The following is a 66,121-nucleotide window of genomic DNA, read 5'->3' on the forward strand; positions in this document are numbered from 1 at the left end:
CGCTGCCGCGTCCACAATGGACAAAGGTTTTCACCCGGAATCCGAACACGGAGAGGAGCACCACGACGACGTCTTCAAGAGGAAAGCGGCACCCACAAACATCGTCGCCGTCCGTGACAAAGCGCACAACTTTCGCTCATTAACTCACCCGTTCCACCTTGAGGTCTTCATGACTAACGCGCCGAGGAGGACAAAACTCCAGATCCGGGTCGGGTCACCGTCGTTGCCAAAGATGGAGAACGAGCATAGGCCACGAGTCGATCCCGCTCGCCACCCACACGACCGAGGGGGTCATCATCACCGCAGCCATGGCGCCCGCCGGAGAGCCAACCATGCAGACTGCCTTCCAGGGCCACTGCCCCAGCATCCAAGGCCCGAAACCTTGCCAACCGTCCACTTCGCAAGACACTAGCAACGGTAGGAGGAGCAAAAGTACATCATCCACTCCTAGCGCGGCATCAGGCACCAGATTTGGCTTAACACCTCCACGGTAGGAAGTGACCACACATGCACCCCCAACCAGTCCCGATGGATCGGGGGACACAATCTAGTGCCTCCCAACAGCCACCGCGAAGCAAGCCCCGGCCATAGCCCCATGACACTGGCCCAGGCAAGCACTCACGATGCCACGCTCGTGGCCATCGTCGCCTATCCGCCCGATGGAGTAGCAACGTAACGACCACCTCCACCTCACATCCTTCCCACGAGGAGGCAGACCACGCTGCCTATGGACACCACCTAGACCGAGCCCACCGTCGTTGTCCGGAGTAAGAACCCCCAACCCCACCTCGGGCCCCGAACTGGTCCACCCGAGCGTGGGTCATCGATCCAAGACTGTCGGCCCAATGGGAACTAAGGTACTAATACGTCTTCATCATATCTATATTTTTTTATTGTTTCATGCCAATACTCTATAACTTTCATATACTTTTGGCAACATATTATATTAGTTTTAGGACTAACTTACTTATCTAGTGTCTAGTGTTAGTTCCCTTTTTTGTGTTTATTGTTTCACGGAAATTTCATACCAAACGAAGTCCAAATGCGATAAAAAAGTTATGGAGATTTATTTTGGAATATATGTGAATTTTCGAAAGAAGAATCAATCCAACACTGTGCCCGAGGGAGGCACATGCTAACAGGGGGCAACCAGGGGGTGGTCGAGGCCTGATATTTGTGCCCTCCCCTTAAGTCGGTTGGGGCCCTACTGATGGGGAACGTTGCATGGGAAACAAAAAAATTCCTACACACACACAAAGACCTATCATGGTGATGTCCATCTACGAGAGGAGATTAGATCTACGTACCCTTGTAGATCGCTAAGCGGGAAGCGTTAAGAAATGCGGTTGATGTAGTGGTACATCTTCGTGATTCAAATCACCGTCGTCCCACGACCCGTCCCACGATCCGTTCCGATCTAGCGCCGAACGAACGGCACCTCCGCGTTCAGCACACGTACAACTCGATGACGATCTCGGCCTTCTTGATCCAGCAAGAGAGAGAAGAAGTAGATGAGTTCTCCGACAGCGTGACGACGCTCCGGTGGTGGTGATGATCTACTCCTGCGGGGCTTCGCCCGAGCTCCGTAGAAATCCGATCTAGAGGTAAAACTACGTGGTATAGGTTTGAGTTGCACGTGGCAAAGTTGTCTCAAAAGCCCTAAAACCACCAGTATATATAGGAGGAGGGGAGGGGCTAGCCATGGGGCTCAAGGAGCCCCTTGTTGTGCCGGTCGAAGGGAGGAGGTGGACTCCCCCCCCAATTCGGTTTGGGGGAAGGAGTGAAGGAGTTCACTCCTTCCTTCCCACCTCCATCTTTCCTTTTTTCTTTCCTTTGGTGTTTTTCCACTTGTGGCGCCATGGCCCTATTGGGCTGGCCTCACCAACCCACTAAGGGCTGGTGCGCCACCCTAGGGTCACTAGGCTCACACCCGGGTGGGTGGGCCCCTCCTGGTGAATACCCGGAACGCATTCGTCACTCCTGGTACACTCCCGGTAATGCCCGAAACTTTCCGGTGACCAAATGAAACCATCCTATATATCAATCTTTGTTTCCGTACCATTACGGAAACCCTCTGACGTCCGTGATCTCATCCGGGACTCCGAACAACATTCGGTAACCACACATGTAACTCAACTATACCAAAACATCATCGAATCTTAAGTGTGCAGACCCTGCGGGTTCGAGAACTATGTAGACATGACCCGAGACACTCCTCGGTCAATATCCAATAGCGGGACCTGGATGCCCATATTGGATCCTACATATTCTTCGAAGATCTTATCGGTTGAACCTCAGTGCCAAGGATTCATATAATCCAGTATGACATTCCCTTTGTCCTTCGGTATGTTACTTGTCCGAGATTCGATCGTCGGTATCCGTATACCTATTTCATTCTCGTTACTGGCAAGTCGCTTTACTCGTTCCGTAATACAAGATCACGTGACTTACACTTAGTCACATTGCTTGCAAGGCTTGTTTGTGATGTTGTATTATCGAGTGGGCCCCGAGATACCTCTCCGTCACACAGAGTGACAAATCCCAGTCTTGATCCATACTAACTCAACGCACACCTTCGGAGATACCTGTAGAGCACCTTTATAGTCACCCAGTTACGTTGTGACGTTTGATACACACAAGGTATTCCTCCGGTGTCAGTGAGTTATATGATCTCATGGTCATAGGAATAAATGCTTGACACGCAAAAAACAATAGCAACAAAATGGCACGATCACATGCTACGTTTATAGTTTGGGTCTAGTCCATCACATGATTCTCCCAATGATATGATCCAGTTATCAAGTGACAACACTTTACATATGATCAGAAAACCTTAACCATCCTTGATCAACTGGCTATCCAACTAGAGGCTTGCTAGGGACATTGTTTTGTCTATGTATCCACACATGTATCTATGTTTTCATTCAATAAAATTATAGCATGGATAATAAAAGATTATCTTGAAACAGGAAATATAATAATAACTATTTTATCATTGCCTCTAGGGCATATTTCCAACACCTACTTACGCCGCAAGAAATATAATTTTCTGATAAAAATCCCCTTAAAATTTCAGCCGGGTCGGAGTTAAGGATCTCCGGATATTTAAGAAATGGCCAAGGGCCAGAAAACATAAACAAAAACAGGAGAGAAATAGAAATAGAGATCCAATCTCGGAGAGGCTCTTGCCCTCCGGGAGCCATGGAGGCCATGGACCAGAGGGGAAACTCTCCTCCCATCTAGGAGCGAAACCAAGGAAGAAGAAGGAGGAGGATGGCTCTCTCCCTCTCTCTCCCGGTGGCGACGGAGCGCCGGCGGGGCAACCATCATACAGTGATCTACACCAACAACTTCGCCACCGCCACCACCAACTCTCTCCTCCTCTATGAAGCGGTGCAAAACCTCTCTTCCCCGCTGTAATATCTACTTAAACATGGTGCTTAATGCTACATATTATTATTCAATGATGTGTGGCTATCCTATGATGTTTGAGTAGATCTCTTTTGTCCTATGAATTAATTATGATATGGTGTGATTGATATGAGTTGTATGTTAATATGGTGTGTTGTTGTTAGAGCATATATCTCCATATGTGGTTTTGGTAAGTGATGACAATTCCTATGGACTAATGGTTGCCTTAAGTTACATTTATAGGATTTGTCCATACGCACTTCTTGAAGTCCATCTGTTGGGTTCAAGGAGTTTATATGATGACCAAGATGGTATTCAAGGTATTATCCAAAGAATGGTCATAGAGACACATGGTTGATCAAGATCTCATACAAAGAGTAAATCAAGATGATCAACACACAAAGCGTACAAGATGTACCGAGAGGGATCAAGTGATCCCATGGTATGGTAAGCATTGTCCATTACGTATTTGTGTACTAACCCATGGTCTTCGTGAGAGTTCTATGTGGGGGTTAGGTGTGTTTCCATGGGCTTGCGTCAAAGGGAAGATCTCATACAACCCATGAGCAAATCAAGATGATCAACACACAAAGCGTACAAGATGTACCGAGAGGGATCAAGTGATCCCATGGTATGGTAAGCATTGTCCATTACGTATTTGTGTACTAACCCATGGTCTTCGTGAGAGTTCTATGTGGGGGTTAGATGTGTTTCCATGGGCTTGCGTCTAGAGGAAGATCTCATACAACCCATGAAGGATGCCGTCAAGTGGTGATCGTCATCAAGACACAAGGTTGATCAAGATCTCAGACAAAGCGTAAATCAAAATGATCAACACACAAAGCGTACAAGATGTACCGAGAGGGATCAAGTGATCCCATGGTATGGTAAGCATTGTCCATTACGTGTTTGTGTACTAACCCATGGTCTTTGTGAGAGTTCTATGTGGGGGTTAGGTGTGTTTCCATGGGCTTGCGTCTAGAGGAAGATCTCATACAACCCATGAAAGATGACGTCAAGTGGTGATCGTCATCAAGATGGCGGTGTGCAAGTTCAAGTGGATCAACACGAAGATATCTTGCTTGAAGCCTGCTGTTCATTGTGGTGGCAATGGACTTGTGAAGATATGCTGAAGAGTGGCTCACCCATAGTGAGTATGGGGGAGCAATCAACTAGTCTTCGTCAAGCCAACGCAATCAAGAAAGGTGGTCCATCTTGAGGAAGCCAAGATCATCATCATCTAGCTCAAGAGGACGAGGTGCAAGGTATAGGTTTGCCCTTGATAGGTTTTCTGTTTAGGATAGATTGATGTACTATCAAGGGGGGCTCTCAAGTGAGTAGCTTGATCGTATCGTTCGTTGAGAGCTCAAACCATTTGCATCCTTGCATCATACTTCTTGGTTCTTATTTGGTGTTTCTCTTTGTGAGTTTTAGAGCTTATGGTCATCTTCATGACAAGCTCGAGTTCATCGAAAACGGAGTCCATATGCAACTACTATGATGTTTTCGATGTTGGAGTTTTTGCCGGTTCTTCATTCTTAGAGGACTCACATCTTTATATCATTGGAATTTTCATAACCGCATGGTCTTAAGATTTCCAAGTCGCTGTTTGGATAGCCCTTGTCGTCCTGAATCCAACAAGCTTGGGTTTGCTCGATTCGGAGCTCGTATGCGAAAGTTATGGCTGTTTCAGTGGCGAGCGGTAGTACCGCTGGACCTAGCGGTAGTACCGCTAGAGTTGGCGGTAGTACCGCTGGCCCAAGCGGTAGTACCACTGGCTGGTGGTAGTACCGCCCCGCCCCTGGTCAGCGGTAGTACCGCTCCAGGAGCTTAGTACCGCCTGCCTAGCGGTTGTTCGTGGACGGACCTTTTTGCGAAGACTTTCTTGGCGGTGGTAGTGCCGTTGCACTACCAGGGGCCCAGCGGTAGTACCACTGGGGCCAGCGGTAGTACCGCTGTAGTGCCAGCGGTAGTACCGCTAGCTGGCGGTAGTACTGCTGGAGTGCCAGCGGTAGTACCGCTGCAGCCAACGGTAGTACCGCTAGCTGGCGGTAGTACCGCTGGAGTGCCAGCGGTAGTACCGCTGGAGCTCGGGCAGAAAGTGGGGGTAACGGTCTGATTCCTTCCCCCACTATATAAAGGGGGTCTTCTTCCCCCTTGGTCTTATCCATCCGTTGAACTCTTGTTCTACCTCCATTGTTGACATTCTTAGAGCTTGATTACTCTCAATCCCTCCAATGATTCTTGCTTGTTCTTGAGGGAAAAGAGAGAGGAGATCTAGATCCACATCTCCACCAATCACTTTCTCCTCTATGTGAGGGGAACCCCTTGGATCTTGATCTTGGAGTTCTTTGTGAGCTCCTTGTTCTTCCTCTCATATTTCTCCATAGCTTTTGTTGTTGTGGAGGGATTTGAGTGTGAGGGACTTGACCACTTCGTGTGTTCTTGCCATTGCATTAGTTGCATCGGTTTGAGTTCTCCACGGTGATACGTGGAAGTGAGAAGTTGAGAAGCTTACTACCTTTGGTACTTAGTACCCTTGATATTGTTCTTCGTGGATGCTTTGGCGTCCTAGAAGCTTGGTGGTGTCTCGGAGCTCAATCATTGTGGTGTGAAGCTCCGGGAAGCGTCGGGGTCTCCAATTAGGTTGTGGAGATTGCCCCGAGCAATTTGTACGGGTACCGGTAACCGCCCCCAAGGGTTGCCACGTGTACGGGTTCGGTGACCGCCCCCAAGGGTTGCCATTTGTACGGGTTCGGTGACCGCCCTCAAGGGTCCCTTAGTGGAATCACGGCATCTTGCATTGTGCGAGGGCGTGAGGAGATTACGGTGGCCTTAGTGGCATCTTGGGGAGCATTGTGCCTCCACACCGCTCTAACGGAGATTAGCATCCGCAAGGGTGTGAACTTCGGGATACATCATCGTCTCCCCGTGCCTCGGTTATCTCTTACCCGAACCCTTTACTTATGCACTTTACTTTGTGATAGACATATTGTTTATTGTAATATATCTTGCTATCACTTAGTTGTTTATCTTGCTTAGCATAAGTTGTTGGTGCACATAGGTGAGCCTAGTTGTTTGTAGGTTTTGTGCTTGACATATTAAACGTTAGTTTTATTCCGCATTTGTTCAAGCCTAAACCTTAACTATTTTAAAGCGCCTATTCACCCCCCCCTCTAGGCGACATCCACGTCCTTTTCAGTTGTCCTAAGGTGCCTTCTGTGCCGCACACACGTGAGGGATTCTCATCGGCGGGTGTCGCAATATGCTTATGATTCGCCTGTAGTGGGTGGCTAGAGTGAAAGAAGCTTACACCCGAGTAAGGGGGGTATTTACGTACGTGAGTAAAGAGGGCTTGATGTTTAAAGTTGTGGTTGGGTTTTACCTTAATGATCTTTAGTGGTTGTGGATGCTTGCTAGAGTTCCAATCATAAGTGCATATGATCCAAGTACGAAAAGTATGTTAGTGTATGTCTCTCCCTCATTGCATATGATAAGTATCTATCGTGTTATATTCAATTGACTATGAACAATCTTTCTCTTGCATTATGAAAAAGCTTTCTACTAAACAACTAACTTAATTTATCTTTCTCTAAACATCCCCTAACTTTTATTTTCGTGTTCTTTGTTACCTTGCAAAACTATCTATTCCACCAACTAAGTACTTCTAATTTCCTTCTTGATCGCAAAGTAGTTTCATACTTGTTCTAAGTAAAGTAAGCGTTAGCGTGCATAGAGTTGTATCAGTGGTCGTTAGAACTTCAGAGAATATTAATTCTATCTTTAGCTCCTCGTTGGGTTCGACACTCTTACTTGTCGAAGAAGGCTACAAACGATTCCCTACACTTGTGATTTATCAAGGCCTTTTTCTGACACCGTTGTTGGGGATCAATAGCGTAGTGGTTGATATTCTTGTGTGTGCTTGTTTGCTTTATCACTAAGTAATTTTATTTTCTGTTCTAAGTTGTTTTCTATCTTTAGTTATGGGTAGGAAATGCAAAATACCCAAAAAATTAGTTGTACTTTCTAACCTAGTGATTGAGGAACCACCCAAAATGTACTATACTGCTCATAGAGCTAAGAAGGCTCAAGGAGATGAGCCTCGCAGATGAGCCGGCTCATAAAGATAAGAATGCTCACGGAGATGAGCCTCACAAATAAGCCGACTTATGGAGATAAGCACGCTCCAGAGATAATGCAGCTCACGAAGATTATCCGGCTCTGGAGTCAAGACCCAACTTGAGGATGAGTACCAACCTAGAGAGATAAGTCCCAGTTTCAAGGAGTCCAAATACAAGACGGAGAACCCCAACTTGGAAGACATGGAGGAACTAGAGGACTTAGAGTAGGACTCCGACTACGGGTATAATCCTGAATATCTTGTAACCCTGGGGGCTCACCTATTATATAAAAGGGAGTCCTTGGATAATTAGAAGGACAAGTTTTAGACAGACAAGTCTCCAGACAGATGTTTTGAGAACTCTCAAGACACTTGTTTTGGTAGGTCTCGAGATGGATGTTTTGATAGCTCTCGAGACAAAGGTAATGAAATAGCACCCTTGTAATCGAGGCCATCACAATAATGACAATCAAGCAAGACGTAGGCTTTTACCTTCATCGGAGGGGCCGAACTTGGGTAAACTCGCGTCTTCTCGTTTTCGATCAACCCCATCCGCCTAGCAGCAATAGCCTCATAACTTAGTCTTCTCACGAAGACATCTGTCGTGATAAAACCATGACAGTCGGCCTAGTGGGAACTAGGTTACCACGGCCCGTATGTCGCTGGCCCAGAGGACGACATGCGGGTCGTCCCTGCCCCAGTCGCTCCAGAGGAAGCTTATGCCTCTTCAGGACCCTTGCCATCGGTCCAAGCCTTGCCAAAGCGACTAGGCGCTAGGCTGCCTCGCGAGGCCTCTCCCACATGTCTACCTCACGAGTCTTGGCGCGTTGCACCATCCGTGGTGCCTTGTGCCCATCACGTGGATGACGTGCCCGCTCGAAGGAAGATGACAGAGGCTATGCTAGCAGGCGCGGCCAGAGACAAAAGCAGATTTCAAAAGTTTGCCACTTCAGTGAAAGAGGATCATGATGAAGCAGCGTGCCAGGGCAGAGGTCATCGTCGAGCCCACGACTACGTCACAAAGACTGCATGCTTTACTAGGCGAAGACCACCTTTAGTGATGATAGGACTGGCTCCTGCCCCCCTTCTAATTGTCGTCCTATGGGCACCCTTTCCCGTCGATATTTTTGGGGAAGAGGACCAAGGCACTACAAAAGGGTAAGGTCCACATCCATGTAAGGGGATCGAGCCATTCTCTCCCCCAACACCCCATGTACTGGAGCCTGAGCTCCTCCTTTTCCAAGGCAACCAAATCACAACGAGGAGTAGAGTTTTACACTGCACGATGACCCTAACCTAGGTAGCTCGTGTGTCCCTGTCATTTCCGATGAGAAGGAGTGAGATCGCTGTCAACCTTGCTGTGTTTATCGTTGTGTTGCATGTCGCAAGCCAATCCCCCCAGTGTTCGTCCTCGTTCTTGGACGCAGATCCGAGACTCCGACAAAGACGTCCATGGTCTGGATCAAGGAGAAGGAGCGGCGCCACCACCGCCTTTGTGCTGCCTACTTGAACCATGCCGCCGGATCTACGACATTGAGGTTCCTAAAGGACCGCACCACCATCACGACGCCCACCACAACAACTCGCAAGGGACACCACCGCTGCCCCGCGTCGCCCGTTGTGTAGCAGCCGCCAAAGGAGGTGGCTTGCACACGGCCAACACGCCACCACCAGGAGCCAGACGCACATCCCGGCACGCCCCCCCCCCCCCCCGCCCGCCCGCTAGATTCGCGCCACCGGAGCAGAGCACCCCCGCCGCCCCCACGTTCCATAGCCCCTGCCGGGACTCCAGCCATCTCCCGCGCTGCGAGTACGCCACCTGGGGCCAGATTCGTCTGGACCTGGCCAGGGAACCACCCGCACGTCACCGTCGAAGCGAGACTTATCGCAGCCGCCGTGCCAAAGACCGGCAGCTGCCTGCTACCGCGTCGATGACCTGCTCGCCCGTCAGAGTGCTGAAAGGGCCCGCGCCAGCCTCAAGCCCCTACTTGAGCAGTCGTCCCGCGCCAAGCAGAGAGGCACCAGGCCCCGACTGCCACCTAAGCCGGCATGGCTTTACCCGTTGGTGCATTGCGGGGTCAACAGGGGAGGAGGGTCGGGGAGGTAAGGGACACGGCCGGGCGCTAGGGTTTGCCCCCGGTCACCTGCGGGGAAGAGGCGGGGGAGGGAGGGAAGGAAAAAACCTTTTGGTTTGTCTTACACTTGATTCTTTTTTGAACATCGATATAGGTAGTTAAGAGCAACTCCAACGGGTCGACCCAAACGGATGGCGATTTTTTCCGCTTTTTGTCCGTTTGGGTCGGCCGCCCGCCCTGTTTTAGATTTGGGTCGGCACTGCGCCCAACACGTCGACCCATATGTGCCGGCGTGGCCGTGTGGCCACCCTATTTCAACAAATAGCTCATTTTTTCATTGCTTTTGCATTCAAACATATAGTCAAATAACATAGCTTCAACCGAATAAAATAACATAGTTTTACAAGCCGAATAAAAGTAAAAATGTCTCACATAGTTTTGCAAGCTGAATAAAGAAGATACGTCTATTGGTTGTCAACATGAGCCCACGTATGCTCAACTAAATCATTTTGCAGTTGCACGTAAGTTTCCCAATTACGCATGTCATGCTAAAATTTGGTGAACTGTTCAAACGTTGCCGCTCCTCCATGCTCAGACACAACATGCTCACCCTGAAACTGAAACCCTTGATCGTACAAACGTTCCGGGCGCCCATCTTCTACGATCATATTGTGCATGATTACACAAGCAGTCATCACCTCCCATAGTTTCTGCATGCTCCAGGTGTTAGCAGGATACCGAACGATGCCCCATCGAGATTGCAAAACACCAAAGGCACGCTCGACATCTTTCCTAGCACTCTCTTGCTCTTGGGTAAATCTTTTCCTTTTCTCTCCGACAGGGTTGGTGATTGTCTTGACAATAATGCCCCACTCAGGATAGATACCGTCGCCCAGGTAGTATCCTTTGTCGTAGTTGTGGACATTGATAGTAAAGTTCACTGGTGGACTGTTGCCTTAAGCAAGCCTAGCAAACACCGACGAGCGGCGAGCACTGAAGCACGTTGATATCATTGTGTGATCCGGCCATGCCAAAGAAAGAGTGCCACATCCAGAGATCTTGAGACGCCACGGCCTCTAGTATGACAGTGCAAGCCCTGACATGGCCCTTATACTGCCCTTGCAAAGCAGAAGGGTAGTTCTTCCACTCCCAGTGCATGCAGTCTATGCTGCCAAGCATCCCTGGGAAGCCCCTGCTGGCATTCATTGCCAACAAACGGGTTGTATCTTCAGGAGTCGGCTCTCTCAAGTACTCAGGGCCAAACACAGCAGTAATAGCCTTGGAAAACTTATACAGGGACTCTAGGCATGTAGACTCACTCATACGGACGTACTCGTCAATGATATCACCGGGTCCGTATGCAAGCATTCGGATGGCGGCAGTGCATTTCTGATAAGAGGAGAAACCAATCTTTCCAACGACATCCTCTTTGCACTCGAAATAGTCATTGTAGCTGACCACCCCCTCTCTAATACAGTTGAAAAGATGCCTACTCATATGAAAACGGCGGCGGAATTTCTGATGTTTGAACAACGGATTTGTTGTATCAAAGTAGTCCTAGAAGGAGATGCTCGCTCTCTCGGTTGCGACTCAACGTCGGAAGTTGACCCGGAATGGGGCCATGGAACAACGGCTGCTGGCTATTGAGGTGGTGATGGACCAACACGATAGCCAATATCTCCTCCTCGTCGTCGGACGACGAATCGTCGGAGTCACAAAGGAAATTGTGAAAAAAGAACTCGTCGGCGGAGTCCATTTTGTACCTTGGCAAACTATCGAACAATTTGCACGCATCGACGAAGGAGACGGACGGCGAAGGGAGTCGCGGCGCGCCCGGACCACCTAGCTGCCCTGTCGGCGTCCGACCAGAGTGCCGGTGAGGATCTGGGCGGGGCGGCGAGGCGGCTTCTTGGTCGCGGTCGCGGCTGTGTCGGTGGGGGGGGGGGAATCAGTCGGTTCACCGGCGGCAAGACGACGGTGGCGGGCGACGTGGGAGGTGGCGGCGTTGCTGAGCGGATCTTGCGGTGCCGGCAGCTGGTAGAGTCACGGGAAAAAGTGGGCGGCGGCGTCGGCGATGAAGGGGGCGAGGGTTGTTGTTGGATGGGGGGACAATGTGCCACCGACCAGCGGGCCCGAGGGGAGGAGAAGGCGAGCGCACCGCGTCCGTCTCGTGTCCGCGCCGATGTAAATCCGGCTAAAAAATGGGCCGGGAAATGGATCGTCCGCGAACGAAAAGCGGACGCGCGTCCGTTTGGGTCTGCGTGTTGGACCGATTTTTATGTCCGCATCGATCCAAACGAACGTCAACGAACGAAATGAATCGTCGCGTTGGAGTTGCTATAATATATGACCTTCTTTTAATTGAAAAAAAAAAGAAAAAAAAAGGAACTGTACATACAGATTTGTGGAGCGTGTCGCGCTCGTGATCCGGATGGGGAGTGTGGCAGAAGTGAAGTAGTGGTAGATGGCTAGACGCCGGGCGGTTGGGACGGATGGATCCAGCTGAGCAGAAACGAACGGACATGCCGCACGTTATCGTCGGTGCCCGCACCTTCTCCTTCCTTTCCTACTACTACTACTTCTTCTTTTTCCTGGAATTAATATAAATGCCCTTTTATTTATTCTTTACGAAATACTAGTAAAATACAACAGCAAGTGGTCAGTGATGCCCACCTTTTCCTCACAAAACAAAATAATAGAAAAATACTCGTGAATGTATTAATTATAAAGTGGTCGCCACGATACTCCCGTTCCAAGTAGGCGTATTCTATAGTACTACTGTACTATTATTGCGCCTGAGTATTATTTTTATTTTCCCATTGCAGCTCCGTCGGTGGCTCCCAATTAATCAGTTAATTAATCGGCTGATTAACCACGGGTGGTTTAAGGACACCGACGGTATCGCATCGGTACGACTTCGCCGGGGACGGCTAGGTCGATCGATCTAAATGGCCGCGTCCGGTTCTTCATGAGGATGCCGGTCAAGATGCAAATGCCGCTCTACTCCTTCCATCTAGCTGCACCGCGATCTAAACACGTACTCCTACTATACTACATGGATGCTCGCACGAGAGCTAGCAAAATGGATGCATCTACTATTGTTGTTAGAACATTCATCATCCCTACTATACAAACCCGTCTTAAATATTTGGACGGACAGTTCGGTCACTGATCGCTCGTGAAAAACAGACCTAGACAAAAGTCCTAAACGGGCCTCAAACGTCCGAACTAACCGTCACCCTTTATATCCAGTCGAAACTAGGACGATAAGAAATAGAGAAAGTATATAATATGAAAACATGTCTTATGATGTATTCCCTCCGTAAATAATATAAAATTATTTAGATCTAATAAATCTAAAGTATTAGTGATCTAAACGCTTTTTTTTCCAGGAAGGTAAGTATCAATACGTACCTCGCGAAAAATATATTAAAAATCAATATGTATTTGATATTTTAAATGTATATGTTTTTTCTATAGAATTGAACAAATCTATACAATTTTTTTTTGCAAGTACATACGCACTACATTATGAAGCGAAGCCGAGTTAGAAGTATTCATTCACTCATTTAGATTCTCCTAACACGTGGGGCTGTCATATTGTACGTACAATTTTGGAGAATCATTGGGCGTGCAGGATGACGGACTGGGTTCGGTAGTACGTAAACGTACGTAGAATTATTATTACATGGGTTCATTCATCTCCTCCACGTGACGGTGCTTGGTGGGAGAACGTGATGATGTTTTTTTCTATTTACGTTACACACACACCACGGCATGCAGGCAGATGCTACGTACCGTCCGATCCGATGCTGATGGTAAGTTTTTTCTTTTTCTTTTTCTTCTTTGAACAAAAAATGCTGATGGTAAGTCAAAGCCGTCCGTGTGTGTGTGCGAGTGTGGCTTTCAAGGCACGGCCAGGTTATTTTAGCTGGCGTTTCAATTCCGTCACGCACCGCCCGCCACCTAATCTCGGCAAGGGAAGCGGGAGAGAGAAAGAGCGCCCGTCACACGAGACCTACCCCAAACCTACTTCACCAACTTCGTCAAACATACACTCATCACTATAAACGTATACATATACATTCTATTTTTATGAATATCTTTGAGAAATTAGACTGAAATATCATCTCGAGATTTATGAAGTCCTCGTCGTCGATGAAAACCTCTCATCTCATTGTGCATCGTCCGGAATCATGAAATAAAATTCAGAAATAATACGAGCATCAAGACTTGAACCCTAATGGGCTGATAGTACCACTGTTACACTGACCACCCAATCACAATTTGATTCGCACAGTATGTGTCAACTAAGGCAAAATATTCCACCACAATCATTACTATCACACATGTGTAGCTTTTTTTTAGCATATATACAAATTCAAAACCTTTAGAGTACCCTTAAACCCTCCCCGGTGCAACCAAATTATGCCCGTGGCATTTGCTAATGATGAGCTCGACCAAACAGTAAAATCGATTTTTTCTGAAAGCAAATCAAAAAGTTTTTTTTCTTGTGTGAAACATTGAGAAGAGTTTTGATAGGCTGCAAAATTTAATCACCATGTGACATTCATGGAAATTGTGAAAAACAAAAAACAGAAACGATGCTTCATGATGTCATTTTCAAACGCGTTTTGAAGCATCGCCTTTTTGTCCACATTTTCCTCGAATGTCATCTGGTGATGAAATTTTGTAAGCTATCACAACTTTTCTCGATGCTTCACACAATAAAGTTCATCTTGTTTGATTTTTTTTCATTTCTTCCTGATTTTACCATTCACCCGAGCTCACATGAGCTTAGAACAATGCTTTCGTTTTTCTTCTTCTTTTCTTGAAAAATGATGTATGTTAATTAAGGCATAACATTCCACCACAAAAAGGAACAATGAAGGTAAAATATGTTCATTATTATCACACATGAACATACCCCCCCCCCCCCCGGCCCGTCCCAAAATAAGTGTCTTAAGCTTAATACTCCCTCCGTTTCTAAATATAAGTCTTTGTAGAGATTCCACTAGTAGACTAGATACGGATGTATATAGACATATTTTAGAGTGTATATTCACTCATTTTGCTCCGTATGTAGACACCTAGTGAAATCGCTTAAAAGACTTATATTTAGGAACGAAGGGAGTAGAATTTTGTACTAGAGCTAGTACAAAGTTGAGACAATTATTTTAGGACAGAGGGAGTACTAAATAAACCAACTTTTCATAAATTCCGACCCAAATTTAAAATTTAGTTCGTCTAAGTGAACTAAGGAGGGGTAGAGAACACATCCAATGTTTAAATTTTCATCCCTATGCTTCGTCATGCAGGACCGTACTGCATCGAATTAGGTCATGGCTTAACACATCGGAGTTGCATAATCTAGCATCACGATGAACCTTTCGAGCTCTTTCTAGAGTTTGAAAGTTGTTGAAGCAATAACCGTGTAACATTGAACGGTGACCTAGTCGTATAAAATATATGATAAGTGAAAATTTACAAATGCCAACCGGTTTTAGGGCAAAGACGGACGATATGACAATGCACGGGTGCATGATAGGTTTGTCAAGATCCATAGATCCAGGGCCTTCACATTTGTCGTATGAAGCGTGTGTGATTGGAGGGTGCGTTTTTGCATGCTCACTATATGATTTTCCTTGTGATTGAGATCACTATGCAGCCTATATTATGTATAACCCGAGAAAGTAGTTGAACTACGAACTGCTAGGTTATCGATCGAAGAAAGTGGCAAGCCCCTATGAAGGTAGAGGCGGGGCTTTGATATCACCTCTAGAGAAGCAGGTATCCGTGCGGCTATTCACGACCTTCAGTGCGAAGTCCCAATTATTATGAGGTTTGAGGTATTTCTTTTAAAAGTTTCGATATTTCTTATGATTAATATAATATAAAGAGCATAACGGAGTGTCTCATGAGTCCGCAACATTTGCCTAAAGCATAATAGAGTGCACAATGAACCAGCGCCACTATCTTGGTTTTGCTAGCATAATCACACCGAAGGTAAATTTTTGTTTTTGTTTTTTTCCTTTAGGCTTCGTTTAGTATGGGTGTAATATTTTACACCTGTATTTATTATACATGTGTATTCTACAGATCATAACATGACTTTTACCTGTTTAAAAACAACGAACAGAGGTCTGTATATATTTTACAAGTGTATATGGTTGTGAAACGGCGATCCAATCAGGGCCTTAGCCGCCTCCCTCAACCCTAACTTTTTGGAGTTCGACCACCCCCTAAACGAAGATCATCATACTATGTTCTGAATAGAGCTTTCTCCTTGGTAAAAACATTCTTTTCACTAGTCTTCTCATATTATTATTACTATCATTTTATCCTAAAGTTTTATTATCCTCCTATAGTTTTTAAAATCCAGAGCACGAGTGGATGAGCGGTGGCAAAAAGCAGAGATGCGGATCGGACGGCGCAGAAGAGTCCAACGAGCAGCAGCACCGCCAGCCGCAGCCCATGGCATGTGGCCCAGATGAAACGGAGAGAGGCATCTCTCTCCCGATTAAAACCAACAACAACAACGGCAAGTCGGCAGCAAAGCAGACAAGAGAAGGAAATCTACCTCCCTCCTCCCCTCCCCTCCCCTCCGGCATCCACCCGCTCTCCGGCGCGCCGCCAGATCGGGCCAGAAGAGGAGGGCGGGCACCTACCTTACCCCTCTCCTCCCCGGCGGCAGCCTGCGCTCGGTCGCCGCGGCGTGTGCGTTTGGCGGTTCGGGAGTCGGGCGGTCCGGCGCCGCGCGCGGGAGGGCAGGGGTCCGTCCGGTCTCCGGAACCGTCTTGGAGGGCAGATCGGCCCGTCCGGCAACCGGTAATGCAGCGGAGCAAGGTGGGTTTGTCTGGGTTCCGAGCCGCCCCTCCTCCTCCTCCTGCGTCTGTCCGGTAGGCACGATCTGCGCCTGTTCTTGCGTGCGGTGCCGATGCCTTGCCTGCTGCTCACCTCGGTGCGCCAGCACGATGCCGGCGTCTTTTTGAATCGTCGCCGCCGTGTTTTCAAATTCAAATCAAACCCCTTTGACGGATTCTTTGCTGCTGCTTTTTTGACCGGATTTCGGCGCTGCCGATCCCTCCTTCCTGCGGCCGATCTGCTGTTTCTGTCCCCAGTGAAAATTAGTCAAATGCCGTCGGTTCCTTCCGGTACGGCGACACCGCGTGATGAGTTGCAGGCAGCTCATGCCTCACATGGGAAAGTTGACCGTCTCCTTGCCGCTTCCTGAATCCAGATGCCCTCTGCGCCAACCAAACATTAAACAAAATCCGCAAGATGCCGCCTTTCCCCCGTCGGTGGTGCGCAAAATTGTTTGTTGGAGTCCTTGCAGATGCCCACCAGCAACCTGCCTTCAGTGGCAGAAAAGTTTTAGAACTGTTTGATTGCTGCTGGTGCTTTGGCTTTTCTTTTAATGGTTGGTTCTGTTGCAATGTGGCCATTGGAAATCTCTGTCGGTCTGCACTGATTATCTAACCCCCACCACACCAATCATTATGACATTTGAGTACCCCAGATCAACCGTTTAAAGTCATCTGTAGCCGGTGGCTGTCTTATCTGTTCTAACAGTTGGGTTTTGAGGGTTTGCTGATTCAGTATGTGAAATTCATGTTTTCCAGAGTTCGGCGGAGGTGGACTTCTTCACGGAGTATGGCGACGCCAACCGGTACAAGATCCAGGAGGTCATTGGCAAGGGGAGCTATGGGGTCGTCTGCTCTGCCCTTGATCTGCAGACCAGGCAGAAAGTGGCGATCAAGAAGATACACAATATTTTCGAGCATACCTCCGACGCCGCACGGATTCTCCGTGAGATCAAGCTTCTGAGGCTCTTACGGCATCCCGACGTCGTGGAGATCAAGCACATTATGTTGCCTCCCTCGAGGAAGGACTTCAAAGACATCTATGTTGTTTTTGAGCTCATGGAGTCTGATCTCCACCAAGTTATCAAGGCCAATGATGACTTGACAAAAGAGCATTACCAGTTCTTTCTCTACCAACTACTCCGAGCCCTCAAATACATTCATACTGGTAAGAAGCCGTTACCTTCAAGGCTACTGTTGTTGCTTGGAAAACAATGTTTCACCCTCAAGGTGGTGTGTGTTGTAGTTTACACTCATGTGTAGTAGGTCAGATCATCTTTTCATCTCCTTTTCACTTGCCTCTCAAACACTCCCCCCTAGAGGCTTGCTCTTCAATATTAAGTCCAGTGATGGGTCAGTTATGGTTTGTTCAGTGTGGAGAGCTAGATGATATACACTGCGGTTTAGTCAACAGTCCTCAGTAACAGTGGATACTTTAAGTATCAAAATGTGACTTGCTACGAGCGCAGTCAACCAAGTTAAACAACCTACAGTTGCATCTTTTTCAACCTACAGTTGCATCTTTCATATTTAAAAGCCAGTGATGGTTCAGTTATGGTTTATCATTTCATATTAAATCCTGTGTATCATCATCTCTCAACCTACAGTTGCATCTTTCTTCGTTTGCTTTGTGCTATGCATTACTTGTTCACTATTGTCACAATATGTATCATCCCTTATCAGCAATTTTTAAAATATGCCATTACATCCATTCATATATTAGGCTGCATTCTCTGAATTTCTTTGATTGTTTTTTTTCTAACTTTGGGGCCATAGATCATCCTGTAGCCATGATGGATGCGAATTATGCTTATATTCTATCAGTCAATATAATTAGCACACTATTATTTGATGCAACCTTTGTTCAACTCTTGAAACGAAATATTTTGGTGTTTTTTTCAATCCTTATATATGGTAGGCACTCTAGTCAAGATTCTGCAATTTGGTTGCTCATTGGAAATCTCTCCCACTTACTTGCCATCACATAGCTTGCCATGGTATTGAATTTACACTGCCAGAAATTGTATCCCAATGTTTTTCTTGAATGACACACTGTAGAAAATGTTATTTGATTGCGTGTTCTATTTTTATCACACATTTGTTTTTGCTGATAAGGACCTCGCATAACTGCAGCTAGTGTTTACCATCGTGACCTGAAGCCCAAGAATATTTTAGCAAATTCTAACTGCAAACTGAAGATATGTGATTTTGGACTAGCACGAGTTGCATTCAATGATACCCCAACAACTGTCTTCTGGACGGTATGTTAGTACAAAACTCAATTTATGTTTTTTATTGCAGCATTTTATTTTAGTGTCATCATTTACAGATATCATGTGCAATCTCTGCAGGATTACGTCGCGACAAGATGGTATAGAGCTCCAGAACTCTGTGGTTCCTTTTTCACAAAGGTAAGGTTTAAAGTTCATGGCTTTGTGCTTATTAAAAATGAAGAAAAGAACTAGGTTCTTAATCCTTTGACAGGCTTATACTGTAACAAAGAACACACTTACAATTTTTCTAGCATGAATTTATTGAATCGTGAGGCAAATGGCTTATGGTTGATGGTTCCGTATCATGGGTTATCTAACCTTTTGTTGTATAAACATTGTTTTTTGCTTTCATCTTCTCTGATGATAAGTTTTCTGGTGAAAATTTAAATGCACTGTGTCTGCTCTTTTTATCGTGGTTCCTTTTTTTTGCCAAAGTGTAAATTGTCTATGCTTTATTGTTATGGTTTCCCCATCTGTGGTATAGATTAGATCTAATCACAGTCATTTCTATCATTTTGTATTTGGTGACCTAATTTCATTCATGAATTGATCTTAGCATTTGTTCATCCTATGTTCTACATGAATACTCGATCACTTTCCTCTTAAATAACTTTCAAGAACAGTAAACATCTCTTACTCTCAAGAACAGTAAAAGCATCTTTATTAATTCCCAAGATTTTGATCCGATGTATGTTCTTAATCTATTTTGTATTTTTGTAAAATGCAGTATACACCTGCCATTGATATTTGGAGCATTGGGTGCATTTTTGCTGAGGTGCTGACAGGAAAGCCTTTGTTTCCTGGTAAAAATGTTGTCCATCAGTTAGACTTGATGACTGATCTTCTAGGCACACCTTCTATGGATACAATTTCTCGGGTATGGTACTAAATTCACTCGAAGAGTATATATTTAGTTTGTCGTGGAAATGTATTCAGTAAGCCCGAAATTTGACTTGTTGTTTTTGTTCCTTCCCAGGTCCGAAATGAGAAAGCAAGAAGGTACTTGACCAGTATGAGAAAGAAAGACCCGGTCCCATTTTCTCAGAAGTTTCCTAACGCAGATCCATTGGGAGTAAAACTCTTGGAGAAGCTATTAGCCTTTGATCCAAAGGACCGTCCAACTGCGGAAGAGGTAGTCTTATGGTGCTATTTTGTCTTTCTGACGCCTTGGTTTCTTCTCTCTGTTTGCAGCATTAGTTTGTTATATTTGTATGGAGTAAGTTGTAATGTTTCCTTCATTGTTTGTATTTTGTCAGGCATTGACTGATCCATACTTTAGAGGCCTTTCCAAGCCAGAGAGAGAACCATCCTGTCAGCCAATTAGAAAAATGGAGTTTGACTTTGAGCACAGCAGGGTGTCAAAGGATGATATAAGGGAGCTGATATTCCAGGAGATATTGGAATATCATCCGCAATTGCTGAAGAGCTACATAGATGGCACAGAGAGGACCACCTTCCTCTACCCAAGGTTTAAGTGTTTCTATGTTTATATTCCCTCATTTCTGTTTGTTGTGTCAACTCTTACTGACAGCAATATTTCTTGGTTATGTTTGTCAGTGCTGTTGATCATTTTAAGAAGCAGTTCTCTCATCTCGAAGAAAGTGATGGCAGCGGCCCTGTAGTCCCAGCAGATAGAAAACATGCATCTCTTCCTAGGTAATGTTGCATCGTGCTCTTGTCTTGTGTTCATTTTCTTTTCCTTCCACATCATTGGCACGTAATCAAACCACTTACTAATGGTGCACTTTGAAGTGCACTGCTCCTTTGCTTCATATTAAGATGGTTCGGATTTCAAATAATGGGATAATTATCATGTTATGAATTTGGTAAGAGTTGATTATCTGGATGGTGAACCGGCTATATAAACTTGAGTGTGAAGTGAGTGATCACAGGAGTTCAAAGATCTACTACTGTAATCTATTTTAAACTTGAGTGAAGTGACTGGGAACTTAATAACCGGTTTTCTCAACGGAGTTGGGGTTACAATTGATATATATAGGTTATCAGATCAGATGTTAGGTCCCGTGCGATACTTTATCATCACTTTGTTAGTCGAGGTTCTGTTCCGTAATCTAAGTGAGGGCTTAATCAGTATGCGTTCAGAATGTTGATACTTGAGACCCACTTCATAATTTGGTTGCTTTTTTGCCACTCAGTTAGCACACCTGTATGCCTTTCTCATTATATGTTTTAATATTAGTAAGGCAAGCCTGCGTTATTGCTGATAAGCATCTTCGCTTTTGCAGGTCAACTATTGTTCACTCGACTCCAATTCCTGCGAAGGACACTCGGCCACTCTTTGGCAAGCCTTGCAGCAAAACTTCCTCAGAGACAGGGAGGTATGCTGGGAACGGTCACGGTGCTTCTCAGGCTTCACACGCGGCACAAGCAGGTGCCTCTGCGTTCATTCTGCTATACATACATATTTTGTCAGCATTTACTTGAAACTTAATGTCAGAGTTGCGTATTTCGCAGTGGTTTCACGGAGAGCTGCTGGTTCAGCGTTACCTTACGAAGGTGGAAGCGGTAAACACCCTTACGACGTGGCAAGCAGGCCGGCGATGAGCACAGGATGCCCTCCTCAGCAGCAGATCCCACAAATGTATGGGCAATATCAGCATCAAGCGCCTGCTGGCGCTGGTGCTGGTGCTGGTGCTGGGATACCACAGGCCATGGGGGGCTATGCTTGTGGGGGTTACGCCAAAGGCACGGCGCCTGCTCCGGCCATGAGAGCACCCACCTACCGACATGTTCCGGCGGGGCAGAAGAACGGTCGTCTGGACAGACTGGCGGTGGAGACCACCGACATATACACACGGTCGCTCAACGGCATCGTCGCCGCTGCCGCGGCATCGGCAGGCACCGCCAGCGCCCACAGGAAGGTCGGCACCGTCCCGTTTGGCATGCCGACGACTTACTAGCGGCTATGAAGACGGCAGCGCCGCGTCTCCAGACTCGTTGATCGGAACGGTAGCAACCGGAGGCATTGGCCTGAAATAAGTTGGCGGATGAGGATCGTCTGGACGACGACGAAGGCATACATAGATGAATATGAAAACCTCTCTAGGCTACACAAAAAAGACGGAGGGTTTGGCCAGATGAGCTGTTTATTTAGGTGGGAATGAAAATTAATTAGCTGGTTAGCGGCTGGAGGCAGGTCAACTCAACACAGAAATGAAGTCTGTAATGTGCTACTGTACTATCCAACAGGCTAATTAATCAATTAATTAAAGGGATGATGGTCCATTGATCATCATCATATGATTCATTCACTCGTAGATCTACCATGCATTCATGCTGGATGGAAATGTTAGCCTAGTATTTTGATTGTAGTTTTGTAGTACTACTGTCATATGAAGCACATTGTAGTCTTGACCAATCATATCACTGGATATCACTGACCATGGCTTCACACACTTTGCATCGCATGACGTGGACTTGTGAAATCATGTGTGGTTTTATTTTTGTGCCAACATTAAAAATCAGAGTTTGCTAGCGATGGCCCGAACAGACACTGTAAGCACACGACATAACTATGAGCCACTTCTTTTTCGCCTGGAATTCTGCCATCCAGTCCTTTTCTGAGATTGTAGTTTGAAATTGTGGTATGAGTTGTGGCTGAAATGTCTCTAATGCATTTAGACTGAAACTGTTTGCTGAAATGCTAACACTTGTTGTTTTGAACAATTTCTTGTTGAATATGAGCACAAAAGTGATTTATGAAGCACAAAAGTGATTTATGAATATTATAAAGTGCTAAATATTATGACAAAAAGGCAGTGTAGTTTCCTTTGTTACAAAAGAGGATCAACTACGCATACATACATAAAAAATATTTCATTTGTTCTTAAATATAAGTTTTTTTTAGAGATTTTACTAAGGTACTACATACGAAACAAAATGAGTGAACCTACACTCTAAAATATGTCTATATACATTCGTATGTAATCCTCTAGTCGAATCTTAAAAGACTTATATTTAGAAATGGATGAAGTAGTAAGAACTGCACTATCCCAATTTGCTTTGGGCCCCTTGACTTCCTCCATCTACAATATTCATGTCAAAATTATAATATACTAATACTAGACATGAGTTATAAAATTGTTGGGCCTTTAAATGCAAGAGTGCAGCATGCAATAGATTTTTCCTTAAATCTAAAAGAAAAGGAAGTTTTTCCTCGACTGAGAACCAATTTGTGGAGTCTTACTAGCAGCCAGTAAGTTTTCAGTACTTGCATAAAACTAAGAAACTTCTTCGTAGTGCCTAACTTAGACTAGTAAGACGTCTCACTAACTTTGCTAGTTACAACGATTAACACGCTTTGTATGTATGGAATTGATGATTGCTTGCAAAAGAAAGTAAACTGTTCAGACTGTAAGAATAGAGAATAAGTTGATCGAGATCGTGATAATGAGCAATTGAGAATCGGGATCCATAACTTTACTAGTGATATCTCTCCAAAGAACATAGCATAGGTGTGGAACATATCTAATACTTTGTATTGCCGTGTCTTGGTAAAAATAGACACGTCATCAGCCAATAACTCATAAATAGTGTTTAGTTTATTTAAAATTTTGTAACATTTTTTGAAAAGACAGACATTAAAGAAAAGTAACTTTTGATAAAAAAAGAAGGAACAATAAAATGAAAAAGAAACCCGTACAAATAAGCAGGAAAAAAAGTGAACTTGAGCCGGTAAGGAACCTTATATTATGGAAAGTTTTCATAACCGGTATCTGTAGAACGCTAAATAGGCCGGCCTACTTACGCCAGCTCTGTGCGGCAGGGCAATAGTTTGCCTGAAAAAACAGTTTATCGCACAGAGCGGCAAATAAGATTTTCCATTTGAAGCAAAGCCCTTTTGGAAATGCTCTTACCTCTCTACAGATTTTGTATTGGGCCCCCAGAATTCCGACCCGACCTATGAGCGACGGCAGGGCGCCCCCTATTTACTTGTTTTGTTTTTTTCTCCCGTTTTTTCTTGTTTAAATAATCCAAGATTTTGAAATAGTTCATTTTGAAATAAATATGTGGTTTGAAAAAGTTCGTGGATCCAAAAAATGTCCATGAATTCAAATAATGTTCGTGAATTTGGATATCAATGGACATTTTTTATCAGATGAACAAATTCTGAATTTGATGAACATTTTTGAACTTGATAAACAAATCCTCAATTCAAGAACAATTTTTTTTTTGCTGGTCAAGAGCTGTACTGATTAAACTACAAGATCACAGTCTTTCCTGATACAATCAACTAGAAAAGCAGGGACATAATTAATCCACATGCAGCGTCTCCTAGAGGAAGTGGCTTGCTTGGGACAAAGGTGTTCTTGAACTGGATGAAGAGTTGCCTGAACGATGAAAGTTGGCCTGAGTTCCACATGTTGAGGACCTGCGTCCTTGATCACCATATATAGCTTCCAACGCCTGTGCACTAGCCGCCACCTCGATCATATACAGTATAAGGATTAATTTGGCCCGAAGCAACTTTCCTCCATTCTGACGCTGGCTGGCTTTTCATCATGTATTCACCGAGGACCTACCTGTACGATGTCACGCTCCATTTCCAGATCATTAGCTTCTCTAAGCAGGTACGTACTCATCATGTTTCACTTGTAATAACTTTTTTGCCATATCTTACCCAGGATATTAGGGGGGAAACTCTACATAGCTGAAATCAGCTAGAGAAAATTCAGAGAAAGAAAAAAACTGCAAATTCACACGGCTGAAATATGAGCACTAACGAGAGATATACCACCTCTTCACAGGCCAGCTCATTTGCTTCAATTTTTTTTTTCCTTAGATTGCGCTCTTTACACAAATGCCAAGCAACTTAAACCACCGCTGCGATCATCTTCCTTGTCACTGGGTCTTTTATATCCCGGCCTGGGTAATTCTTAACATGATCAATCTCTTGGCATTATGGCCAGTTGAGGGCATGGAAGAAAAGCATATCATTTGTAAAGCTGCCAAAGGAAGATGTTCTACCAGGTGTCCACGTTCAGTTTCAGTTAGTATTATTCGGATGTGAGCAAGGACAATTTCCTATTAAATATTTAGGCATACCAATACATTATAGGAGATTAACGAATGCCGAATGAAAGCACGTCGAAGAACGTTTGCAAAAAAGACTTGCGAGTTGAAAAGGAAAATTGCTATTCCTGGAAGGAAGACTGGTTCTCGTTAATTCAGTACTAACTAATATGATACTATATATGATATCTTTCTTCCAACTATCCAAAGAAATTTTACAAAGATTGGATTATTTCCGATCGAGATTCTTTTGGCAAGGGGATAGTGAAAAAAAGAAGTATCGACTGGTTAAATGGAATGTCGTATGCCGACCAAAGGACTAGGGAGGACTGGGGATCCATGACCTACAAGTCAAGAACTCAGCCTTCTTGGGTAAGTGCCTTTTTAAGTTACTTACGGAGGAATGAGTCTGGCAAACACTTCTTAAACAAAAATACATTGGCACAAAATCGTTATCACGGGTCCTATGAAAACCTGGTGACTCACATTTTTGGGTTGGCCTAATGACGAATAAGAAACACTACTTTCGCTTTGGGGTATTTAAGATTAATGATGGTTCGGAAATTAAATTCTAGGAGGACAAGTGGTTAGGGAATACCATCCTCCGAGAGCAATATCCGGCACTGTACAATGTTGTGCGACAGAAAGGTGCTACGCTTGCTTCCGTTATGCAAGATTCGCCATCAGATGTGACGTTCAGACGGGACTTAATTGGTACCAGACTACATTCTTGGAATGGCTTGTTGAGACGTCTGGCATCGGTTCAGCTGTCACAAGGTACCGATGAGTTCCGTTGGAATCTATGTGGGAATGGAAAATTCGCGGTGAATTCCATGTATAGGGCGTTGACACAGGCTGATGTGCCAGTCGATAATAACAAAAAATATGACGAATGAAGGTTCCACGAAAACTAAAGATATTTGCATGGTACCTTCGGAGAGGGGTCATATTAAGTAAAGATAACCTCATCAAACGAAACTGGCATAGCAACACGAAGTGTGTATTCTGTCCTTAAGAAGAGACAATAAAACACTTGTTCTTTGATTGCCAGTTCGTGCGGTCTATTTGGTCAGCTATCCAAATGAATTCCAACTTGTATCCACCAACTTCAGTTGACAATGTTTTTGGCAACTGGTTATTTGGGATTGATACTAAGTTTAGAACTACTTTAAAAGTAGGAGCGCTTGCCGTTATATGGTCCTCTGGCTGAGTAGAAATAACAAGGTTTTTAATGATAAAAGTTCTTTCGTTTGCAAGTTATCTTTCAATGCAGAGGTATTCTCCGTTCGTGATCCACGTTACAACGGACGGAGTTTCGTGACCTTTTTACGGAGGCTTCTGTTCGACTGAAGACAGTGGCGAGGGATATTTTTATCCCACATGGATGAGAGCGTTATCTCCGGATAGGCCCTCCTTAGGCAACGATGACTTACGTCTACATGATTGTACTACGTCTGTTGCTGATTTATTTTTAGATTATTCGGACTGTGGCTGTGTGCATCATAGTTATGCAGAGGTCGGGTGTAATGCTTAAAACTTTTTAAGTAATAAAAGTCCTTTATAAAAAAAAGGTTAAAAATTATTGGTGGGCATCTTCTGGACACTATAGCCCAAAAGTCCCGTTTATTCGGCCTGTTTTTCTGTTTATTTGCAGCTATTAAATTTCTTTTATCAGCAGTTTAGAGTAAGCTCGACGCGCATGAGGCAATCTACTGGCAAATACAAGTGATATGTTCATAAACACAGCTCGACCCACGCTTTGCACTGTGAGCTCCATCAGTTATCACTGAATTACCTTACAGCATGAACATTCCCTCGCTTCTCTGCTTGTGCTGCAAAGTTGAGAAATTCTGCATTAATACCGGCATCTAATACATCACCGATCAAAGTGTGCCTGGGCTGGACTGGGCAGAGTTCAATTTCTGCATATCTAACCTGATAGCATCCTATATGTGGCCCTTCCCGTTGACATGTATTTTTTTTTATACACGTTGACATCTAACTAAATAATCTGTTGCATTGTTTGTCTATCTTGATGTTTATTTGTTTCTACTCACTTACAAGACCCGGAGGTCCTATTTGACGTGTTCTGTCGCGACGCATACAGCAAGCCCCGAATGGGCCGGCCCATTAGCATGCTCGCGCGTTCGCCCCCGCTCCTACTGTGTCACAACGAAAAAAAATCAGAATAACAAGCTCTCTCCCCAGGAATCTCTTACTACAGGGCCAGCCCATCTTCGGCTCGCCCCCAACTGGGCCGGCCAAGCTTACTTTCTTGTTTGAAAAAAGCCAATAATTGTTTTTCAATATATTTTAAATTTTGAAACATTTTTGCAAATTCCGAACCATTTTTTCAAATTCCGGAACATTACTTCAAATTTCGGAAACATTTCTTTGAAAATCCGAAACGTCTTGATAAAAATTCCATAACATTTTTCCAAATTTCGGTACATTTTTTCTTAAAAATCCGAAACATTTTGATAAACATTCCAGAATTATTTTTCAAATTCAAGAACAAATTCCCAAATGCGGAACATTTTATAAATTCCGGAACATTTTTCAAATTCCGAAACATTTTTTAAATTCCAGAACATTTTTTGAAATTCCATTTTTTTTAAACAGAACTAGGAAAAAAAGAAACAAAAAATAAAACGAAAAAAGGAAAACCCGGTTCGGGGAATCTTCTGGAATTTCCGTTGGAAACCTCTAAAAGGTATCATTAATGGCCGGCCCAAACCCCGTTACTCGCTCGCACCTCGTGTGCGAAAGGTCAACAATCTGCTGCAGAATGCGGCAGATAGGATTTTCCACAAGACCCAGGCGAGAAGCGCCCCTCGCCTGAGAACGCGCCCGACTGGGCGGCCCATTTATGCGAAACTGACAGCAAACACACGCAAAATCCGTGGAAAAATCAGTGACGCAAGTGGCGGAATTCTAACCACTGACCTCTTGTCTACGCATAAAAGCAACAAGCTACTGGACCAGACAGCACACCATGACAAAAAAAGTAGTGAGAACTTTGAAGAACTAATGAAAGTGGTGTAACTGAACATTACTTAAAACGTTGCAAACAATTTTTCAAATTTTGAACATCTTTTAGGAAATTACGAATAATGTTTAGTTTACATGAGCAGTTTTTGAAATTTCTCATTTTTTTTACAAATTATGAACAAACAATAAAACTCCCTATTTTTCGAATTTAAATAGAGCTTAAAAATGAGAACATCTTTTGAAATTTTTGAACAATTTCTGTGATATACATTTTCTTACAATCCATAAGATTTTTCGAATTGTTGAACACAATTTTTGAAAACACGGAAGTTTTTTGAAAATTCCAAATCATTTTTGGAATCTCTTTTTTTTAATTGGTGGACAAACTAGCATTAATGTTATGACTCAAAAAAAGGTATGTCTCATTTGTATACAACTATGAGATTTTGAAAAATGGTGGGGAACTAACTCAATGGATTGGTAACTAAGAATCATATAAATGGTGGTTTAAAAAAGACACATTAAAACTTAGGTCCCTCCAACTCGGTTGCATATCTTTCAAAATATGGATCGAATATAGGCTTGCAACTAGGACATTTCAGGAAAAAAAGGATTGGGACCAAAAAGTAAAAAATCAAAATTTTGAGCGTCGAAAAAGAACAAAAGATGGACTAGTAATTCCGAGGGTTGGGACCCACATTTTGCATATTGAAGATATACTTGTACCTCGGATAAAAATTGGTCTCTCACCCTAGTTGGAAGTTGATTTGAATTTGTAACTATGACATAAATATTTTGAAGCCCAATTACAAGACGGTAATGGACTTCGAACAGGGGCGCAGAATAAAAAAGATGACCTACTCACACAAATAAGGGTGGCAAAAAAAACCCGGTTGCAAATACAGGGTGGGTTTGCAACTAGGAGTGGAGAACAAAAAAAGAGGGGAGAACAAAAAAAGTGTCGGCGCTAGTAATAAGTCGAGGGTGGTCTTGCAAACTAAGGAGACAAAAAAGACCTCGTGCCCATTTGTTAGTTGAGGGTGGACTTGCAATTAGGATGAAAAGCAAAGCACAAGCTCTAGTTGCGAGTCAAGGGTGGGCTTGCAATTCGGATAACTACGAGCCCAGTTACGAGTCGTTGATGAACTTGCAACTCGCACAACTAAGAAACTACGAGCCTAGTTGGGAGTGAAGGGTCGACTTGCAATTGGAATGAAACAAGCTATGGGTCAATTTGCGAGTGAAAAGGTGGACTTGCAACTGGGATAAAAAACAAAACACATGCTCCGGTTGCGAGTAGAGGGTGGGCTTGCAACTCATACAACTATAAAACTACGAGCCGAGTTGCGAGTTGAGGATGGACTTGCAACTCGGATAACTACGAAACTACGAGCCTAGTTGTGAGTCAAGGATCGACTTGCAACTCGGCCAAAATAAAGTATGGGACCAATTATGAATCAAGGGTGGACTTACAACTATGATGAAAAACAAAACATATGCTCCAGTTGCGAGTAGAAGATGGGGTTGCAACTCAGACAACTATGAGCCCAATTGCGAGTCCCTGCTGAACTTGCAACTGGGACAACTACGATACTACGAGCCCAGTTGTGAGTCGAGGCTCAACTTGCAATTGGGACGAAACAAGCTATGAGGCAAGTTGTGAGTGAAAAGCTGGACTTGTAACTTGGATGATAAACAAAACACATGATCGAGTTGCGAGTGAAGGGTGGGCTTGCAACTTGGACGACTACAAGTCCAATTGTGAGTCGATGATGAACTTGCAACTAGAATAAATATAAAATTATGAGCCGAGTTGCGAGTCAAGTGTCGACTTGCAACTGGGCTAAAATGAACTATGGACCGAATTGCGACTCAAAGGTGGATTGCAACTATGATGAAAAACAAAACATAGGCTTCAGTTGCGAATCGAGGATGGGCTTGCAACTCACACAACTAGGTGCCCAGTTGCGAGTCGAATGTAGACTTGTAGTTGGGACAACTACGAAATTACGAGTCATTGTGAGTTAAGGGTTGACTTGCAATTGGGATGAAAATCAAAATAAAGGGTGCAATTGTGAATTCAGGGTGGGCTTGCAACTTGAACAACAGTCGCAAGTCGAGAAAGACTTGCAACGAGGACAACTACGAAACTACGAGCCCATATAAATTTTAAACTATTCAAAATTTTGAATAAATGTTGACAAAATTGAACAATGTTCGTCAAACACCCCAAACCATAAATATGGGTGGTGTCCTTTTGCAAAAAAAAAATGGGGTTACATGCGCTCCTCTAGCTACCTGGTTGAACCAAAAATAATGAACAAAAAATAGATGGCCCTAAAACAGCTACAACCTATGAATTAAACTCAATGCACAAAACATAAAACGACACACTAAAAATAGTACTATCAGACCTCATTGCTTCACAAGGAACGAGCAGAACACAAGACATATCAAGAGTAGATGTAACTAGGTCGAGGTTGAGAGAAAATCATGTGTCGAGGGTGGACATACAACTGGATTGGGGAGGCCGGGGCAAATTTCTTCGTCAATAATGCACATGCAACTGAATTAGGGGTTGAGACAACTGCACATGTAGTGTAAAAAATATTCAAGAATTTAAAATGAAAAACCGCACACTACCTTAGAAAACACACACAAGAAAAGATGCAAAACCTCGTGGTTTATCATTTCTTCGTCATGTGGACAAGCCGGATCTAAAGGTGTGTTTGGTTCACGAACCATGTGGAATGGAATTTCATGGTTACATTCCACCGGAACCAAGTGAACTCCCCTTCGTACTCACATCACACTGAAGACAGATCAGAGTTGCGTGCCCAGGATCAAGCAAAAGGCCTTTAACAAACGCCTTGATTGTTCTCTAGTTCCAATTTTTTTTAACATCTCTCTATTTCCAATTAGTACAAAATTCAGGAAAATCCTATTTGACGCATTCTGCGTCAAATAGTCGGGGCTCCGCACCTCCCCAGAAGACTTGGACCGACCCAGTTTCGGTTGTCACCTTCTAAGCGGTTTCTCGTACCTTTTTTTTCATTTTTCTTTTTGTGTTTCCTTTTTAAGGTTATTTTTAAAACTAAGTTCATGTTTGAAAATTGTTCTTCAAATTTAAAAAAAATCTCGATTTTATAAAAAAGTTCTAAATTTCAAATAATTGCAGTTTTCTAAAAAGTCATAATTTTAAAACATGTTCTAGATTTTTCTAAATGTTCAACATTTTCAGAAAAATGTTCGCGATTTTGCAAAAAACTCATTTATCAATAAATGTATTTGTTTTCGTTCTCATGTTTTCCTTCACTTTTTTCTTTGTTCCTTTTCCTATTTTTTGTTTGACATTTCCTATTTTTTTGGAATTTAAAAAATAGTTCTCATGTTCAAAATGTTGTTCACAATTTATATTTGAATGTTCGTGCTACAAAATAATCTGGAATTTTAAAAAATGTTCTTGCTTTGGAAATATGTTCATTTTTAGAAAAATGGTCGTGTTTGAAAAGTTGTTCTCGTATTCAAAAAACTGCTAGATTTTTCAAAAAAAACTTCATTTTTTTCATAAATTGGTCATAATTTCAAAAATAATTCGTGTTTTCTCATTTTTATAAACAATGTTGCTGTTATACAAAAAAAGTTTCTCTTTTTTCAAAATTTGTTTGCAAACTGAAAACTTATTCAGATTTTGTTAACAAATTCTAAAAATATTCATGATTTGTAAATGTTTGGGTATTTTAACAATGTTCTCCATTTTAATTTTTTTTATATTCTCAAATAACGTACCCAAGTTAAGAAAACTGGTCGTGTTTCAAAAAGTGTACATAAGTTAAAAAAAGTTTCCGCTTCAATTTTTTTTACAAATTTCAATTTTTTTTGTTTTTTCATAAATTGGTCACAATTTTAAGAAATGTTCTTATCTTCATATTTTTATAAATAATGTATCTATTTAACGAAAAATGTCATTTTTTAAATAATTTTTCATAGATTGACTACTTGTTCAAATTTTGTTCGCCAATTCTTTAACTGTTCATGATTTGAAAATGTTCAGGAATTTTAGAAATTATTCTTAATACTGAAATAATGTTTGCATTTTCAAAAAATGTACTGAAATTATCATTTTCGTGTTTAAAAAATATTCCCTTTTTCATAATTCGGTCACAATTTTCAGAATGTTTTCTTGTTTTCGCATTTTTTTTAAAAAGGCTCATGTTTTACGAAAAATGTATATCTTTTTTAAAATTTGTTCACAAATTAAAAAGTTATTGAAATATTTTTACTGATTCTATAAATCTTCATGTATCAAAATTGTTTGGGAATTTATAAAATGTTCTTCATTTTTGAAAAAAGAATGTTTGCCTTTCCAAAAATGTACGCAAGCTCAAAAATTATTCCTATATCAGAAAGTGTACATAAGTTGAAAACATCTTCCCTCTTTAAAGATTGTTTACAAATTAAAAAAATGTTCTTTTCTTAATTATATTATTCTAAGTTTTTAAAATTCTCCTGTTTGCAAATTTGTTTTTCTTTTTAATTTGTTAAGAAATTAAGAAATATTTCCATTTTTTTTAGAAATAGAAAAGCTGTTTAGTTTGCAGAAATTCAAAAAATATCAAAATAGTTTTAGGGAAAAGGGAATGATAAACACAAAAGAAAATAAAGAATAAGAGAAAAAAAGAAATGGTAGCGGCGAGTTGTCGGACAAACACACAAGAGAGGCGAGGCGACGGATTTTAACGGGCTGGCCCAGTAGCGCTTTTCATAGATCCCGGTTTTGGGAAGGTTGCCATCCTTTTTTCCGGTTTTGGAAACTTTAGATGGTTTCAAAATATTTTTTGAAAATCTAGAACATTTTTGAAAAAAAATAGAAAAGAAAAAACAAGAAAAAATAAAAAATAAATAAAAAACCACTTCAGAAAATCTTTTAGAAGTTTTCCAAAACCAGAAAAAACCTACTGGAAACCTTTAGCAGGTTTCCAAAACCAGCAAAACTGCATGGAGATGTTCCACTGGAATGGGCCGACCCAGTTAGAAGGATCGCTCGATCTCCCCTGTGCGGAGCCTGGACTACTTGCCGCAAAATGCGGCAAATAGTAGATTCCTTATGTTAAACCTTCATCATTTCTGAACATTTTCACCCCATATCCAAAAGGGAATAATTGATCATAGTTAACATCTCCAACAATTATAGGTAGTTGACGAGCAGTCCTAAACCACGTTACATTCAATGTGCGCAATCACTAATTCCCATGCCCTCATGTAGCCAGGTAACAACTAGAAGATTTATTTTTTCCAGAACTTGTGGCTCAAGGCCCTTGTTAGAAATTACCCCTTTCGACCTCGTTTTGTAGAAAGGGATTAGGATGGTTTTGATGGGATTATTCCTGCATGGGCCAAAAACCTCTGAAATCCATGCGAGGCCATTTGGTGGATAGGGTTTCTCCGGGCTAGCGACCATCGATCCACGAAAACCTTTCCAAGCCACGCGATTCATAGCCCTTGAGTGACTCGCGCATTTGGGAGGAGACGACGCTAATCGCCGTACTCTACGCGTTGCCGCCTGACCCCTCCTCAACACGCCATCGCCCGATGCCGTGTTACCAAGGCAAATGTTTGAAACTGGTCACCGAAAGGCGGTAACACACTCTTTGCATATGACAATTGTGCATTAGTGTGATGCAAGGGAAATATTTCAATTTTAGCCCCTTAACCAGCTCAAGCAATCTAGACAAGAGCAGCTGGCGGCGAGCGAGACGAAAACGATGATCGCTACGTCGCGAGGACGACGAGAGTACCAAAACGACAAGAGCGGAAAACTGCCACAAGTTTTCTGGAAGGGCTACTTCTAGCTTATTGCATGATATATGCACCACTCACCTTTGTGTCCACGCATATGGGGCTTGCCCTGTAACGGCAAAGTGACTATTTTCTTTTACATGAAGTGCCTTTATCGCAAAATTTCTTTCATATTTTTATTTATTTTGATTTTCTTTTCTTTTCATTCTTCCTTTTTTTTCTTACATTATTTGGTTTTCTTTGGTTATTTTCCTATTTTTCTTTGGTTCTTTATTTTTTTATTTTTCTTTTTTAATTCATGTATTCCTTTTCCATACACATTGTAAACTTTTCATATACACACGTATAAATATTTTATTATATGTGCTTAAATTTTTAATACAAGGTGACCATTTTTCGAATACACGTTAAACATTTTCCCAATGGTAAAATTTATTTTCTAAAGTTATGTGAAGAATTGTTTTATATTGTACAAATAGTTTTGTAAATACATGTTTGAACATTTTTTCAAATACACATGACCAATTTTTTGAATGCCATTTTTACATTGTATATTTCATAAAAAATATATTTTTGAAGCCCTGTATATTATTTTAGAATTCAGCTAGTTTTTTATTATACCAAAAAAGATTACATTGTACAAAAGTCCTTAAAATGTCTTGAACATTTTGCCAATCGCGTGAACATTTAATTAATGTAACCAAGTTTTTGGAATCTTTTCCCGGAGAAGAAACACTAACGGTATCTGAGGAATAAGCATGGTTAACTATGTGGCAGCAACCACAATAAGACAGGAAATGCAAGCGTTATCCGAAATGATTGGGTGTAAAGCGTTTGTAGGTGGCTTTTCAAGTGCGCCGTCAAATTCCGGGGCTCAACCATAGACATGCGGTGGACACTACCAAACTGGAGTACGGTAGGGTTGGAGGGAATTATGATGGAGCGGTGAAAGGCATTGGGATAGGGAAGAAACAATCATTATTTAAATATTGCATTGACAATTGCTGTACACTGCATGATTATTTTTGAAATTGCATAAAATATTAAGTAATGTGTGTAAATGATGTAAATATATACAGTTAGAACATTTAAATAAAAAATTGCATAAAATATTAAGTAATGAAGGAAATGATCGTAGTCCCTGGGTAACAAAAGGAATCGAGGGAATGTGTTTTATTCGGGTGGGGTGGGCTGGGCCTGTTGGTGGACAATAATCCGGAGACCAAAATTAATCTGTACCCCTGTGTCTCTCTCTAATTTTAATTTGTTTGTTGGATCCACAATCTGTTTGGGAGACAAAAAATCGGGGCGTGGTTTTGGCGGAGTCCTGATTCGTGCGATAAACACCGACGCAGATTGCGAGACCGAGGATGAGAGGGGATCGAAACAAGAAGGAGAAGTAGAAGTAAAAGAAGAAGCCATGGCGGCGACGCTTCGACACGCAGCGCGGAGGCTCGGCGGCGGCGCGCTCCAGCGGACCCAGGTGACAGTCGTCCCCAAGGGGAGACGGTAGGCTCTGTCGACCTACAGGTCCATGGTACGTACGCTTCCTTCCTCCTGCTGCAAAAACAGAATTACAAAGAAGAAGAAAAATCTAGCTGGATCATATGATGTTATTCCCTTACTACCTTATTGTGATGAACTGAATCTTTCCCTTTGAGATCTCGTTATGTTGGATTGAATATTAGATTTGAGAACACTTTATGTATGTCTTGCATGTGGATATCCGTGTTGAAAATGGGGTATTCTATTGATTCACTTAATATATGTTATGACATCAACTTACGGATTCGGGTGACCTTGGGGATCTATACATAGGTGTTGATTGCATGTTTTCATACTACGTTCTCCGATAGAAATCTTGGGTTACTCAATGAAGTTCTTTGTGTTGGATTGCATATGATAAATTTGAAACTGTTTGATGCATGTTGCATAGTTTACCCATGTATACTTAAGGTGACATTGGAGTATCTAGGTGCCATTAGGGTTGATTGATATATATCATGGGTGTTATTCTAGTATGAACTCTAGGATTGTTTGTGACACTTATAGGAATAGCTCAAAAGATTGATTGGAAAGAATAACTTTGAGGTGGTTCTACTACCTACGCCAATTTAATCTTATGTTCTCCACTACTTATGATCATTGGAGTGATTCTTTGTCGCATGTTGAGGGATGATCATATGATTCTACTATGTAAGTATTTCTGAGAAATTGCACTAGTGAAGGTATGAACCGTAGGCCTTATTTCCAAGCATTTATACACCATTTTTCTCGCTGTTTTACACTTGTTACCTTGCCGTTTTTATATTTTCAGATTACGAAATCTATATCTACCATCCATACTATACTTTTATCATCATCTCGTCACGGAACAAGTGCACCTATAAAATTTTCCATTATATTGGGTGTGTTGGGGACACAAGAGATTTCTTGTATTTGATTGCAGGGTTGTTTGAGAGAGGTCATCTTCATACTACAACTTCCACGGATTGATAAACCTTAGGTCATCCACTTGAGGAAAAGTTGCTAGTGTCTTACAAAACTCCCCACTTGAAGGTCCAACAACATGTGCAAGAATAAAGTTGCATAGTAGACATCAAGTATGCTGTCAGACGTACCCTTCTAGCCTACCAGACTGTTGGAAATATGCCCTAGAGGCAATAATAATTAGTTATTATTATATTTCTTTGTTCATGTTAATCGTTTATTATCCATGCTATAATTGTATTGATTGGAAATACAATACTTGTGTGGATACATAGACAAAACACTATCCCTAGTAAGCCTCTAGTTGACTAGCTCGTTGATCAAAGATGGTCAAGGTTTCCTGGCCACAGACAAGTGTTGTTACTTGATAACGGGATCACATCATTAGGAGAATCATGTGATGGACTAGACCCAAACGAATAGACGTAGCATGTTGATCGTGTCATTTTGTTGCTACTGTTTTCTGCGTGTCAAGTATTTGTTCCTATGACCATGAGATCATATAACTCACTGACACCGGAGGAATGCTTTGTGTGTATCAAACGTCGCAACGTAACTGGGTGACTATAAAGATGCTCTACAGGTATCTCCGAAGGTGTTCGATGAGTTAGTATGGATCAAGACTGGGATTTATCACTCCGTATGACGGAGAGGTATCTCGGGGCCCACTCGGTAATACAACATCACACACAAGCCTTGCAAGCAATGTGACTTAGTGTAAGTTGCGGGATCTTGTATTACAAAACGAGTAAACAGACTTACCGGTAAACGAGATTGAAATAGGTATGCGGATACCGACGATCGAATCTCGGACAAGTAACATACCGAAGGACAAAGGGAATGACATACGGGATTATATGAATCCTTGGTACTGAGGTTCAAACGATAAGATCTTCGTAGAATATGTAGGATCCAATATGGGCATCCAGGTCCCGCTATTGGATATTGACCGAGGAGTCTCTCGGGTCATGTCTACATAGTTCTCGAACCCGCAGGGTCTGCACACTTAAGGTTCGACGATGTTTTATGCGTATTTGAGTTATATGGTTGGTTACCGAATGTTGTTCGGAGTCTCGGATGAGATTACGGACGTCACGAGGGTTTCCGGAATGGTCTGGAAACTAAGATTGATATATAGGATGACCTTATTTGGTTACCGGAAGGTTTTCGTGCATTACCGGAAAAGTTTCGGGCTCATCGGTAGTGTACTGGGAGTGCCGGGAGGGGAGCCGGGGACCATCAGGAGGGGTGTCACGCCCCAAGGGGTCTCATGGGCTATGGGAAGAGATAAACCAGCCCCTAGTGGGCTGGAATAAGTTCCCACTAAGGCCCATAAGGTTTGAGAAGGAAAAAACACAAGGTGGAAAGAGTTTCCAAGTGGGAAGGTGGAATCCTACTCCAAGTAGGATTGGAGTAGGACTCCTCCACCTCCAATTTCGGCCAAACCTTTAGGTTTTGAGGCTGCCTCCTCCCATCCCTCCCTCCTATATATAGTGGGGTTTTAAGGCTGATTTGAGACAACTTTGCCACGGCAGCCCGACCACATATCTCCACAGTTTTACCTCTAGATCGCGTTTCTGCGGAGCTCGGGCGGAGCCCTCCTGAGATAAGATCACCACCAACCTCCGGAGCGCCATCACGCTGCCGGAGAACTCATCTACCTCTCCGTCTCTCTTGCTGGATCAAGAAGGCCGAGATCATCGTCGAGCTGTACGTGTGCTGAACGCGGAGGTGCCGTCCGTTCGGCACTAGATCGTGGGACTGATCGCGGGACGGTTCGCGGGGCGGATCGAGGGACGTGAGGACGTTCCACTACATCAACCGCGTTCACTAACGCTTCTGCTGTACGGTCTACAAGGGTACGTAGATCACACATCCCCTCTCGTAGATGGACATCACCATGATAGGTCTTCGTGCGCGTAGGAAAATTTTTGTTTCCCATGCGACGTTCCCCATCAGTGGCATCATGAGCTAGGTTCATGCGTAGATGTCTTCTCGAGTAGAACACAAAAGTTTTTGTGGGCGGTGATGTGCGTTTTGCTGCCCTCCTTAGTCTTTTTTTGATTCCGCAGTATTGTTGGATCGAAGCGGCTCGGACCGACATTACTCGTACGCTTACGAGAGACTGGTTTCATCGCTACGAGTAACTCCGTTGCTCAAAGATGACCGGTGAGTGTCGGTTTCTCCAACTTTAGTTGAATCGGATTTGACCGAGGAGGTCCTTGGATGTGGTTAAATAGCAATTCATACATCTCCGTTGTGGTGTTTGCGTAAGTAAGATGCGATCCTACTAGATACCCATGGTCACCACGTAAAACATGCAACAACAATTAGAGGACGTCTAACTTGTTTTTGCAGGGTATGCTTGTGATGTGATATGGCCAACGATGTGATGTGATATATTGGATGTATGAGATGATCATGTTGTAATAGTTAATATCGACTTGCACGTCGATGGTACGGCAACCGACAGGAGCCATAGGGTTGTCTTTAAACTAACGTTTGTGCTTGCAGATGCGTTTACTATATTGCTAGGACGTAGCTTTAGTAGTAATAGCATGAGTAGCACGACAACCCCGATGGCGACACGTTGATGGAGATCATGATGATGGAGATCATGGTGTGACGCCGGTGAGAAGAAGATCGTGCCGGTGCTTTGGTGATGGAGATCAAGAAGCACATGATGATGGCCATATCATGTCACTTATGAATTTCATGTGATGTTAATCCTTTATGCACCTTATCTTGCTTAGAACGACGGTAGCATTATGAGGTGATCTCTCACTAAAATTTCAAGACGAAATTGTGTTCTCCCCGACTGTGCACTGTTGCGACAGTTCTTCGTTTCGAGACACCACGTGATGATCGGGTGTGATAGACTCAACGTTCACATACAACGGGTGCAAAACAGTTGCACACGCGGAACACTCGGGTTAAGTTGGCGAGCCTAGCATGTGCAGACATGGCCTCGGAACACATGAGACCAAAAGGTCAAGCATGAATCGTATAGTTGATATGATTAGCATAGAGATGCTTACCACTGAAACTATTCTCGACTCACGTGATGATCGGACTTGAGATAGTGGATTTGGATCATGTACCACTCAAATGACTAGAGAGATGTACTTTTTGAGTGGGAGTTCTTAAGTAATATGATTAATTGAACTAATTGTCATGAACATAGTCTAATGGTCTTTCGAATTACGATGTAGCTTGCGCTATAGCTCTACTGTTTTTATATGTTCCTAGAGAAAATTTAGTCGAAAGTTGATAGTAGCAAACTTTGCAGATTGAGTCTGTAAAACCGAGGATTGTCCTCGTTGCTGCGCAGAAGGCTTATGTCCTTAATGCACCACTCGGTGTGCTGCACCTCGGGCGTCGTCTGTAGATGTTGTGAACATCCGACATACACGTTTCTGATGACTACACGATAGTTCAGTGCAAAATACTTAATGGCTTAGAAGCAAGGCACCGAAGACGTTTTGGAACGTCACGGAACATAAGAGATGTTCTAAAGAGATGAAATTGTGATTTCATGCTTGTGCCCTTGTTAAGAGGTATGAGACCTCCGACAAGATTCTTTGTCCATGAAGTATAGGAGAAAAGCTCAATCGTTGAGCATGTGCTCAGATTATCTGAGTACGACAATCGCTTGAATCAGGTGGGAGTTGATCTTCCAGATAAGATAGTGATGGTTCTCCAAAGTCACTGCCACTAAGCTGTGAGAGCTTCGTGATGAACTATAACATGTCAAGGATAGATACAATGATCCTTGAGCGATTCGCGATGTTTGACACTGCGAAAGTAGAAATCAAGAAGGAGCATCAATAGTTGATGGTTAGTAAAACCACTAAGTTTCATGAAAGGCAAGGGCTAGAAGGGATACTTCGTGAAACAGCAAAACAGTTGCTGCACTAATGAAGAGACCCAAGTCTAAACCCAAACCCGAGACTAAGTGCTTCTGTTATGAGGGGAACGGTCACTGAGGCGGAGCTACCCTAGATGCTTGGTAGATAAGTAGGTTGGCAAAGTCGAAAGTAGTATATTTGATATACATGATGTTGATGTGTACTTTACTAGTACTCCTAGTAGCACGAGGGTATTGGATACCGGTTCGGTTGCTAAGTGATTAGTAACACGAAATGAAAGCTACGGAATAAACGGAGACTAGCTAAAGGCGAGGTGACGATAGGTGTTGGAAGTATTTTCAAGGTTGATATGATCAAAACGTCGCACGCTCCCTCTACCATCGGGATTGGTGTTAAACCGAAATAATTGTTATTTGGTGATTGCGTTAAGTATGAACATGATTGGATCGTGTTTATTGCAATACGATTATTCATTTAAAAGAATAATGGTTACTCTATTTGCTTGAATAATCACCTTCAATGGTTTATTGAATCTCGATCGTAGTGTTACACATGTTCATGATATTGGTGCCAAAAGATACGAGGTAATGATGATAGTACCACTTACTTGTGGCACTGCCGCTTGAGTCATGTTGGTATGAATTGCATGAAGAGGCTCCATGATGATGGATCTTTATACTCACCTGATTTTGATTCACTAGTGACATGAAATCATACCACATGAGCAAGGCCTTGTTTTCATTGTGATGAAACAAGATAGTAACTTGTTGGAAGTGATACATTTTGATGTATGCAGTCGGGTGCTGAGGCACGCAGTGGATATCATTATGTTCTTACTTCAATGATGATTTGAGTGGATACAAGAGTATTTACTTAATGAATCACAAGTCTGAAATATTGAAAAGTTCAATTCTGTTTCGGAGTGAAGTTTGTCGTAACAAGAGGATAAACTGTCCACGATATGATCATAGAAATGAATATGCGAGTTACAAGTTTTGGTACGCAGTTAAGACAATGTGGAAATTGTTTTGCAGTTCATGCCACCTGGAACATCACAGTGTGATGATGTGTCTGAACGTCATAGCCACACACACTATTTGGTATGGTGCATGCTATGATGTCTCTTATCGAATTACCACTATCGTTTATGGGTTATGCATTAGAGACAACCGCATTCACTTTGAATAGGGCACCGCGTATTTCCGTTGAGATTACACAGTATAGACTGAGGTTTAGAGAAATATAAACTGTTATTTCTTGAAAGTTTGGGGCTTCGACACTTATGTGAAAAAGTTTCAGTCTGATAAGCTCGAACCCAAAGCGGATAAATGCATCTTCATAGGATATCCAAAACAGTTGGGTACATCTCCTATCTCAGATCCGAAAGCAAAGTGTTTGTTTTTAAAAACGGATCCTTTCTCGAGGAAAGGTTTCTCTCGAAAGAATTGAGTGGGAGGGTGGTAGAACTTGATGAGGTTATTGAACCATCACTTCAACCAGTGTGTAGCAGGGCGCGTGAAGTTGTTCCTGTGGCGCCTACACCAATTGAAGTGAAAGCTGATGATGGTGATCATCGAGCATAGGATCAAGTTACTACAAGCCTCGTAGGTTGACAAGGTCGCGTACTACTGCAGAGTGGTACGGTAACCCTGTCTTGGAGGTCATCTTGTTGAGCAACAGTGAACCTACGAGTTATGGAGAAAGCAATGGTTGGCCCGGATTCCGACAAATGGCTGGAAGCCATGAAATCCGAGAGAGGATCCATGTATGAAAACAAAGTGTAGACTTTGGAAGAACTACTTGATGGTAGTAAGACTATTGAGTAAAGATGGATCTTTAAAAGGAAGACAGACGATGATGGTGATAAGTCACTATTAAGAAAAGCTCGACTTGTCGCAAAGATGTTTCCGACAAGATCAAACAGTTGGCTATGATGAGACTTTCTCACTTGTAGCGATGCTAAAAGTCTGTTAGAATTATGTTAGTAGTTGCTGCATTATTTATGAAATATTGCACATAGGATGTCAAAACATTGTTCCCTGGACGGTTTCCTTGAGAAAACATTGTATGTGATACAACCAGGAGGTTTTGTCGATCCTAAGGATACTAACAAGTATGCAAGCTCCAGCGATCCTTCAATGGACTGGTGCAAGCATCTCGGAGTTGGAATATACACTTTGATGAGATGATCAAAAATTTTGGGTTTGTACAAGGTTTATGAGAAACTTGTATTTCCAAAGAAGTGAGTGGGAGCACTATAGAATTTCTGATAAGTATATGTGGTTGACATATTGTGGATCAGAAGTAATGTAGAATTTCTGTAAAGCATACAAGGTTGTTTGAAAGGATTTTTTCAAAGGAATACCTGGATTGCGCTACTTGAACGTTGAGCATCAAAGATCTATGGAGATAGATCGAAAGCGCTTAATAGAAGTTTCAACAAGATGCATGCCTTGACAAGTTTTTGAAGGAGTTCAAAATAGATCAGCAAAGAAGGAGTTCTTGGTTGCGTTGTAAGGTGTGAATTTGAGTAAGACTCAAAACCCGACCACGGCAGAATAAAGAGAATAGACGAAGGTCGTCTTCTATGCCTTAGCCGTAGACTCTAAAGTATGCCTTGCTGAGTACCTCACCTGATGTGTGCCTTGCAGCAAGTCTGTTAAGAGGTACACAGAGTGATCCAGGATTGAATCACTGACCAGCGGTCAAAGTTATCCTTAGTAACTAAATAGACTAAGGAATTTTTCTCGATTATGGAGGTGGTTAAAGAGTTCGTCGTAAAGGGTTACGTCGATGCAAGCTTTGACACTAATCCGAATAACTATGAGTAGTGAAACGGATTCGTATAGTAGAGGAGATATTTGGAGCATTTCCGAATAGCACGTAGTAGCAGCATCTATAAGATGACATAAAGATTTGTAAAGAACGCACGGATCTGAAAGTTTCAGAACCGTTGACTAAAACCTCTCTCACGAGCAAGACGTGATCAGACCCCAGAACTATATGGGTGTTGGATTCGTTGAAATCACATGGTGATGTGAACTAGATTATTGACTCTAGTGCAAGTGGGAGACTGTTGGAAATATGCCCTAGAGGCAATAATAATTAGTTATTATTATATTTCTTTGTTCATGTTAATCGTTTATTATCCATGCTATAATTGTATTGATTGGAAACACAATACTTGTGTGGATACATAGACAAAACACTGTCCCTAGTAAGCCTCTAGTTGACTAGCTCGTTGATCAAAGATGGTCAAGGTTTCCTGGCCACAGGCAAGTGTTGTTACTTGATAACGGGATCACATCATTAGGAGAATCATGTGATGGACTAGACCCAAACGAATAGACGTAGCATGTTGATCGTGTCATTTTGTTGCTACTGTTTTCTGCGTGTCAAGTATTTGTTCCTATGACCATGAGATCATATAACTCACTGACACCGGAGGAATGCTTTGTGTGTATCAAACGTCGCAACGTAACTGGGTGACTATAAAGATGCTCTACAGGTATCTCCGAAGGTGTTCGATGAGTTAGTATGGATCAAGACTGGGATTTGTCACTCCGTATGACGGAGAGGTATCTCGGGGCCCACTCGGTAATACAACATCACACACAAGCCTTTCAAGCAATGTGACTTAGTGTAAGTTGCGGGATCTTGTATTACAGAACGAGTAAAGAGACTTACCGGTAAACGAGATTGAAATAGGTATGCGGATACCGACGATCGAATCTCGGGCAAGTAACATACCGAAGGACAAAGGGAATGACATATGGGATTATATGAATCGTTGGCACTGAGGTTCAAACGATAAGATCTTCGTAGAATATGTAGGATCCAATATGGGCATCCAGGTCCCGCTATTGGATATTGACCGAGGAGTCTCTCGGGTCATGTCTACATAGTTCTCGAACCCGCAGGGTCTGCACACTTAAGGTTCGACGATGTTTTATGTGTATTTGAGTTATATGATTGGTTACCGAATATTGTTCGGAGTCCCGGATGAGATCACGGACGTCACGAGGGTTTCCGGAATGGTCCGGAAACGAAGATTGATATATAGGATGACCTTATTTGGTTACCGGAAGGTTTTCGTGCATTACCGGGAAAGTTTCGGGCTCATCGGTAGTGTACTGGGAGTGCCGGGAGGGGTGACGGGGACCATCAGGAGGGGTGTCACGCCCCAAAAGGTCTCATGGGCTATGGGAAGAGATAAACCAGCCCCTAGTGGGCTGGAATAAGTTCCCACTAAGGCCCATAAGGTTTGAGAAGGAAAAAACACAAGGTGGAAAGAGTTTCCAAGTGGGAAGGTGGAATCCTACTCCAAGTAGGATTGGAGTAGGACTCCTGCACCTCCAATTTCGGCCAAACCTTTTGGTTTTGAGGCTGCCTCCTCCCCTCCCTCCCTCCTATATATAGTGGGGTTTTAAGGCTGATTTGAGACAACTTTGCCACGGCAGCCCGACCACATATCTCCACGGTTTTACCTCTAGATCGCGTTTCTGCGGAGCTCGGGCGGAGCCCTGCTGAGATAAGATCACCACCAACCTCCGGAGCGCCGTCACGCTGCCGGAGAACTCATCTATCTCTCCGTCTCTCTTGCTGGATCAAGAAGGCCGAGATCATCGTCGAGCTGTACGTGTGCTGAACGCGGAGGTGCCGTCCGTTCGGCACTAGATCGTGGGACTGATCGCGGGACGATTCGCGGGGCGGATCGAGGGACGTGAGGACGTTCCACTACATCAACCGCGTTCACTAACGCTTCTGCTGTGCGGTGTACAAGGGTACGTAGATCGAATATCCCCTCTCATAGATGAACATCACCATGATAGGTCTTCGTGTGCGTAGGAAATTTTTTGTTTCCCATGCGACGTTCCCCAACACGGACACCTTATGTTGAACATAGTGTTTTATTGGACATTTTTAAAACTACTCCAACTTTCGCCAGCTAGTTGGCATGCCCATGGTAGGAATCCATGCCATGTTTGAACGACTTCCGATACCCTATACAAGTTGCGACACTTTCGGATATATATTAGTCTTTTTGTCCATAAAACTTCAGAAAGAAAGCCAAGCAACTTGGCATAGTCCCTTGAATTGGTCATACAAGGCCATGAAAAAAATTGATTCCATTTGGCGGATGTCGAGAAAAGTTTGCGCTCCCGAATGGAGCCTTCTAGCCTATCCGAAATGATCCCAACTTTTTTACCATGTGGAAATGTCCATAGTAGGCATCCATACCAGGTTTGAATGACTCCCGACAAAGTATGCATGTTGCGAAACAACCGACCATTTATCGTCCTATTTTCACTTAGAAAACTCTAGAAAATAAAAGAAATTGTCAACACCTCCCCCCCCCCCCCAACATGGCGCGGCGAGTTGAGAAACAACGTGCTCTTAGACGGAGCCTTCTAGCCTACCGGCACACCATTCATTCAACATGGTTTATTTTTGACATCCTTAAAAATGATCCCAAGTTTTCCAAGAAGGTGGGCATGCTCATGGTAGGCAAACATGTAAGGTTTGAATGATTTCCGACACCATATGCAAGTTGCGGCATGTCCGGTCGTTTATCAATCTTTTTTAGCCCATAAAATTCCAGAAAATGCAAAATTTATCGAACATCAAAACAACTTGGCATGGTGTGTTTATGGTGTCTATAAACAACAAGCTCTCACACGAAGCATTTTGGCCTACCCAAGCACGCGACGTTGCCATTCTTGAAATGACCCAAAATTTTACCAGTAGGTGGACATGCCCATGAAAGACATCCATACCAGATTTGGAGGAAAAAATATTTCAAACTATAATTTGGAAAGTTACTTAAAACTGTTATTTTAAGTTTTTAACATAACTAATAAATAAAAAGGAATTGACTTGAAAAGAGTTAATATTTTTCTTAAACATCATTTAATAAATACTTGAAGGAAAAAAAATCAAATTACAATTTCAAAATACTTAAAACTTGTATTTTATTATTCAATTTTTAATTTTATTATTCATTTTTTTAATTTTTTTGAAACAGTCCAAAATGAATAAGACATCCCAAAAGGAGGAAAAACAATTCTCTCCCTAATAATAAAGCATCGATGCCTTCTGTCGTCTGTCGTGGCAGTTTTGCAAAAACGCCCCCCTGTTTTTTCAAAATCAACCCGCGGTCCTTCAATAAGTGGAAAAAAACGTTTCGTCTTTCAAAAAACCCCTGTGTCCTCCACCGGTCCAGGGATTGGGTGGATACGATCTGGCTGAGGAGGAGGCCGGTCCGTCGACGGCGGCTCCGACGCCGGCGAGCGTCGCGACGGTGGTCAGAGGTGGAGGCGAGGCCGAGGGGCGGCCGGATCTGGCAGCGGGGCGCAGCGCAACATGCGGCGGGGCGGCGAGGCTGGAGGCGCAGGCGCGCGGGGCGGCGAAGTGCGGCGGCGGCAGCACTTGGCAGTGCATGCGGCGAGGCGGCGAAGTGCGGAACCGCCCGGCCGGGGCGGCGCGCTGTGGCGGTTGGGTGTACGTGGTGCGGCGGCTGACGGGAGGATTCCCCTATCCCTATCCTCGCTGGTGATTCGCCTATCCCTTCCCTCTTTTTTTTCAACGGAACAGGGCTTAGCTTTGCTTTTTTGCTTGCCTCTCGGCTCTCGCTCTCTCCTGTGCCTGCCTCTTCCATTCCTGCCGCTAATGGCCGGCCGTGTCTCCACGCGATGATGATTGGAGGTTTTCTGCTGGGCGTGCGATTCCGAATCCCTGACCGCGCTGTAAGTTCGTCGCCCACGCTCTTGAAATCCCTAATTTTCCCTGCGTTTTAACTGCCCGTTTGATCGCTTCAGCAGACCGTAGTACGGGGTCATGCTGGGTTTCTTCATTGACTTGGCCGGCCATATCCCCATTTCGTTGGGTGTTGTCTCCAAGTCATGGTTTGGTTTGGGATTTGATTTGTGGCGTATTCGTGGCTGGAGCTCACTGACTGCCTTGCTCAGCTCATAAATTGGTTTTCATTTTTCTGAAAACCAGCAAGTGGAAGTAGCAGTACAAAAATTGAGATAGAGAAGTAGGAGTACATTCAGTGTTCTAGGCACGTGCACCAAAATTGCCCCCTTTTGAACTTCATCTCTGTTGGAAGTGCTAATACAAATGGTGTAGGCAAACCTGAATTTTTTTAATCTCTGCGTCATGTTCCCCTTTCAATAACTAACCTTGAGTTGTCATCATATGGAGGTCCGTAGAAGTTAAGTTACTTCTCCAAGGACTGCTTACTTTCCTAAGTGACCATATTATTTGATATGGAAAGAATATCAAGCGCACATTCGGAAGCAGTGTTGCAGCCATCGGATGGACGCGCTCATGTGTAAACCGAAAAGGGACTATACACATCTAACATCTGTAACTGTTAAGCTCACAATGTTGTTACATTTTCATTTAATTGGAGGTGATAATTTATTTGTGCAGGTCCCTCCTATGATCTTATTCTCTGGTGCCAGTGCTTTATTTGGGGGTAACTTTTTGCAATGAAGTTCAGTAATCATTTTCTTATCTAAAAAGGTTCTTGAAATTAGCATCGACCGCAAGCGCTGCTGGTGGAGGGAGAACATGCATTGAGGAGGCAGGGTGAGTACGCCGTCCACCAGTGCCGGCTGAGAGCACGCCGCTGTGACATGTTTGCCACTGGCAGAGCCTTCTACTGTTGCCATGTCTGACTTGGATTGAATTCGTGACGATGTCCTTCTCCAACACAAAACAATGGATTGCTCGACCAGGGTTGGACTTCGCTGAGGATCCTCGGCCGGCGTCTCCATCAGGTTGTGTAGTTGGACCAGAAAATCGATCAAATCCTGGAGTAGTTGGACCAGAAAAGCATCATGTTGGCTTCAAGTTCGCCGGAGGAAGAAGCTTCGAGTTCGCCGAAGGTAGAAGAACATATGTCGAGCTGTCCAATATCGCCAATGATGGCTACACTAGAGGTATGTAATGCCTCGACACCCTTAAAAACAACCCTGCTACTTTGGTTGTCAACTTCTGGTGCCTCTATTCCTCACAGTTTCAGTTATAGCGAGCAATAGTCCGACCGGTCATGTAAAAACTTAAAATCAAGTAACCTTGAGCTTAGAACTAAAAGTTGTTTCATGGTTAACTCAACTTGATCATGGAACTTTCCTTTGTTTGCACTGTTGTATAATGAATTTGCTTCCCTCAGATCTACCCAAAGTCTGCGAGGGTTGTTTGAAGCAGACTTTTTTGACGACCTTGAAGAAGCTACTCAAACTGAAAGTCAGGTGGCATCGCCTATGATGAGAAGTGAAGTAGATCCTATTCGGAACTGCAAATGGATAGGCTTACCGCTTACGGAACAGAAAGCATACCATGAAGGCACAGTTGAACGAAGCGAGTTGCAGACGTGCACAAACTTTACATGAGCATAGAAGAATGGAAAAAAAATGTGTGGCATAAATAACTTAAATGCAATATGGTAGTTGTCATTGTATTTTCTGTTTGCTTTAGTTACAAACATGGTAGTTGTTGTTGTAGTTTCTGTTTGCTTTTGTTACAATATAAGCAATCCTTCATATCACGTGGAGAAAAAAGATCACTACACCTTCATGCGGTTCAGGCATGTCTCTTTTGACCTGTACACATACAAAGACACACAACAGAAATATGAGGACCTTTGGAGAAAAAAATTCCTTCTATGGGTCCGGTTCCCCCATAGAAACAATTGTTCATGAACTAAATGAAATAAGGAGTTTTCAATACCCAACAATACCAGCAAGGTCCAAATTATAGTACAGGAATCCTCTGAGAAAGGAAATACAGGCATTGTTCAATTCATTATAGTTATGAACAACTCTTTCGGCCATTTGGACTTAATTGAATATATTTAAAATCTATAATCATGCAGGTCATCTTATGATCTATGGATATTAAATTTTACGAAAAAAAATAAAATAAGACTGCTAAAATAATGACCATTGGAATTGCTATATCTCTTACAAAAATCAAATTTTCAAGTTTGTGCCGAGCAGTTTCTGCGTTTATTTACAACTTAACTTTCAATTGCTACTGATACAGATGCAAGTAGCTGTTCTTCGGAGCTGCTGGGCAGCCATTCATATGGAGGAAATTGTTTTTATTAGTATCTTTTATTTTCTTTTGCTTGGAGAGTTCGTATATGTATTAGTCGCTACTATATATAATCATTTGTCGTATGTTTACATACCTACTTGCATTTGAAAGACGGTGCGGAGTTGAAGTAGATATTGACGAAGAACATGATGGGAGGGGGGTCGAATACGAAATACATGATCAAAAAATCGACAATCTAACCCGGTGCAACGCGCGGTCACTTTTACTAGTAATGAAAAAAGAAAAAGAAAAAAGAAAACGAAAAAGTGAAGAACAAAAATTAGAAAAGCAGAACGCGGACGATTGCTGCTGTTTAGCACAAAGCGACCAGCCGAGCGACGCGTTTGGCCGGCCTATTTCTGCAGATAGAGTAGGAAATATCTCATCCAGTTATATTGTTTTCCGTTTCTCAAAACAAAATTGTTTTATTTTTATTTTATTTGTTTTCGAATTTTATTTTTACAATTCCTCATTTTTTTTCTTTTTCTTTATTTTCTCGTTTCATATTTTATTTTCACTGTTTTTTTTCTTTTTCCATTTCTTTTTCTCCAAATTTATTTTCATTTTAATGAAATTCTCGTGTTTGTTTTGGAAATTTCAATCACAGTTCATAATTCTATAATTTTTTCCATAATTTCACAAAATAATTATTTATAATTTTTTTCATATATTTTAAAAAAGTACGGGATATACAAGATATTTTCTAGTTCTGAAAAAAATTCCAAAATGAGAACAAATATCCGTTTTAAAATATTTATAAATACTTAAAAAATGTATGCATATTGTTTTTATTTTTTTAGAATTTCTGAATACATTCAGTTTTCTAGAAATGTTTCACAATATTTATAAAACGTTTAAGTTTAAAAAAAATGTTCAATATTTCTTCAATTGTTCTTGTTTTCATATGTTTTAATAAATTCTAAAACTTTATTGTAATTAAAGATAATATTCTTGTTTTCTTATTTTGTTTTTCTAATTCATATTTGTCTCAAATATTTAAAATGTTTGTGAATTTGATTATATGTTCGTGCTTATGAAGAAATGTTCCAAATTTGGAAGTATTCCAATTAATAAGTTTTGATCTTTGTTTTAAAAATGTTTGCACTTTTTAGGAAAATGTTAGGGATTTAGGAAAAATATTATATTAATTTTGTTCACAAATTTCAAAAATTGCCCGGGTTCTGTGTCATATTTAGTTTTTAAAGCGACACGCTCCAAATTATTAACCAAGAGTTCTGAGGTAAACTGGTTAGCAGCCGTTCTTTGTGATCTACAGGTTCCGAGTTCGAATCCTGTCAAGGACTTCCCTGACAGTACTAGGGCGAAGGTACAACGACCAACTTGATGGGCCGTCCCAGTCCGGGGTACATATTACCTATACTACAAACCTGGGTTTAAGTGGTCAAAAGTCCATATTACCCTGCATACGTTTTGTGAGGGGGGTTGTAGCGAAAAATATTTCATGGGGAAGGACGAATGGGTAGCCGGGAGGCTTTGAAGAATTTGGTTTAAGTTGAGGTTTGTACAACGAATAAGGGCCACTGAGCTCTTTTGGATGTTGGTGGAAAGGCTCTGATCTTGCCGAAGCGGTTTAAAATGCTGGAGAGGTTGTCAATGTCCTTTTTATGGGTGTTGTGAACACCGCTGCATCATCTTCTTAGAGTGACATTCTCATGATGGGGCCGTGACTACGAATCTTGTGGAGCAACTGTTAGAGCATATATCTCCATATGTGGTTTTGGTAATTGATGACAATTCCTATGGACTAATGGTAGCCTTAAGTTATATTTATAGGATTTGTCCATAGGCACTTCTTGAAGTCCATTTGTTGGGTTCAAGGAGTTTATATGATGACCAAGGTGGTATTCAAGGGTATTATCCAAAGAATGGTCATAGAGACACAAGGTTGATCAAGATCGTCAGACAAAGAGTAAATCAAGATGATCAACACACAAAGCGTACAAGATGTACCAAGAGGGATCAAGTGATCTCATGGTATGGTAAGCATTGTCCAGTACGTATTTGTGTACTAACCCATGGTCTTCTTGAGAGTTCTATGTGGGGTTAGGTGTGTTTCCATGGGCTTGCGTCAAGAGGAATATCTCATACAACCCATGGAGGATGACGTCAAGTGATGGAGGATGGTGGCAATGGACTTGTGAAGATATGCTGAAGAGCGGCTCACCCATAGTGTGTATGGGGGAGCAATCAACTAGTCTTCATCAAGCCAACGCAAGCAAGAAAGGTGGTCCGTCTTGAGGAATCCAAGATCATCTTCATCTAGCTCAAGAGGACGAGGTGCAAGGTATAGGTTTGCCCTTGATAGGTTTTCTATTTTAGGATAGATTGTCGTACTGGAAGGGGGGCTCTCAAGTGAGTAGCTTGATCGTATCGTTCGTTGAGAGCTCAAACCATTTGCATCCTTGCATCATACTTCTTGGTTCTTGTTTGTTATTTCTCTTTGTGAGTTTTAGAGCTTATGGTCATCTTCATGACACGCTCGAGTTCATCGAAAACGAAGTCCATATGCATCTTCTATGATGTTTTCGATGTTGGGAGTTTTTACCGGTCTTATTCGAAGAAGGGTTCTCACCATTTTCTTATGGGACTTTTCTCACTTGCTTCTTATTGATATTTCTATCAAGATTGTCTTAGCCCATGTCGTTAGCTTTCCAACAAACTTGGTTTCGTTGCATTCAGAGTCCGTATGCGAAAGTTACAACAGTTTCAGTATCTAGCGGTAGTACCGCTCCTCGTGCCAGCGGTAGTACAGCCCCTGGAGAGGTAGTACCGCCCCTGGAGCGGTAGTAATTTTTTACTACCGCTCCCTAGCGGTAGTACCGCTCCAGGAGCGGTAGTACCGCTCCGTCGGACTGTTTTTTGCATCCTTTTTGGCCTCAGCATGGTTGGTGAACTTACCGAGCGGTAGTACCGCTCCCATGAGCGGTAGTACCGTTCTGTGCGGGTTGTGAAGCATAACGGGTGGATTTTTCCCCACCTATAAAAGGGGGTCTTCTTCCCCATTGAACCTTATCTCTTTAGCTCGTGTTCTTCCCCCATTGTTGACCTTCTTCGAGCTTGCTAACTCTCAATCCCTCCAATGATTCTTGCTAGTTCTTGAGGGAAAAGAGAGAGGAGATCTAGATCCACATTTCCACCAATCACTTTCTCCTCTAAGTGAGGGGAACCCCTTGGGTCTAGATCTTGGAGTTCTTCGTGTTCTTCTTCGTTCTTCCTCTCATTTTCCTCCCTAGCATTAGTTGCTTTGGTGGGATTTGGGAGAGAAGGACTTGGGCACTCCGTGTGCCCTTGCCTTTGCATTAGTTGCATCGTTTGAGTTCTCCACGGTGATACGTGAAAGTGAAGTTTGAGAAGCTTATTACCTTTGGTACTTAGTACCCTAGATATTGTTCTTCGTGGATACTTTGGCGTCCTAGAAGCTTGGTGGTGTCTCGGAGCTCAATCATTGTGGTGTAAAGCTCCGGGCAAGCGTCGGGGTCTCCAATTAGGTTATGGAGATTGCCCCGAGCAATTTGTACGGGTATCGGTGACCGCCCCCAAGGTTTGCCATTTGTACGGGTTCGGTGACCGCCCTCAGGGGTCCCTTAGTGGAATCACGACATCTTGCATTGTGCGAGAGCGTGAGGAGATTACGGTGGCCTTAGTGGCATCTTGGGGAGCATTGTGCCTCCACACCGCTCCAACGGAGATTAGCATCCGTAAGGGTGTAAACTTCGGGATACATCATCGTCTCCGCGTGCCTCGGTTATCTCTTACCCGAACCCTTTACTTATGCACTTTACTTTGTGATAGCCATATTGTTTATTGTCATATATCTTGCTATCACTTAGTTGTTTATCTTACTTAGCATAAGTTGTTGGTGCACATAGGTGAGCCTAGTTATTGTAGGTTTTGTGCTTGACAAATTAAACGTTAGTTTTATTTCGCATTTGTTCAAGCCTAAACCGTAATTATTTTAAAGCGCCTATTCACCCCCCCTCTAGGCGACATCCACGTCCTTTCAGCAACCCTCTTGAAGACTCTAACTCAAGTATTCTCTTTAGTGGATAAATGGCGATGATGAAGAGGGGGAGGTGGGGTCCCTTTGGCAAAGGACCACCCAATTTAAAAGGACCCACGACAAGGAGGTGCTTAGGAGGGCGGTGATCCAATCACGAAATATGGTCGGGAACCCTCCATGTTGGAGGATGTCAATGATGTACTCTCATTTCACTTTATGACTTACGAATCCTCGGAAATAAACAAAAAAAAAAATGCATGGAGGGGAACCTTGTGAGGTCTTGATGCAAAATAGACATACTTGTCACTACACCGTGACTAAGTATATATGTTCGCGTAACAGAGATGCTATTATATTGCACTATACTTTGAGAGTTCAATTTCAAAACATTCCATCTATTTTGCTCGACACATGCGTTTATGATGGGGCAGCACGTACGAAACCCGGTCATCAGATGGCAACCGAATTTACTGCCCAGTAAGCAAATCCTTGGTTTGGAGACAATTGTAGTACGAGACGGAAACACCACTGCTTCACACACTTAATTCATATCAATCGGTACAAGTACAATAAAGTATGCTGAAATTCTCCTGAAAAGTATTGATAGGACATGTTAACTCTAGAAGCTCTAGTGTAAAGCACATGCATGTGCGTACCTGACCAATTGATTGCCCACCTTTGCGGGGTCAGTTGTGACGATGTTTCGTCGAATAAACTGGCCAGATAAATATTATTACAAAGGGCCAAAACATGTAACTTAGCATAAAGATTTGTTTTACTACAATCCTCCAAATCCCTTTACCCAATCTAATGCGCAACGCTCCTAGCATCTTCATGTATTGGGAAGGTTCCATCACCACGATGAGCATTGCAGAAGAAGTGATCACGAGGACAGCAATAGCGGTGCTATGAGCAACGGGCTCAAGCACTATGTAAAGGCCCAATGCAAACGAAGCTCCCAAGCTAGTGACAGAACTGGCGGCGAAGCATACAGATAATTGGAATTGTTTTTGACGGACCGCCAAATCTACCATTGCCATGCCAGAGAACATTAGACCGGTAGTGGCCACAGAGGCACAAACGAATGCTATCGTGGTGGCAATGATGTACGCATGAAAGGCATATGTATACCTTCCGACCAGCGTTGGTGTACCACCATTGGGGTGGTCATCGGCACGGTAACCGCCAGGCAGGGCGAAAGTTGCGCCGAATGCTACCGTCGCAATGAGCACTGAACCAATGCCAAGAATTTGTGTGGAATCATTGATTACCGCGGACTCTCTGTCATTGTCTAGTTGGGATGTATGCCGTACATCTAGGAGACTGGCCCCATAGCAACCATACATGGCGCCGGCATAACCAAGTGACTTATATATCACAATTTCAGCATTCTGCACAAATAGAAGAAATATAATCAGAAGAAACTAACTACTGAGTATAAAGTATGGCCATGATAAGCTAACATGCATGAAACGGGAAATGAAAGAACTAACATTACCCAGTAAAAATATAAACCTCGTGGAAGCCTGAACCATGCTAGATGTATGGGTGTTCGTCCACTATTATTTGGTATACTAAGTTGTATTTTCTGTTCCCTCAAGAGTGAACAAACCATCGTCAGATCCCCAGCCTGGACAGCTAGATGTAGCGCGGTGTTCCCATCCTTGTTCTGTGCATTCAAAATTGATGATACTGATGGTGTCCGGCAAGCATAGGAGAGTACGGCATAACTTTTGTTCTCAACAGCAACATGAAGAAAAGTCCTTCCCATAGTATCACACAAGTTGACGCATTCTGGACACCTTTCAAGCAAGCTGATGATTTCTTTGAGCCCGTTTATCGAGGCAGCATTGTGAATAGGGAAAGACCCACTTCGGTCTGACTGGTAGGCTGCATATGAGTTTGCTTCCAGTAGTGTAGGTATCATAATGGCGCCATAAGACATCATACAAAGAAGGTGGAGGGGAGTGCTTCCGTCGTGGCATTGCTTCTTTGCAAGGTCCTTGTTCCAACCCAACAGAACTTCCGATATCTCTGAGTGCGGTTGGACATTTCATGTTAAAAAATTGTTAGTTTCCAAAAATATACTTTAAACGGTACCTCACTTTACCAAAGAATAATACAACTCAAAATTAACTACCCAAAGAATATATTTGGTCCCAATTTCACGTTCTTAAAAAATCTTCATAATACATACTATACATTCTTTCTATAGAAACAACTACTAATGTTGGACAAACAGACTAAACAATATAATACTCTTTCCGTTCCATAATGTAGTGCATATAGGTTTTCTTAAATCAAATTAATAGAGAAAATTATCCAGACATACAATGCTAAACATATACAATGTGAAAAATATGGCTCCCGATATATCTGATGGGTTAGCCTCTCTACCAAGTGTGTGCCCAATAGAAAAGCAATAGCGTCCCTAAACATGATTACCAGTTAGACTATTTAAAATGAGAGAAACGCCCTGGTATTCCGTCACAGGAGTGCTCCCGTCACGATGTGCTGAAGATCATAAATCTCGAGGCAAGGCTTTGGGTTATTGCGGACGCAAAAAAAATTAGAAAAAAAATATCGGGAGAGTCAAACTTTTTGTATGTGTTAATTACACTTGTAGTACAAAAACTTGCAGCGAACTGACACATAATCATACGCAAACTAAAAAAAAACCTGAAAAATGGTACACTAACTTATCCAACATAACATTTTTAATACAATTTCTGTTATTCTTAACGCGCACAGCGGTGGCTGTTAAATGCCGTGTAGGTGGCTGGAGCGCTCTCCCTTTATCTTGTGTGGGTCCCATTTTTCAGTCGGACAGAGAAATAAACCAATGCAAGATACCCACCATATATTATACAATAATGTCTCATGTGTATTTGTACATTAATGTGCATTGTGTATTGACAAAATATTTATTGTATATTAAAAATTTAACTGTGTATTTGAAGAAAAGTTCATTGTATATTGAAAAAAACCCACCATATACGCCCTCCGTCCCTAGATTAGTATCTCAACTTTAGCAAAATTTTGTACTAAGATTAGTACAAAGTTGAGACATTTATTTCGGGACGGATGAAGTATTAAATAAAAGTTCATAGTATATTGCAAAACCTATATAAAACATGTGAAACTTTAATAAAAAAGAAGAAAGAAAACCAAGATCTGAAATAAGATAAAAACCCGAAATAAAAAAGGAACAACAAAATACTTGGGGAATGCCAGCACGTGTGCGAAACTAAGCGTACAGAAAGGTATCTGCCTTTAACACGAAGAACAGAGAAGTGTAGTGGTCGTTCATCGCAAAAAAAAAAAAAAACTCGACATACGCAGGGGGAGTGCTCTGCCCCGGCGCGCCGCACGATCCACCAACCCCTGCGCGTCTGCACCGTTGGATCTCCATGCAACATTTTTCCTTCGATGCAGCAAAATTTCGATGCGATGCAACAAATTTTTCAACGGTTGCAACAAAAACAAAAAATTATAGCAAAAAGAAATATCTACGTGATCGTAGCAAAAAACGAAGCTGATGATACGTGGTAGCAAAAGTCAAACGCCGGTTGTAACAAATATTTACGTGACGTGTATGCAACTTTTTTTAGTGAACGGTTGCAGCAAAAAATGATGCCGGTTGTAGCAAAAATTAACACAGTTGTAGCAAAAGTAAAAACATCGATTGTAACGAAAAATTCAAAGAACTGGAGTTGCAACCAAACATATATGCAACAAATATGACGCTGGTTGCAACAAATTTACACGAGAAAAAAAGCTGCATGGAAAACATTTGTATAAGAAAAACACGGTTGCAGCAAATTTGACGCAAAAATGTTGCGAGCATCTGCTAGCGAGGCGCGCGGCCCGCGCGCGACCGTCCGAACGATTCGACCGGCGCGCCGGGTGAAAACGAATTCCCCATACGCAGTCCTAATATCGTTTGGTCTCAAGTTTGATTGTATACTGCTATTTTTTTTATATTTGGTCTCAAGTTTGAATCACGGCAGCGGGCAATGTTTTTGTTGATTTTATTTCTATGGCGTACTAAAGTGTATTTCTATGGCAGCGGGACTGGGAAAGGGTAGACGGAGAGCGCCAGGGCCACGTACGCCCGGTTAACAGCGACGGAGAGTGTAGCGTCAGAGTTACCAGAAATTGTGTTAAAATTTAGTACGTACAAGTTAGTGTGTCATTTTTCTGGGTTTTTTTAGCTTGTGTAGGATTCTGTTAGTTAGCTGCAAGTTCTTGTATTACAGATGTAATTAACTCCTTTTGTATCGAGGGATCGTGTACCACAAACTATATTATTTTCTTAGTTAATTGATGAGACAAACTTTTAGTTTCGGTTGGAGACGTCAATTGGGACTGTCCCGGTTGGTGTCTTTAACTAGGACTAAAGGTCCTATTCGATCCGGGACTGATGTCTGTTGAGCCCCGTCCGATGTCCTAACCATTCGAAATGGTACTAATGCCCACATTAGTTTGGTTCGTAACAGGAGCGGGACTATTGCTCCGATCCGGCTAGAACAAAAAATCCTGTTTTCTACTAATGCATGTAGGTATTTTTTTTTATAAACTTGATCAAAGTTTGCAAAGTTTCACTCTTGAAAAATTTACACTACATTGTGAAATAGTGGGATTACAATAAGTTTGATCTGAGCTCGTGTAGGGCTAAGCCAACTGTTTAGTATTTTAGAAATGGGAGAAGTTCTACTGGTACTTCAATTTTGTTTTTGTAACTTAATGTGTAGATCGAATTTGATACTGAAGTTTTTGTAGGTACACTGCCAATGGTACAAATAAATTATGGGATTTCGCCTAAGATTTTTTTAGTGATAGCGCCACAAGAATCGGTGCACTGGAACCTATCTCTAGCAGCTGTTTGCTAAAAGATATCTGAGAACATTCAATCAAAGAAAGTAATGATAGTAAAATATTTGTTTATGGCAAAGTAAAGTACCTAGGTTCCTCAAGAGAGATGCATGAAGCACATTTTTTCCATCTGGTCCGGAGTACGATAGTTGGTTGTCTTTCTCATGAAGTATGCTTGCAATGTGGTACTGTCCTAGCACGACGGCCAAGAAAAGTGGTGAAATTCCTTCACTTGGTACACGAGCAAGTTGTGAGTCCTCCATCAGTAGCAATATAACAATATCGACGTTCCTCGCACGAATTGCCTCGTGCAATGCTGTCTCCCCACGCATGTTTTGCTTTCTTATCATAGACTCCACCCTGTCATTGCAGTCTTCCTCGCCCTTTGCCAACTCTAAGAGACAATACACCATTTTACAACTTGCTGCCCGACTTGCGCAGTGCAGTGGCATGTCACCCAACATATTGGGCTTATGCAACAGGTGTTTGGCTTTATTATAGACCACATAAGCGCTGTCGAGAAAGTTTTCCATCGAGGAGTATCCTGCCACCAGGGAAGCAAATGTTATGGAAAACGGGTGTTGTAAATCACCAGTGTCTTATTTATGTTTATTACGTTTTCATTATTTATTGGCACAATATGGCAAAAAAATAAAATAACGACAACAGACATTTAGTGCAAAGACCACCAATAACCAAATTACCCTGCATAATTAAATAGGTGATCCCCACTTACATATTTTTCTTAACATGCAAAGATATCACCAGAACATACAATCATACATGAAACAAAATGCAAACCTTAACATGCAACCACATATACAAAAACGAATACAATATTTTAAAATAAATTATAGATTAAAATGCATCATTGGTCCATTAACTCAAAGTGACTGTACACTTTAGGCCACAAACTGACAACCGATAAAGTAAAAGAAAACTCGTTTAAAAAAAAAAGATAAAGTAAAAGAAAAGGTCGGGCAAAACCAATTACAGATGAACCCCTCTACGTGGCTGCCACGTTAGCATACCTTAAATAGCTCGGGTTGATTGAATTTACATAGGAGTGAGTTTATATAGGATTCTTTGCACATTGACAACCCATAAAACAAAAGTGAATCACCAGCGACTGAGTTGAATTTTATAGATGTCCTTTTGCAAATTGACAGCTGACAAAATAAAAAAGTTAAACGCTCCGTGGGTGTACAATTTAGGCCACAAGCTCAGAAAGTGATCAAATTTAGTCTATAAGCTTGTTTATGTGTCAAATTAGGGGCAAAATTGATTCAGGGAAAAATACGTCTACGTTGCTGCCACATCAGCACATGAAACGCCCCAGTGGTGCATAGGACAGGACTTGAACCCGCACCTACAAGGAAAGAACCACCACGTGCTAATCATTAGGGTGCAAAGTAATTTCTTTGTGAAACAAGTATATTTATTTTTGTAGAAACACGATGAGTGCATGACAACGATGAGCCACGGGGGCGGCCCAGCTCCTCCTGCTGGCTGACCTATAAAATAATGCCATTGCCATATGTATATATACCAATTCTAAACGCAATTCACTTTGCATCCTGGTGGTCCGCACGTGGCCTTCCTTAATTTCCTTGAAGACTTGGATTTAATTCTTGCCTTATATTTCTCCTGTTCTTAAATATAATTTCTTTTTAGAAATTTTATTATAAACTACGTACGAAGCAAAACGAATAAACCTATACTTTAAAGTATGTATATATATATTTTCATGTAGTCCGTAACGAAATCTTTAAAGAAACTTATATTTAAGAACTGAGAAAGTACACCGTGAAGTTAATTCTTTATTAAATATGTCAGAGCATTCTGCAAAAGAACTCTCTAAAGATTAACCCAATCGCGAGCAGTACACCGGCCGACATGATGGCCATGTGGGTGAGTTTTCCCCCCTTTAGAATCGATTTTGACCTTAATTTATCACACAAACGAGTTTATGGTCCAATTCTGATCTTCGTGGCCTAAAAGTGTGCAATCTTTTTTTTTTTTGCAGGGACTAAAAATGTGCAATCTATGTGAGTAAATGGACTAATGATGTATTTCATTCTAAATTAGAAGTATACAATAATCAAAATCTTATATGATTTTTAAGTTTAAGTTACTATATTAATCAAAAAATATATATTCTCTACAACCAAATCTTACTAAAATATATGCAACTAATTCGGTAACAACACTTAACACACGAAATATCGCCTAGTAATAAAAAAACCTGGCATAGAGAAAAGCAAGAAGAAAGACAATACCGGATTTTATAATAACGAAAAAAACCTGACAGAGAAAAAGCAAGAACAAAGACAATACCAGATTTTGCTAACACATGAAGGGCCGTGTCACCAAGAGGTGTGACTCCCTCCAGTAGCGATTCTGCAGAGGGCGCAGCTGGCTGATCACCAGCACCTTCTTCAATTGCGCCAGTGGAAGCTTGCTCTAGGACGTCCAAGCTTCCGTTGGTGGTGCTAATGTTGAGGGTGCCTCCGTTGGGAACCTCGACGACGACCTGAGGTGCCACTGCCTTTGGCCAGACAGGTGCATCTCCCCAGTTCAGGAGATTCTTTAGCACCTCGCAGTCGCCCGTGCTCGCAGCCATTAGAAGAGAAGGATCCATGACCACCAGAGCCTGCGGTGGGGGAGCGCTTGCATCCTTGCCCGCAGGGGTCTGTTGCTCAGTGTTGATCGAGTCCATCACCAGCAGCAGCGGCTAATTAAGTTGGAACTTATGCTGGAATATTGGTGATCCACGGGAACACTACTAGCGGCACTCTTGTGCTAATATAGACATCAGCTATTCTTATTTTAGTCCTGCATAAAAACTACTACTCCCAACCAACGACGCTTTGAGACGGAGGGAGTACTTCGTCATAGTTTTAAATAGTATAGTCCCGCATAAAAACTATTACTCCCAGTCAATGATACTCCCTCCCCTCCATCACAGTTTACAAGGCATGCACGTGTACTTAGGTCGTCAATTTAGCTTATATAAAATATATTGTTTAACATAAAAATTATATCATTAGAAAATAGAACATCTAAAGTTTCTAATGATATATTTTTTGTAATATACGTCTTTCATTAAGTTGGTCAAATTGACGACCTAGATACACGTGCATGCCTTGTAAACTGAAACGGAGTACTTCCTCCGTCACGGTTTAGAAGGCACAGTTAGACTTGCGTGCGTTTCCAAAATAGACAAAGATTAAGGCACGTTGCATTTACTCCTAGCAGCTAACTAGTACTCCGTTGTACTACTTCTATATGCATGCATAGTGCGAATGCTATTTTTTAACTCATTTCACAGCCAATCAATAACCACCTAGGCCCTAGAGAATTTGCATGCACGCCTTCTAAACCGTGACGGAAGGAGTAGTACTTATTTTGAGACGGAGGAAGTACTTAGACTCATAGTTTTAAATATCATGTTATCTTGACGCCATCGCTACAGCGTTTGGAAGGGCCTCACGCTAAACATTTAGTGTATGATTTAGCGTTATTTCGGGCGCTCTAGCATCACACCAAGTGGAGAATATACCATAGCCCGCTATTCAAAAACTATCCTCTTAGTTTGGATGAGCTGCCTTTTTTGTAGCTGCCACCGCGAGACATAGCATCGCCGCCGACCAACCAACGTCCCCATGCTCCCCGGCCTCGCCTACCTCCCTCCACCTAGCACCCGTACCCGCACGTCGCTTCCAAGGGTGCTCGTTTGTGAGAACTCACGCCCCCTAGGGATTTCCGCATGCCCTCGTCCCCGGCAGTGGGCCTCGTACCCGGACGTCTTCCTCCTTCCTGCATCTCCTCGTCGCTGTTCGCCCCCCTCCCCCCCTTCGACTCCTCGCTTTTTTTTAGAAAAGAAGGATTACCTCCGGTCTCTGCATTAGTACGATGCATACGATCCCTTTATTAAGCAAGCAAACAAATATCGGTTCAACATAGTCTCCGACAAAAGAGAGTAAAAGCAAAAGTAAACTGAAAATTGCCACAACCGACATAATAGGCCTAGATGTCTACTCATCTATCATATTACTGGACTGCCATCCAAATCAGTTGAAGATATCCCGCGCTACCGTCTCCCATCGGGTAGACCCAGTAACCAAAGGCTCACTGGTTTCCGCAGGCGTGAGTGACGACCATGTATGGATTAATGCCGCAACTTTTTGTAGTACATGCAAAAAATGTATATTTGTATGTCTGTCAAAAACCATATCATTTCTACAGTTCCATATAGCCCACAAAAGTGCACACACTCCAATGCGAATGTGTCTAGCAATACTCGAATCTACTCCATCTAGCCACGTTCTGAATAACGTATCAATATTGTCCGGAGGTATAATATTAAAGGCTATACAAACTGTCTGCCACAGAACTCTCGCAAGAGGGCATTGGAGAAAGAGGTGTGAAATGTTTTCTTCATTATCACAAAAACTACACCGAGTACTACCCCCCAATTTCTTTTAGCCAAGTTATCCTTTGTTAGGATCACCTTCTTGTGCACAAACCACATGAAGACCTTAATCCTTAAGGGAACCCGGACTTTCCAAATATTTCTGGAATTAGGGCTATTAATAGTATCAATAAGATTGAGATACATTGATTTGACTGTAAAAATTCCGCTCCTCGTGAGCTTTCAATACACCCTATCAGGTTCCTCTGATAAACGTATATCCATGTGTCTCCTAACCAGGTGTAACCAATCAGTCCATCGATGCCCTATCAAAGACCGTCTGAATTGTATACTTAGAGGATTTGACTGTAAGATTGTGGCTACGTATGCCTCCTTGCGTTGCACAATATTATAAAGAGCTGGGTATTGCGTGGCTAAAGGCGTCTCCCCCAACCACGACTCCTCCCAGAATCTAGTACCCTCACCATTTCCAATAATAATTTTTGTTCTATGAAAGAAAGCTGATCTGACTTTCATCAACCCCTTCCAGAATGGTGAATCATTGGGTCTTACTTTTACTTGTGCTAAGGTCTTCGAATGTAGGTACTTATTACGCAAAATTTGTACCCACATTCCTTCTGTCTCCACTGACAGTCTAAACAACCACTTACTCAGCAGACATTTGTTCTTCACCTTTAAATTCTCAATTCCCAGACCACCTTGGTCTTTTGGCCTACAAATAATGTCCCATCTAGTCAGTCTATATTTTTTCTTATCCTCATCACTCTGCCAAAAGAATCTTGATCGATAGAAGTCCAATCTTTTACGTACCCCGACCGGTACCTCAAAGAAGGATAGGAGGAACATAGGCATACTTGTCAGGACCGAGTTAATCAAAATTAGTCTACCTCCATATGAGAGAAGCTTGCCCTTCTAGCAACTTAGCTTTTTCTCAAATCGATCTTCTATGCATTTCCACTCGCTATTGGAAAGCTTCCGATGATGAATAGGTATGCCTAGGTAGCTGAACGGTAGGCTCCCCATTTCACATCCGAAAAATTGTTTATATGTGTTTTGTTCTTCTTTGGCTTTCCCAAAGAAGAACAACTCACTCTTATGAAAATTTATTTTCAGGCCAGATAATTGTTTAAATAGACAGAGTATGAGTTTCATATTCCTAGCCTTTGCTATGTCATGCTCCATAAACAGGATCGTGTCATCAGCATACTGTAAGATCGAGACGCCACCGTCCACCAGATGTGGCCCCAAGGCTCCTACCCGGCCTTCCTGTTTAGCCCTTCCTATTAGAATTACCAACATATCAGCAACTATATTAAATAGGATGGGTGACATTGGATCTCCCTACCCGAGACCCTTGAAAGTTTGGAAGAAATGCCCAATATCATCATTGACCTTAATTCAAACACTCCCTTTTTGTACAAAAGATTTGACATGTTTCCTCCATATATCATCGAATCCCTTCATACGTAATGCATGTTGTAGGAATGGCCATTTGACCTTATCATAAGCTTTTTCGAAATCCACCTTGAAGATAACCCCATCTAGTTTCTTCGAGTGAATTTCATGCAACGTTTCATGCAGGACTACCACACCCTCTAGTATGTTCCTTCCTGGCATGAAAGCTGTCTGAGTAGGTTGCACTACTTCACGTGCAATCTGTGTCAGCCTATTTGTGCCAACTTTTGTAAAGATTTTGAAACTAACATTTAGAAGGCAGATAGGTCTAAATTGCTCTATACGCACCGCCCCTTCCTTTTTTGGCAACAATGTCAGTGTTCCAAAATTTAGATGAAATAGATGTAGGTTTCCATCGAAAAGGTCTTGGAACATAGGCAACAAATCACCTTTGATAATGTGCGAACACCTCTTGTAAAACTCAGCTGGGAACCCATCTGGTCCTGGTGCCTTATTATTCTTCATTTGTGATATAGCTTCAAACACCTCTTTTTCCGTGAACTGCGCGATTAGTACCTCATTCTCGTCCGTCCCTAGCTGAGGTATGTCATCGACCATAAGCTCATGCATGGATACAAAATTATCCTCAGGAGCCCCAAATAGTTTTTTGTAGTATTCTGAAATATACATTTTCAGATTATCATGTCCTACTATTGTGCCCTCATCTTGCTCTAGCTGGTATTTTTTTTTTTCTATGCTTTCCATTGGCTATGAGATGAAAGAACTGAGTATTGTCATCACCTTGCACCACATGTCGAACTTTCGCTCTAAGAGCCGACTTTAACTCCTCCTCTCTAAGAAGTTGTTTTAGTTTTAGCTCAGCCTCCGATTTCAGTGACCTGTCATTATCATCTAATAACGTTCTTTCGGCCTTTATGTCCAGGGAATTTATAAGTTCAAGTAACCTTTGTTTCTCTTTCTTATAAATTCCGCTCTCATGTTTTGCCCAGCCCCTCAAGAATTGACGTCAGTGTCTTATCTTATTTTGCCACCTGTCATGAACTCTCGATGAACCCCCCTGTCCATAGCCCATTCTCTGGCTATAAGGTCCATGAAACCTTCCTTTTCAAACCAGCCTAGTTCGAAAGAAAAGATTTTTTTATTCCCCATATGTGTTGCCTCTCCAGAGTCTACTAACAATGGGGTGTGATCAGATATTGCTCTGGGCATAGCCCGAACCGTGACATGAGGGAATTTCTGCTCCCAGTCCACACTCGTTAGTACCCTATCCAACTTCTCGTATGTTGGGTTAGGTAAATTATTTGCCCACGTGAATTTTCTACCCGATAGCTCAATTTCTCTCAAATCGAGACTCTCAATGATAGAATTAAACATAAATGACCATCTGCCATCAAAGTTGTCATTGTTTTTCTCATCTCGTCTTCTAATGATATTAAAGTCTCCCCTACTAAAATTGGCAGCCTCTCATCTCCACATATCCGGACGAGGTCAGCCAGGAAGTCTCTCTTTAGTTCTGACTCCTCGCTTGCCTCCACCATCAGGACTTCCTCCCGTGAAGGTGTGCCTACCATTTGGGACCTAGGGTCGTAGCCAGTGGGGTTATGACCCTTCCACTCCGGGTGGCGGGACCACCATGCTTAGGAATGGAGTGGTGGCCTCACTCGGGTGCCACAAATTTAGCTGTCGTGTCCCCCTGCTGGCCTGGGCGACAGGGAGGCATACGTACCGTGAACATGGACGTTACAACTAGGCGGGCTGCGACACCCTTGTTTCTCAGCCACCAGCACCAGGCAGATCTGCCCCTCGGGCATCGCTGTGAAGCTGTCCCTCTTTCGATCAGTGATTGGCGTGTCATAGGTTTTGCATGGTAGGGATGCGGGGTTTTAGATGCTAGGGACAGTCCTAGATGGTGAGGTTGCATGGTTGGCTCTGTGGCAAGCAACGAGGCATCAGTGGTGCAAATTCTCCTTGGCTATGAGAGTAGTGAGGGGAGGACTGACATCCGATCCTGGTGTCATTTTGTCTTTGGTGGTTGCGGATCCCTGGTCAAGATCTGGAGGCCTTGTGCTAGCGAGGGTGGCCCTTCCCTCGGGTTGGGTCAATGACCTTGGTACCTCGGCCCTTGGGTGGCACGGTTGAGGATCCACGAGAAAGCTCCACCTTTCAGTGTTGCTGATGGTGATGCCTATGGGTGTCACACTTCCCTCTTTTGGGCGTCATTGTCGGTACCTCTTCATGTCAGGGTTCCGGGTATAAATCCTAGCCTGTCATTTTGGGATCGGTAGCGGCAGTGCGCTGCGTCTTTACTATCCTAGGTGCCTCGTCATGGAGTTCAGGGACCA

At 42.6% G+C, this 66,121-nt stretch overlaps 2 protein-coding genes across 2 annotated transcripts; one reads left to right on the forward strand and one right to left on the reverse strand.

Annotated features, from left to right (window-relative positions):
* Positions 1 to 16,064: 16,064 nt before the first annotated feature.
* Positions 16,065 to 22,014, forward strand: LOC123451930 (mitogen-activated protein kinase 10-like). Its single transcript, XM_045128498.1, has 10 exons — positions 16,065 to 16,452; positions 17,229 to 17,637; positions 18,603 to 18,730; positions 18,821 to 18,880; positions 19,470 to 19,619; positions 19,719 to 19,874; positions 19,999 to 20,210; positions 20,300 to 20,398; positions 20,989 to 21,134; positions 21,218 to 22,014. The coding sequence occupies exons 1-10, from the start codon at positions 16,081 to 16,083 to the stop codon at positions 21,661 to 21,663; spliced, it is 2,178 nt and encodes a 725-aa protein (XP_044984433.1). The 5' UTR covers positions 16,065 to 16,080; the 3' UTR covers positions 21,664 to 22,014.
* A 31,668-nt stretch (positions 22,015 to 53,682) lies between these two features.
* Positions 53,683 to 60,720, reverse strand: LOC123420724 (protein ACCELERATED CELL DEATH 6-like). Its single transcript, XM_045107423.1, has 4 exons — positions 60,266 to 60,720; positions 58,017 to 58,472; positions 54,552 to 55,087; positions 53,683 to 54,444 (listed from the first exon to the last, which is right to left on the reverse strand). Exons 1-4 carry the CDS (start codon positions 60,645 to 60,647, stop codon positions 53,740 to 53,742), a joined length of 2,079 nt encoding a protein of 692 aa, XP_044963358.1. The 5' UTR covers positions 60,648 to 60,720; the 3' UTR covers positions 53,683 to 53,739.
* Positions 60,721 to 66,121: the final 5,401 nt, after the last annotated feature.

The sequence above is a fragment of the Hordeum vulgare genome, chromosome 1H, assembly GCF_904849725.1.
Source record: "Hordeum vulgare subsp. vulgare chromosome 1H, MorexV3_pseudomolecules_assembly, whole genome shotgun sequence".
Lineage (NCBI taxonomy): Eukaryota > Viridiplantae > Streptophyta > Magnoliopsida > Poales > Poaceae > Hordeum > Hordeum vulgare.

Bases quoted from the DNA above. Each gene is read 5' to 3' on its own strand.
- LOC123420724 (XM_045107423.1), bottom strand. From the start codon at position 60,647: ATGGACTCGATCAACACTGAGCAACAGACCCCTGCGGGCAAGGATGCA. The intron at 58,473-60,265 runs GTATTGTCTTTG...CCCTGGTGGCAG, and splicing joins TCATGTGTTAGCAAAATCTG to GATACTCCTCGATGGAAAAC. The intron at 54,445-54,551 runs GTAATGTTAGTT...CTATTTGTGCAG, and splicing joins GAGGTTTATATTTTTACTGG to AATGCTGAAATTGTGATATA.
- LOC123451930 (XM_045128498.1), top strand. From the start codon at position 16,081: ATGGCATGTGGCCCAGATGAAACGGAGAGAGGCATCTCTCTCCCGATT. The intron at 17,638-18,602 runs GTAAGAAGCCGT...GCATAACTGCAG, and splicing joins CCTCAAATACATTCATACTG to CTAGTGTTTACCATCGTGAC. The intron at 18,881-19,469 runs GTAAGGTTTAAA...TGTAAAATGCAG, and splicing joins GTGGTTCCTTTTTCACAAAG to TATACACCTGCCATTGATAT.